Below are 72,089 nucleotides of genomic sequence, written 5' to 3' on the forward strand. Positions count from 1 at the left end.
ACATGGCTGCAGGATGACATAGATTGGGACCTAAATATTGAAGGCCACATGATATTCTAGAAGGACTGGAAGCTTGGAAAATGTGGAGGGGTGGCTCTGTTAATTAATGATGGTATCAGCACAAGAGAGAGGGATGACCTAAGTTCAGGAAACCAGGATACAGAAGCATTTTGGGTAGAGATGAAAACTGATAAAGGCAAGAAGTCGCTTGTGGGAGTGTTGCACAGGCCCCTAACAGTAACCATATAGTAGGGCAGGGTATAAGGAAGGGAATATTGGGAGTTTTTCAGAAAGGAACAGTGATAATCATGGGGGATTTAATCTACATATAGACTAGAAAAATCAGATGGGCAAAGGTACTTAGATGAGGAGTTGACAGAATGTTTTTGGGATAGTCTATTCGAACAACACATTCTGGAGCCAACTAGGGAGCAGGCTGTACTAGATCTGGTATTGTGCAATGAGATAGGCTTAAATAATGACCTCATAGTGAAGGCGCCCCTAGGTAGCAGCGATCATAATTTATTGAGTTTTAAATTCCATTTGAGGGAGGGAAGAGTGGGATTAAGACAAATATTTAAACTTATATAAGAGCAACTATGAGGGCATGAAAGCAGAGCTAGCTAAAGTGAACTGGCAAATTAGGTTAAGGGATAGGTCCATAGAGATGCAGTGGCAGACATTTAAAGGGATATTTCAGAATACGCAGAATAGGTTCATTCCAACGAGAAAGGAAAATTCCAGGAGGTGGAACCACCATCCATAGTTAACTAAAGAAGTTAAAGATAGTATCAAATTTAAAGAAAGAGCACATAATTGCACAAAGATGGCTGGCAGGTTAGAAGACTAGACAGAATATAAAAGAAAACAAAGAATAACTAAAGGATTGATAAGGAAGGAAAAAGTAGAGTATGAGAGAAAGCTAGCTGGGAATATAAAAACAGATAGTAAGAGTTTCTATAGGTATTTGAAATGAAAGAGTTAACAAAGTGATCGTCGGTCTTATACAAACTGAGACTCGGGAATTAATAATGGAAAATAAGGAGATGGCAGATGAATTGAATAGGTATTTTTCATCGGCCTTCACTATAGAGGATACAAGTAACATCCCAGAAATAGTTGTAAATCAAGAATTGGAAGGGAGGAAGGAACTACCAGGGAAGTGGTACTGAGCAAATTGTTGGAACTGCAGGCTGACAAGTCTACAGATCCTGATGGACTTCATCATTAAAATAAGTGGCTATGGAGATATTTGATATGTTGGTTTTAATTATCTGAAGTTCCCCAGATTTGGGAAAGGTTCCATTAGCTTGGAAAATAGCAAATTTATCTCCTTTACTCAAAAAGGGAGGGAGTCAGAAAGCAGGAACTTAAAGGCCAGTTAACTTAACATCTGTCATAGGGAAAATGTTAGAAGATATTATTAAAGATGTTATAACAGGATAAAGGGGAACCGGTGGATATACTGTACTTAGGTTTCCAGAAGACATTTGATAAGGTGCCACATGGAAGGTTATTGTGGAAAATAAAAGCTCATGGTGTAGGGGGTAACATATTGGCATGGATAGAAGATTGGCTTGCTAACAGGAAACAGAGGGTAGGCATAAAAGGGTCTTATTCTGGTTGGCAATATGTAACAAGTGGTGTGCCACAGGGATCAGTCTGGGACCTCAACTTTTTACTATTTATATAAATGACTTGTATAAAGAGACTGAAGGTGTTGTTGCTAAATTTGCTGATGACACAAAGATAGTTAGGAAAGTAAGAAGTGAAGAGGGCCTAAGGAGGCTATAAGTAATTAGAAAAGTTAATAGAATATTATTGTTTATTGTGAGGGGAATTAAGTACAAAATTAGGGAGGTTATGGGAAGGCATTGGTGAGACCACATCTGAAGTACTGTGTAAAGTATTAGCCTCCTTATTTAAAGAAGGATGTAAATGCATTGTAAGCAGTTCAGAGAAAGTTTGCTGCTCTAATACCTCATATAAGCAGGTTGTCTTAAAAGGAAAGGTTGGACAGGCTAGGCTTGTTTAGAAGAATAAGAGGTGACTTGATTGAAGCACATAAGATCCTGAGCGTTCATGAGAGGGTGAATGTGAAGAAGATGTTTCCTCTTGTTGAAGAACTAGGAGTCACTGTTTAAAAATAAAGGGTTGCCTGTTTACGACAGAGATGAAAATAATATTTTTCTCTCAGAGGGTTGTAAGCCTTTGGACCTCCCTTCCTCAAAAGGCGGTGGAAGCAGAGTCTTTGAATATTTTTAAGGTAGAGCTAGAGAGATTCGTGATTAACAAGGAGTTGAAAGGCTACCTGGGGTAGGCAAGAATGTGGGACTGAGGTTACAATCAAATCAGCCATGATCTTATTGATTGGCAGAGCAGGCTCGAGGGGCCCAGTGGCCTACTCCTGCTCCTAACTTGTATGTTCCTATGACAGACTTCATCAGGAAAACGCAGAGCCAATGTCAAGGCGTTGGAGAAAGAACATAAATCTCCAAACACCTGATCTGCCCATTTGTGGCAGATTATGCATTGGACTTATCAGCCATTTCAGAACCCATTAAACCAGAGAGGAAGCAAGTCATGCTCAATCCCAGAGGATTGTGCCAGAAGAGAAGTCAGGTGCTATATTTGTATAAGTTGTGTGGTTCAAGCATGTGTCCAAGTGACAATAACTAATGCAGTTGATTAACTGCTTCTATATTAGCTCAGCCACTAAAAGACAATAGTACCTGACTATAAATTGCATAGTAAAAGTCTTCGATTACAACAAGTTCAGCTCCTGGGGGATCATTGCTGTTTAATTTATTGAGCTATTCTAGCTACAAAACACTGGAAATAAACAAATCCTAGAGTTGTCCTTGAACGAATGGTTGGATCATCACACATCACACCAAGGGAGTCCAGGTTATTAGCAATATTCCCCAACCATGCCATCATCAGTAGGAGAAGGAATTACAAATCCATATGCTTCCAATTTCACTATCGTCATGTATCAATGGATCCTAGAACTCATGGGGGGAGAGAATAAAACAATTTCATTCAAAGCAGCCATAAGTACTGATTATAATTGGGGGCAGAAATGATTACACATTTCCAAATTCTTTTCTCCCTGCTCCAATTATCTTTTTCTTTCTGTTTTACTTTGGATACCCACTGAGAACTGTGTTTCTCTAATTCTGTTGCATCTCTGCATTTTTTATCACGTCACTATTGGTGACCCTCCCTTCAGCTGCCTACGCCCCAAAGTAGTGGAATTCCCTTCCCACACCTCTCCCCCTTTTAAGGCTTGCTTTGGGCCAAGTTTTTGATCACCTGTCCTCATCTACTTCTCTAGTTCAGTACCAATTTCCTTGTCTGACTCCGCACCCGTGAAGTGCCTTGGGACTTTTTAACTATGTTCAGTGAGCTATATAAATGCAAGTCATTGCAGTAAGTTAAAATTAATTTCATCTTTAACTTCAGCCCATCAATGCCACCACACCCAGCCTAATACCCCATTAATAACAACCTCACTATTTAGTTAGTCAGTGTGGTACTGTGCTGTACAAAGCAGGAGGTGCCAAGGTTCATAGGTGATCTGTGAGACGCACTGCCTCAGTTATTGAATGCATCACCCTCTATGGCACTGAGACATAGACATGAGTAAGTCTTCAGAGTAGATACCTGCTGTACGCTGAATTGGCTGATCTCAGCTCAGACAGTATTAGGAAAACCACAGTTGGATTATGGCTCTGGGTTAGGGAGGCTAAAGCTCAGCCTCAGGGTTTGGCTACCATGCTGCCCGACAGGCTTGACAGACCCAATGGCCTTTTGCCACCTCACAAACTTCTATGTCTGAATGCTCCTCCGCACTATCCAGTTGCCCTGCTGGAAAGTCCAGGTGTGTAAACATTGGTCAGACCATAATGTGCTTGGTTGTGATTTTTCCCCGCAACCTTTCAAGGAAAAGATTGTTCCTCTAACACATACATATCATACCTCAAAGTCAGAATGTTATGGTCCAAGCACCACTCCAGGGATCTGGGCATGTAATCTAGAACAACATTACAATGTAGTGCTGAGGCTGTGCTGCACTGTCTGAGGTGCTGCATTTTGGATGAAATGTTAAACCCAGAGCCCCAGATGCCTCAAGGTAAATATAAAAGATGGCATTGCGCTATTTGAAAAGCATGAGACCAGGATCTCCTTGTGTCATGGCCAAGATTGATCTCTCAATCAGCATCCCATAAAACTAAGGAACTGTCCATTCATCTCAATGTATGCTGTGGATTTTGGCTGTGTGCAGATTGGCTGCATTGTTTGCCTAGTAGTGACTGCAACATAAGGGTAATTTAGTGGCTGTGAAGTGCTTTAAGATTCTCTCTATCATTCTGATGATTGGCAACTGTTTAAAATTCCGATGATCTCCAAGACCAGATCAAAACAAAGATGTGTATATTGTTATGGACCCCATAGAGACCAATAACTGTAAAGAAAAGAGATGAATTTTCCAGTGACTGATGGACAAGATTTCACATTTTAAGACTTCTATTTCAACAGACAAACAAAAATCAACAAATGCATCAAATTGCGGAAAAGGATTTTCCCCTTTAATGAATTAATACAACCAAAATACTTTATGCTATGCTCCCAGCAGATACATAGTCATGAAAATTCAGTTCCAAGCTCCCCCTGGCTTTTCAGCAAGCTCACTTCTCCATGCCTCACCAGGTCAAATCTTCGGGTGTCCTTTGAACCTAGTTCCACCAAGTCTTCTAATTGTCCCCCAAACTAACTTCTGGCAGCAAGGCCCCTGCCAGTAACTTTTTGTTCATTAATTCTCCACTATTTCTGACTTGTTGAATAGAAAACCAGTTCCCACCAACATCCTGCTTGGTGGCTAACACAAAACACAGTCTTTTCCTCTGCCTTTCACAGCACCAGCTGCTTTTCGCTCCCTCTCTGAGCCTCCCTCAGTCTGTGAACTGTATCAACAGAAATAGATGGCCAGACATCTATTTCTCCAGGTGGCCTTATTATGAATATGTGGCTGAGCTCCAAGAGTCACTAATGGATTAGATGAGCAGTGGGTCTGTTTTCACAGCTGGCGGTGGAGTGTTTGCTTTGACTGGTAGACATCTTTATGAATTTATAGTAAGTTTTCTTTATTTGAACTCTTTCTTCAAATGTATGTCTGTTTATTTGGACAAGAGTAAGAGGCATGGGTGTGGATAGAGGTAAAGCTTCTGTTATTGATACTATAATGGCTCTGCCTGATTTACACCTTTATAGGGTTGTAAGAGCAGCAGATTTTTTCAAAGCAGATTTCTGAATGTGTTTTTTTTTAAGTGCAGGCCAAGACTTGCCATTGTTATTATTTGGCTCATTGGTTCTATAGTGCATGTTGTGTGAGTGGGCATAGATGGTGAGGGGGGCCATGAAAGGGGAATGGAGTGGGCACATAGGGGAAACGCAGGTGGCATGGAGGGCATGGTAAGACCTTTTGAACATACCTTTCAAAAGATTCTTTAATCCAGACTATGGTTCATGATTCCTCTAAGAGGCTATGAACCATATATCCTGAAGAAGCTGACCTGGCTCCATGAAAATTGCAGTGGGGAGGCGTTAAGAAATGCCTGCCCCAGCAATGGAGCTGGCCAGGTCGGGAGTGCAGAGTGTGAGCTTGCTACCCGCACCTATTTCCCGTGCCTTCAAAAATGGCCAGCACCAGAAATGGGGACAGGAATCACCCCATCCACCATTTCTAAATACCCCTGGTGTTGGCATGACTGCAAAAATCTGGCCTCAGGACCCTGTCTATTTTTTCCATCTCTCTGTGGTATCCTCATTATCTGAGGGTTACCAATCATTGCTCCAGCAAGCCAAAGCGGCAGGCCCCAGGAACTACCCTCAACCAGTACAGGGGTAGCACCCTCATTTCTGCACCACACTCTAGCCACCTAGCCAACCCAGCCAATGACCCCTTACCTGTCCTCCCAGGTAGACTTAAAGAAAATCCCATAGCGTCATTCAACTAAGGGCAGTGAAGTTCTCTCCCCCCCACGCTGTGTCCTGGCCAACATTTACTCCTCAACCCACACTTAAAGTGGACTACTTGGTCATTTCTCTCATTGCTGTTCGTGGGAAATTGCCGCGTGAAAATTGGCAGTTTCCCCACTTTACAACAGAGGCCGAGCTTCAGAAGTAATTCGAAGAAGATTTGAAGATTTTACCGACTTGCACAGACGAGAGATAGATAGGCTCTGAAGAAGAGTCATAGGGACTCAAAACGTTAACTCGGTTTCTCTCTCCACAGATGCTGCCAGACCTGCTGAATTTTTCCAGCATTTTCTGTTTTTGTTTCGGAAGTAATTCGCTGGCTTTAAAGTGCGTGAAGTTGGGCGGGGTGGGGGGGAAGTCTAGAGGTCGTGAAAGGCGATATATAAATGAAAGATTAATTTTTTGGTGGGGGAGGGATACAAAAGTATGTTCGGCTCGGTTGCCATGCAAAGGTTCTTAATGGGCTTGCATCCTATTGCTAAATGGGGCGACACCTCATTAAAACAGCAGAGGAATTTGATCCGAATGCGTCACACGGCGATAGAGTAAAACGTTGCACGTGTGGTTTGCAGCCTCCAGCCTCCCAACTCTCCAAGTTGGCCAGTGCAGTCTATGTCGGCCCTGTTGAACGTTCAGTGTCTAAATTTGAGGGGGGGGGGGTGGTAATTGAGCTACTGCTACTCTATTGTGGAAGAGCTACCGTGTGATGTACAGCGTTGCATTTTATGCATTTAGATCCAGCATGTGGATTCGGAACTGAATCACAATTAATGTTAAACTGTCCAATCCTGTGGTCCAAGGAGGGGAGGGTGGGAGGGGAGAGGAGGGGAGGGGGTGTGAAAAAAAAAGTTGCCAAGGTTCCAGGTACGTTTTCCAGCCTCCATTCTTAAAGGGAAGGCGCCGCGTCGACTCCTGTGTGTGTGTGTGTGTGTGTGTGTGTCTTTATTTTACGCCGGCAGTTTAAAAAATGCCACTCTTTCCCGACTGGCACCTTTAAGAGATTGCTTACCGCAAATTTCCTTCTGGAGGGCGACGTGAGAGCAGTCAAAGCTGTGTGGAGAAAGACGAAAGATAGGGAAAGAGATAGGAAGTGAAGCAAAAGAGGGGAGATCTCGCCAAAGCGGAGGTTGGATGGTGTCGGTAATTGGCGTTTGACGATGCGGTATTGGGTGAGTCACACTTGGAGGTGGCTGGCGTTAGCTCTCCCCACACATCCACGTTGCCTTTAATTGATCCTAGTGGCTGCATTCATTTTATCGCGTCGTCCATGATCGAGCTCTGGAACTAGCTGCAAACCCCCCTCCCCCCCAAAAAAAATAACAGACGGGGCTAAAGGAACAATGTCTTATGCCTCCTTTCGAGGTAATTGCCTTCATTTTATGTTTGAGCCCGGATTGTGCAGTAGTTGTGTGTGTGTGTTGGTGTCTGTTTGAGAATGTGTATTTAATCCTACTTGAATTTTTCCCTGTCCCTCTCCCTCCCCCGTTTTCCCTTGGAGTGCGATGACTTTAGGTTTTAAAATAATCTGGTTTTCCTTTGCATGACGCAGGCAAATTAATTCGATCCATGCCTGCAGTTGGCATGTTTTTTTTAAAAAAAAGGTGTTTAGACAGCAAGTGGGGATCTCAAGTCCTTGGGACCGACACGTCTATTTTGTTTTAAATGCACACCAGTTGGACCAGTTAACTGCCCGAGGCATTCGGAATAAGTCGGTAAATTACCCTTGGCTTCTCATTTCCAACATAACGAGGATTGGGTGGGGGGGGGGGGGGGGGGGGGGGGTGGGGGAGGTGGGTGAGGGGGGGTTTAGGTTGGTCCGGTGTCTTAAAGCCCACATGATATTTAGGAGGCAGCATTTCAGCACCGCGGACAGCTCCGAGTGTAAATGGCCTGCAGCGCGGAAGCGATGGACATTGTCGCTCGGATAGTGTGGCCGCGTTTTGTGTTTATTCGCAAGCCTTGTGCACCCTTCATTTCTTCCCAGGTTTGCAGTTCTTTCTCTCTCTCTCTGTGTGTCTGTGTGTGTGTGTATGTGGAAGGGCACTGTGCTGCTACCGGTTGCTAAGGCGCTATTGTAAAGTTGCCCGCTATCTCGTTTATGTAATCGACAGGTCATTGATGCCACGAGGCCCGGGCAGAGGCACGATGGGCCGAAGGGCCTCCAGCGTTGTATTATCTCGGGGAGAATGTGATGAAGGGACTTTAACTCTGATCAGTTTAGCTTGTGTGTGTGAAAGAGCGAGAAAGAGAGGCTCGGTGCCTAGGTAACAGTGTAGTTTGGATATAACGTGTATCTGTCCTTTTTTCTTAAAGCCATGTGATCAACTCCCCCCCCCCACACCCACCTCCCCATTTAAAAACCTGATCTCTGATTTTAATTCAATTCTCCCTCCAGGAGAAATCTTTCCAATTGTGATCGCCCGCATTCAGCTGGCAGGTATCGATCGAGTAGAAAGTAGATCCCTTGAAGGCTATTGGCGGCCGGTGAATGGGAGAAGTGGGGAGGCGGGGGGTGCAGTGTGTTCGGAGCCTCCAAGATGTTTAACACCAGTGGATCAGGCAGAACTGGGGCATCATTTTAGCTAGTGGCATCTGTCTGACGTTGGGGCGAGAGGGAAGGGTAAAATTAGACGGAAAGAACCAGAGGCAGAGAGGGGTTGGAGTGTTACTTCCTCTAGAACAGCGACTTGCGCCGAGAATGTGGACAACCCAACTATCTGACGTTGCCTTGGTCTCAAGTATTTGAATACAAGCACGCGGGCTGGCTGCTGCAAATAGATTCTCCATATTCCCACAGTCCTGCTGCAATCTGTTAAACTGATTTACACAAATCTAAAGAGGAAGCAATAGGATATGTCCGAGGCAGTGACTCGAGGTCCATTGCAACGCATTCGTGACTTCATCACACGTGAGTTAACATTACTTGGATATTTACCTCACTGAATGTCAATAGCGAATGGGATCCCGGTGTTTTATATATAGAATAATGGATACCGGGGAGTGAGTTCCAGACTGGAATCTAATAGAGAGGTTCAGATGGTTTATATATAGAATAATGGATACCAGATAGTGAGTTACAGGCTGGAATCTAATCGAGAGGTTCAGATGGTTTATATATAGCATAATGGATATAAGTATTGAGTTACAGACTGGAAGGTAATGAAGGAGTTCAGATTTAAAACTTAAGGCGTAGCTTGTTCTGGCATTCAGTGTGATCAAGGCTCACTCACTCTGGCTCTATATGCTGTCATATTCTTGTCTAGCAAAAATCTGCTGCACTGATTTTGGATTTATTTGAGCGAGCATTAATGTTTTTTGGGGTTGGGGAGAATATTTCACATTTCTAATGCCTTTTGCATACAGCATGGGCCTGGCTCTGATTTTAAGATTGTCTGCTTGTCCTAGATTTCCCCCACCAGTGGAATAAGTTTCTCTATCCATCCTATCAATTCCTTTCAAATTCATAAATATCTTAATCAACGCACCTCATCATCTTCTATGGTCCAGGGACTACCAGCCGAGTTTATGTAATCTTCTCATAAACTAACCCTTGGTGCCCTGGTAACAATCTGGTGAGCCTGTGCCACGTTCTTTCTAAAGCCACTATACTGTTTCTAAGATATGGCACCCAGAACTATACTCAATGCTCTAACTGTGGTCTATTCGAGACTTTGTACAGTTTTCGCGAAACTTCCTCCCCAGCATATTCTCACCTTCTAGTTATAAAGGCTAATATTGCCTTAGCCATTTTGATAATTCTTTTTACCTGACCGCAATATTTTAGTCAACTATGTACATGGACTTGTATTTCTCTTTGGACCTCCACTGCTGCTAGCTTTTGCATTTTAAACAATATTGGGATCTATCCTTATTTTTATCCAGAACATATGACTTCATAGTTAACTACACAGACTGAATTGAGGAGTTCAGCTTTGGATGCTTTACATATTGAATGATGGGATTGATTATACATTGTGACCAACTCAATGTATTAGGATGGTTTATATTTGGTAAACTGGATTTCCAGGAGTGCTAACACCCTGTAATTAATTTGATTTGGAATGTTTACCCAGAGCATAATAAATTTCCATTTGGGATTACATGCTAGGGTGTTGGGTAGTTTATAAAACAAATTTTAAAAAAGGATAACCAGCATTCATCAAACTGCAATTGAAGATTGAAAAAGTTCACAGATATAACATACTGTGAGCTACAGATTGGAAGCCAGTCAAAATTTTCAGATGATTTATCCACACATTAATGAAAGTGAATTACACACACACAATGTAACTCTGGTTCAGATGGTTTAAACATGATATGATTGATGCCCGGGAGTGTGTTACAGCTTGGAAGCTAATCCAAGGGTTCAGTTGTCTTATATATAGAATAACGGATCCCTGGGAGTGAGTTACAGACTGGATTCTAATCGAGGAGTTCAGCTGGTTTATATATAGAAAAATGGATACCTGAGAATGAGTTACAGATTGGAATCCAATCGAGGGGTTCAGGTGGTTTATATCTAGAATAATGGATACCTCGGAATGAATTACAGTCTGGAATCTAAGAGGGGGGTTCAGGTGGTTTATAATAATGGATACCTCAGAAAGTGTTACAGACTATAATCTGATCGAGACCTTCAGATGGATTACATAATAAAACATGAGCTAAGTTTTCTGTTCTCAGGTGGATTGCAACATTTAAGTGCCTGGTGATGGTGTTTGTCAGGCAGTGTGGAGTTGGTGAGCTGAGTGTGTACAGTGCCAATTGCATGCGTCATCCGGCAGTGACTCTGAATGCCAGGACTGGCAGCCAACACTATGTATGTCTGGCGCAGGACTGACCTGGTCACTGAACATTTGCTGCAGGTTTACAGTGAAAGAATTGATGATTGATTCATGTCAATAATACACAGAGAATATTTTCTACAAGCTGATTGGCTGAACTTAGTGGTACATCCTCTTACACCTATTTTAATGCTCTGCATATATTTTTTAATTAAAGCATTCTTGCTCTTTGTCTTCTTGCTTTTTTATCCCCTTGGACCAATCATTTTCCATCTAAGTTTTCCCACATTTTGCCATTTTCTTTTTTCCAAAATAATCTAAAGTTCCATTTATTTTTCTTTGGTTTGAACTTCCCAAAAATCCCATCCTTTCTTCTAATTATATTAAGGATTCCTAATGTAGTTCTTTTGATTTTTTTCCATGTATCCCACACACTGAAAATATATTAAGAATGAATATTGATGATTTGCAAATTCACATGTGCTGTATGCTGAGAATGAGTACTGATATGTACAGACACACACACTTCTCATTCATTCTCTTTCACTGCTTTCTCATGCATGCACTGTCTCTCACGTGCACTAATTCATATGCACACTTACTCTCTCAGATTGTCTTGTACATTCTTTGCCAAACTCCTCCTGTCATATTCCTACATGCTCAGCCACATGTACTCTGGCACACATTAACTTGTACAGTCAATCTGTTTTCTCTCTTGCACACTTTAATTCACTCGCACGCTATCATGCACAAGCATGCCTATTCTTAAGCACAAACAAATATTTTCACATAACACTCATGCAAACACACATGACCATGCGTACACTTACTAAAATACTACTGCCCGCTCTCAATTGCTCATACATGCACACCATTGTATGTTTTCATGCACATTTCCTTATTCTGGCCTATACCATCGCAGGCATGCAAACTCACTCTTGCACATTTTTCCCAATGCTCACAACTCATTCTTATGTGCATCACTCATGTGCACTCATAGATGCATGGAATACATTGAGAATGAATATATCGATAGTGATAGCTCTTCAGTATTGCTCATGATGTTCCCAGGACACACTGTGATGTATAATATGTGAGGCGACTTTTTTTTTGATAATTGGTTGCATTGCGTAGCTTTCTCATTGTGGGAGTATCAGTGCTCCATTCAAGTTTGAACTCCACGATTGGAGGGCTGATTCTTGTGTGGTGGAATACGCCAATTTTAAATGAAACTGTGTAAGCCCTGTCAGAACACTAGCTGCACTCAATTCTGAAGGGTTGACTCATTATCATAGTGATGCAGAGCACGAGGTAGAGCTTTAGCCGAATGCAGCAAAGGTGCCTAATGGTGGGAGTTGGAAATGTTAAAGGCACATGAGCTGGCAAATAGCAAAAATAGAAAATGCAGCAATCCTTAGAACTGGAAAGAAAGAAGGAACATGACTATTGATGTGGCACCTATCACAACCTCAGGATGCCTCAAGTTGCCTTATATCCACTTTTCAAAGTGTAATCACTGTTGTAATGTTAGAATTGCGGCAACCAGTTTGGGCACAGCAAGCTCCCACAAACAGCAATGAGATAATGACCAGATAATCAATTCTCGTGATGTTAGTTGAGGGCCGAATGTTGGCCAGGAATAGTAATGTGAGATCCTTTATGTGCACCTCAGAGTGCAACGGAGCCTCCGTTTAACATCACCCTGACAATGCAGCACTCCTTCGGGTTGGTTTGGTTCAGCTTCTGGCCAATGACCCCCCTGCACCCACACTCCTCCCCTGTGAAGTCAGTCACCCCCAAGGTCATTGTCAGGTGGAAGGGAAGGGGCCAGAGTGTCTGTGCATATAGTTGGCATTACCTTGGTGACTCATTGTGCTTTGCCAGCTCTTGGTCAGCCTGGCATGGCTTCTTTCATACGCCACAAATGAATTCACACTGCATTGTGATAGAAATGACTCCACGTAAACCGCATTATGGTTAGTCAGATTAGTTATTGGTGCCAGTCACTTTGGCGCCATCACCAGTACTTTGCAAATGGCTTCCACAACAGCTTATTTTTATAATGGTGCCTTTTAAGAAAGTAAAACACCCCAAGGGATTTAACAGGAGGACTACTGAGCCAAATTTGACATGGAGCCACACAAGGAAACCAAAAGTTTGCTCAGAGTTAGAGCTTAAGGAAGGTGTTAAAGGAGGAGAGAGATAATGAGGAGGAGAAATTTAGGGAGGGAATTCTAGAGTTTACGGTCGAGATGGCTGAAGACAAGGCCCCCCCTCGGTGGGGAGGTCGGGGGGGGAGAGAAATGGAGGGTGCACAAGGGGTCAGAATCGGAGGAACGCAGAGATTCCATGGAGCTGGTTGAAGTTATAGAGATGGGGAAGTGGCGACCCCATGAAGAAATTTGAATTTCAATTTTTGAATGACAATTGTAAATTTTTGAGGTGCAGGTGAACTAGAGCCAATGCCGGCCAGTGGGCACAGGCCTGATGAGTAAGTGCGACTTTGCACGAGCTCAGATACGGGCGGCCCGAGTTTTTGGATGGGCTGAAGCTTATTGAGGGCGCGAGATGGGAGGGCGGCGAAGAGCAGTCACTTCTGGAGATGGCAAAAGCACGGATGAGGATTTCAGCAGCAGGTGAGCTGAGGCAGACAATGTTACGGAAGAGAGAGATATGCAGACGTCTCTCTCTGAGGGAAGCAGCAGGTAGACATGGAGCTCATCTGGTGCTGCTTAAGCTATCCGGTGGGGAGACGTAAAATATTTTGGACTGTGGGCTCATCACCTTTGCACCCGTCCCAACTTGGGCTGCAGAATATGGGTGCGGATGGGTGAGGCACTTACTTGGCCGCCCACCCTTAGGCCTATTGAGGCCCTTAATTGGCCAATTATTTCCCACTTAAGGTCCTCAATCTGCCTCCAATGAAATGCTGGGCGGTGAAAGGTGGTTGGGAGTCAGAAAGCTGTTTTTTGTCTTTTAAACAACTTTTGAAAAGGCGGGAAGGAGGGAGAGGCCCATCGTTCGGCGGGTGCCCTGTGGGAAATGGGGGCACCCCCAAGATGTTACCCCCCCCCTCCCCCACCCAACCAGCCCTTTGCTCCTCCCTGCCTACATGCCCCCACCCCCTCCCTAAAAACCCGGGACTTACATGGGCCCAGACGTCATTGGCTATCTTCCGGGGACTCTTCACCGTCCCGGCGGTACCCACACACCGCTGAGTTCAGGCACGGCTGGGACTGCTACAGTTACCAGACAATCAGTTTAGCTGGCAGCTCTCGAGGGAGGGAATTCTTCCCACTGAGGGGGTGGAAGGCTCATGCTCAGCTTGTAAAGCACACTTTGTTTATTGTTGCGGGGCGGTGCTTTTCAAAGTTAGTTTGTGCAAGACTGAATTTTCTTCACCCATCTAAAAGCAATGTCACTTCTATCCATCACAGGGTGGTGGGGGGGTTGGTGGTGGTGGTGGTGGATGCTGAATGGAGAAGAGAGTGGGAGAGCAGTGTGCACTTCCTCCAGTAAAATTCAGCCTCAGGCGTTGTTTTCAGGTGAAGCAGGATAATGGTGTGGGCAGTGGGGGGGCGGTGGAGGTGGCGGGTGGGAGTGTAGCTAGGCCAGGTGGGAGAAAGACAGACTTGCATTGCTATTGTGACCTCTGATGCCCCAAAGCATTTTACCATCATGCAAACATACATACGAATTAGGAGCAGGAATAGGCCACTCGGCCCCTCGAGCCTGCTCCACCATCCAATAAGATCATGACTGATCTGATCGTAACCTCAACCCCATATTTATGCCTACCCCCGATAACCCCCCCACCTTGTTAATCAAGAATCTATCTAGCTCTGCCTTAAAAATATTCAAAGACCCTGCTTCCATTGCCTTTTGAGGAAGAGAGTTCTAGAGACTCATGACCCGCTGAGAGACAAAAATTTCTCCTCATCTCTGTCTTAAATGAGCGACCCCTTATTTTTAAGCAGTGACCCTTCATTCTCGATTCTCCCACAAGAGGAAGCATCCTCTCCACATCCACCCTGTTACTGAAGCACTTTTTGAAGTGCAGTCAGTGTAATGTAGGAAGTGTGACAGCCAATTTACACACAGCAAACTCCTACAAAGAGCAATGTGATAATGAGCAGATCATCTGTTTTATTGGCCAGGGCACCAAGATTAACCCCCTTGCACCACTTCATAATCATGTAATGGGACCTTTTATGTACACCTCAGAGAGCACATGATGCCTTCATTTATGTCTCATTTGAGGGCAGCACCTCCAACAATGCTGCACTCACTTGGTACTGCACCTCGGATTATGTGCTTAAATTTGTTGAACCCCAACCTTCTAACTCCAAGGTGACAGTTGTTTGTTTTTATATTCATTCATGGGATGTGGACATTGCTGGCTAGGCCAGCATTTATTGCCCATCCCTAATTGCTCTTAAGAAGTTGGTGGTGAGCTACCTTCTTGAACCGCTGCAGTCCATGTGGTGTATGTACACCCACAGTGCTGTTAGGGAGGGCGTTCCAGGATTTTGACCCAGTGACAGTGAAGGAACGGTGATATATTTCAAAGTCAGGATGGTGAGTGGCTTGAAGGGGAACATGCAGGTGGTGGTGGTGTTCCAATGTGTCTGCTGCCTTGTCCTCCTAGATGGCAGTGGTTGCAGATTTGGAAGGTGCTGCCTAAGGAGCCTTGGTGAGTTTCTGCAGTGCATCTTGCAGATGGTACACACTGCTACCACTGTGCGTCGGTGGCGGAGGGAGTGAATGTTTGTGAATGTAGTGCCAATCAGGTGGGTTGCTTTATCCTGGATAGTGTCAAGCTTCTTGAGTGTTGTTGGAGTTGCACTCATCCAGACAATTGGAGAGTATTTCATCACACTCCTGACTTGTGTCTTGTAGATGGTGGGCAGGCTTTGGGGAGTCAGGAGGTGAGTTACTCGCCCCAGGATTCCTAGCCTCTGACCTGCTCTTTAGCCACAGTATTGATATGGCTAGTCCAGTTCAGTTTCTGGTCAATGGTAACCCCCAGGATGTTGATTGTGGGGGATTCAGTGATTCAGTGATGGTAATGCCATTGAACGTCAAGATCGATGGTTAGATTTTCTGCTGTTGGAAATGGTCATTGCCTGGCACTTGTGTGGCATGAATGCTGCTTGCCACTTGCCAGCCCAAGCCTGAATTTTGTCCAGGATTTGCTGCATTTGGACGTGGACTGCATCAGTACCTGAGGAGTTAGGTATAGTGCTATTAACTGAGCCATGGCTGACCGATGATGCGGTATCAGCCTTGGATCAATAGGCAGACTTCATGCAAGTCAGGATCACTCCAGAGATGGAGCACCAAATCCAGATTGGCACTTTAACGCAGTCCAGGAGTGTGGTGCTTGTGTTACTGGTCTATTAACCCAGGAGGCCTGGGCTATGAACCGGTAGCACCTGAGTACAAATCCCATCATGGCAGTTGAAGAATTTTAATTCAGTTTAGGAAATTGGAGTTTAGGAAAATGAGAAGTGATCTGGAGAGCCTAAATCAGAGGGTTACAGTCTCAGGATAGGGGTTTGGCCATTGAGGGCTGAGATGAAGTGAAATTTCTCGACTCAAAGGTTTGTGAGTCTTGGACTTCTCTATCCCAGAGCTCTATGAGTGCTCAGTCCATTCAAGAGTAAGTTGGATTTTTAGGCACAAAGGGATTGGAGGGATATGGAAATGGGGTGGGAAGGCAGAGTTAATGTGGAAAGTCTCATTGAATGACAGGGTAGGCACTTGGCACCGAATGGCATGTTCCTGCTCCTACTCTTGTGGATCCCTACAAAGAACAAAGAAAAGTACAGCACAGGAACAGGCCCTTCCGCCCTCCAAGCCTGTGCCGATCATATTGCCCATCAACTAAAACATTTTGCACTTCCGGGGTCCGTATCCCTCTATTCTCATCCTATTCATGTATTTGTAAAGCTGCCTCTTAAACACCCCTGTCATACCTGCTTCCACCACCTCCTCTGGCAGCGAATTCCAGACACTCACTACCCTCTGCGTAAAAAACTTGCCCTGCACATCACCTTTATATTTTTCTCCTCTCACCTTAAATCTATGTCCCCTAGTAATTGACTCTTCCACCTTGGGAAAAAGCTTCTGACTATCCACTCTGTCCATGCCACTCATAATTTTGTAAACTTCTATCAAGTCGCCTCTCAATCTCTGCTGCAGTCAGTATTGGGCAGGCACATAATGAACAGCTAATCTGATACCACCCAGTTTGCAAAGCCACCCAAGTCTAACTTCTACCTCATTACCCAAGGGCAAGGTGTGGAACTTTCTACTGCCGCCATGAAGGCTGCAAAATGCCATCTCTACCTCAGTGGCATCGAATCCTTCTCTGGTTGCCAACCCTCCAGGGACACTCGAGGCATTAAAAATTAATCCTTTGGACACTGCTATGACACTTGAGGGAGAGCAATCAGAGGGGTTTTCCTTTTCTTAGAAAACAAAATGTGTTTATTTAAAATTTTCTCAGGACGTGCTTTGAAATGAGAATATTGGAGTTGTGCGGGTGTTGGCTTGAATGGGGAAAAAGCTGTTTGACCAGCAGGGCAGTTGGAGACAGAAGGTCATGTTAGATTGGGAATGTGTCCAACGAGAGTTGGCAAGTTTACTTGTCTGCTCACTTCCACGTTGTTCTGAAATTCCTGCTTGCTTTGGACAGAGTTTTCTCTGGAAACCCGTGGCTAGTTGCCCATTTTTCATGCTGCACCAGAACTGATTTTCACCTATTTTTATTCTCTTCTTTTTTTCCGCTGGATGATTCAAAAGTTAATCCGACCTTTTACCAGCGTCATGCATTATTTAAGCAGCAACTGCTGTGTTTAAAAATGCATGGCTTTCCATAAGCGGGAAGCCCTCTATGGATCCCAAAAGTCAGGTTCTCTTTGTTTTTGTTACATTCTGCTGGCAAGGCAAGGACATATTGATGATTCTTAATTGCCCGAGAAGCTGCTAGTGAGCTGTCTCCTTAATCACTGCTGTCTATGTGGTGTGCGCTTTTAGGGACGGAGATCTGGTACTTTGACCCAGTCACAATGAAGAAAGGACAAGATATTTCCTAGTCAAGGTGCTGTGTGACTTGGAGGGGGACTCCCAATGTGTCTGCTGCTTGTCTTCCAGGTGGTAGATGTCGCAGATTTGGAAGATGCTGTCAAAAGAACTTTGATAAGTTTCTGCAATGCATTTTACATATGGTACTTGCTGCTGCCAGTGTGTGCTTGGTATTGGAGGGCGCGAATGTTTAAGGTAGCAGAGGGGTGCCAATCAAGGGCGTTAGTTGTCCAGGATGCTGTCGAGCTTTTTGTGTGTTGTTGGAGCTGCACTCACCTAGGCAAATGGAGAGCATTCCATCACACCCCTGACTGCTACTTTTGTAAATGTTGGAATGGCTTTGGGGAATCGGGGCCCTTGCTATCTGACTCCTGACCTGCCCTTGTGGCCATGTATTTATACTGCTGGTCCAGTTACCTTTCTTGTTGATGGTAACCTCCAGGATGTTGACAGTTTGATACTTAGTGATGGTAATGTCATTAAATGTAGGATGTTGATGGTGGCATTTTCAAAGTTAATAATGATATTGACTGTTAAGGGAGGTGATTAGACTCTGTCTTATTGGAGGTGGTTGTTTCTCAGTGCCCAAGTGGCAAATAACATTTGCGCCACACATCAGTCTATGCCAGAATGTTGTCTTGCCGCATGCATGGACTTCTTTATTATCTGAGGACTTACAAATTAAACTGTACATTCGTCAGCAAACATTCTCACTTCTGATCTTATGATGGAGGGAAGGTCATTGATGAAGCAGCTCAAGATAGTTGGACCCATGACACTATGCTGAGGAACTCCTGCAGTAAGCCCTGCAGCTGGGATGATTGGCCTCCAATAACTGCAGCCATCTTCCTTTGTGCTAGGTATGACTCCAGCCAGCTGAGAGTTTTCTCCCTGATTCCCATTGACATAAATTTTATTAGGGCTCCTTGATGCCACACTCGGTCAAATGCTGCCTTGATATCAAGGGCAGTCACTCTCTCTTCACTTCAGCTCTGGAATTCAGCTCTGTTTTTGTCTGTGTTCAGACCAAGGCTGTAATGATGTCTTGAGCTGAGTGGTCCAAACTCAGCATCAATCCATCAGTGCTGCTTGACCACACTGACAACTCTCTCCATCACTTTGCTGATGATCGAGAGTGGAACAATGGGACGGTAATTGTCCAGAATGGATTTGCCCTGCTTTTTTTGGACAGGACATAGCTGAGCAATTTTACACATGCTTGGTAGGTGCCAGTGTTGAAGTTGTACTGGAACAGCTTGGCTAGATGCGCAGCTACTTCTGGAGCACATGTCTTGCTACAAGTGGCAGCAAGTCAATATATTTTTCAAAGACGTGACTGACCTTTAATATTTTAAAAACAAAAACAGAATTACCTGGAAAAACTTAATTCTGTCGAAGGGTCATGAGGACTCGAAACGTCAACTCTTTTCTTCTCCGCCGATGCTGCCAGACCTGCTGAGTTTTTCCAGGTAATTCTGTTTTTGTTTTGGATTTCCAGCATCCGCAGTTTTTTGTTTTTTGTTTTTAATATTTTTAGGTTGTTCAGAATGCTTTTGTTAAAATATCGAATGCCTCATAACTGTTGGTGCCTTGAGTAGATTTGGATATAGTGTACAACACCTTAGAGTTGGAAACTCTGAGAACTTAAAGTTACGTATCAATGTTTGCGAATTAAACATGATAGTTCAGTGTGATGGAAGTAATGCAAATGAAGTGTCTGGCAGTATAGGAAGTGCATGGTCTCAGCAAGGCTTCTAATATATAATGTTACAAAAGTATATATCAGTTGTGTGTGTGTGTGTGTGTGTGTGCTTGTGTGTTTTTGTGTGTGTGTGTTATATATATATACATATATATATATATATATATACATATATATATATATCTTATTAAAAACCTTAAGGAGACTTCTGTCCCTAATTCCTTATGAACTGTTACCATGTTTTCTTGTCAATTTTTTAAAATGGAAAAATCTAAACTGGCCCTGGTAACTTTGTAACTACCATGAGCAGGTGATATGTTGTTTCTATGACAAATTGTTCAAATGTCTTCTGAAAATATTTAACCCGTCACTTTCTTTCTTCAACAACTGAAACCTGTGATATCCCAAAATTTGGGTTTAAGCATTAGTTCAGAAGAACAGGAATAGGCTTGTCCATTGAATTGTCTTTTGTCTCTTTTAATTTCTTCACTCAACCTTCCTTGAAGTACTTGTACTCTCCCAAAAGCTATTTTGGAGTTGAGGCTGAAATTTGTCCCGGGCAATAGCACAACACAAATTATAGTGCTATCGATCGGCAATTTTACACTCAACTCAATTTAATTTTTTCCCTCGTTGATTTACAGATGGGGTCTTAACAGATTGCTGATTCACTTAAGTCCATTTTGGGCTTCTACTCATGCATTACACTATTGATATTTTTGCCCAGACTTGCGGCGCAGTGAGCCAAATGTCCCTCATGCATCGTGTCTAATTTCTAGTTGAAGTATTAACATTTATACTAAACTTCTTGGTTTCTGCGCAAATGTTATTATCAAAAAAATGATAGTTATTTAACATTTGTATGAACTCATAAAACAAAACTTTTTATTTTTTGAAACTGAGAAACTTCATGTTTGCATTCACGTAAGTGAGAAAGTGGATAGTGTCTTTCCTTATCTTAATTTGAGCTTTTAAATTTGTGGCAAAGAGAGTTGACCTTTGAAAGCTATAATTATCACTTGTGCTTTGTTGATAGAAAGTAGAATGTTTACATTTCTTATCCCGTGTGTGACAGAAAGGGGTAATGATATATTCACGTTCAAGTACGAGGCGACAAACCATCCAATTCACTGCTTGTAGGAATCCCTTAAAGTCACAAACCAGCACTATCAATACAGGAACACCACCCACCCCCAGCCCCAGCTAGTGCTGATGAATTCATGTCCTTCTTCAATCTCCCTTGGCTGCTGACCAACACCAGTAATCCATCAAACCTTGATTTGCACCTTCATATTTGCTAAGCCCCTGGGTTCCCATCCACAACAGTACAGGGAAACAGATATCCGCCTTGAGTTGTTCCATCCCACACACCATCTTGCTCTGCATTTTCAGCTTCAAGACTTATGATGGCTACAAATTTGGGACACAAGTAGAAGAGTTTTATATATATATATATAATCTTGGCTCTATCTTGTGTTTCTATCCAGCTGTTAATTAAAAATCGAATATCATTTATTCAGTAGTGGTAAATCAATAAGAAAGGAGGACTTTGCTTTCTGCTATGAAGTAATTCGATTCATATATATAATGTAGTCCTGTTGAAGCTTGGCCCCAATGCAATGTTGAAATGCGGTAGCCAAAAAATTGTCCACAGCAAGACCCTCACAAGAAGCCATATATAAGTAGCTAAATATTTCTTTCTTTAACAAAATCAGTTGAAGGAGAAATACTGACCACTGAGGGTTTATACTAATTTGACAGCAGGAGGGGAACTAGGACGAAGCAACAGAGAGGTGCATAGCAAACTAGGAGGGACAGACAGCAACAGAATGAATGAATGATATTATGTATAAAAAAAATCAGGAATTAGATCGAGGAAACAAGCAAAGCCAACTCGTATGGTGTTGGAAAATGTGTGCTTAATGTGAGAAGTATTACAAATAAGTTGGATGAGCTATAGGCACAAGTTGCCACATGGCTTAACTAGAGACCTACCAAAAACATGGGCAGGAATGGAAACTGAGCATTCCTGGCTATATTGCACTGTAGACAAATAGGGAAGGAGAAGAAACAAAGAAAGGAAGAAAGGTGCAATATTGCTCAAGGTTGAATGTCAGTTCTACAGAGGAGCAATAATCTAGAGGGTTTATAGACTGAATCTGTTTGGTTAGATTTAAGGAACAGAAAAGTAACTGTTACATTGCCAGGTGTTCACTATAGACCTCAAGATAGTAAGGAGATGGAGGAGCAAATCTGTAGACCAATTTCAAAGGAATAAAAACATACAGATTAGTAATAGTAGGGGGACTTTAATTGTCCAAAATTAAATTGGAGGGGAAACTGTATTAAGGGCAAAAAAGCAAAGAAGTTGAATAATTCTAAGATGGGTACGGAAGAACAGAACTTACTTAATCAGTATATTTTGAGCTCAAAGAGGAAAGAAGCATTGCTGGATCTAGGTATGGGGAATGAAGTAGGGCAAGTGGAGGCTGTTTCAGTGGGAGAACATCTGGGTAATAATGATCATCATATAATTCGCTTTACACCTAGGGGACAAAAAGCAAAGGTGAAAATATCCAACTGGAAGAGAGAGACATCTTCATTGATTTGAGAAAGGATCTAGTAGAGATGGACTAGAAACAAGAATTGGCCAGGGAAACAGTAAATAGTGGAGACACTTTGGATACAAATCAGCCATTTTCCCATAAGGATGAAAGATGGAGCATCAAAGCTAGAACTCTCTGGATGACAAAGGAAATAGAAGTTCAAACAAGACAGAAAATGGAGGTTTAAGAGAAAAATCAAGTTCAGAATATGATAGAAAACTGGGCAGAATGTGGGGGTTGAGGGGCAGTCGGGGGATTGAATAAGGCTATAAGAAAGGCAAAGAGAGAATTTAGAGAAAGATTAATGGGTAACATAAAAGATTAGTTAGTAACTTAGAAATCTTTTATAAGCATATAAAAGGTAAATGAATTGTTAAAGGAATGATTGAGCTGATTAGGGACAATAAAGAAAATCTTCTTGGGGAAGCAGAGGGCATGATTCAGGTACTGAGCTTGAGTGTTTGTCTTCACAAAAGAAGGGAATGGAGTTAATGTTGTAGTAGTGAATTGCAGAGGAGAAATATTGAATAAGATTAAAACTTAGATAAGAGAGGCATTAAGTAGATTGGCATCACTCAAAATTCATAACATAACATTCAAGGCTATGGGCCAAGTGCTGGTAAATGGGATTAGGTAGGTAGGTCAGGTGTTTTTAACGTGTCAGTGCAGACTCAATGGGCTGAAGGGCCTCTTCTGTACTGTGTGGTTCTGTGAAAATTAACATGCCAGTATGGTCAAGTTAGAATGTTTCCTCAGCTGCTCAAGAAAGCAAGGATGAGATGGAAGAAGTCCTGACCACAATTTTTAAACCCTCCTGAGATGTGGGAGTGATCCCTGAAGACTGGAGGATTGCAGGTATCATAGACCTGTTCAGAAGAGGGGAGAGGGATAACTGGTGATTACCAGCCAATCAGTCTAACACCAGTGGTCAGGGACAAAATTAATTTTCATTTGGAGAAGCGTGAGTTAATAAGGGACAGCCAGCACAGAATTGTCAAATGCAATTCTTGTATGTCCAACCTGACTGAGTTCTCTGAAGTAACAGAGAGGCTTGATGAAGGTAGTGCAGTAGACATTGTGCATATGGCCCTTCAAAAGGTATTTGATAAAGTGGTTCAGACTTACTTGGAATACAGAAGCACATTTTATTAAAGGAACAGTGTTTTTATTTATTCATTCATGGGATGTGGACCAGCATTCATTGCCTTTTGACTGAGTGACTTGCTCAGTCATTTCAGAGGGCAGTTCAACCCCATTACTGCAGACCTGGAGTCACATATAGGCCAGACCAGGTGGGGATGACAAAATCCCTTTCCTAAAGTGAACCAGGTGGGGTTTCGTAACAATCGACGATAGTTTCATGGTCACCAGCACTGAGACCAGCTTTCACTTCCAGATTGGTTAAAAAAAACAAACTGAATTTTAAATTCTACCAGTTAATGTAACAGGATTTGAACGTTTGCCTCTAGAGAATTAGCCTGAGCCACTGTCTAGTGACATGACCACTACACCACCACTTCTCCATAGTAACTTGGGTGTGAGTTTATCTGAGCAGGAACAGGAGGCAGAGAGTATTGGTGAACTGGTGTTTTTCTGACTAGAGAGAAATATGCAGTGAGGTTCCTCATGGGGGTCGGTATTAGGGCCTCTGCTTTTCTTGATATATTAATGACCTTAACTTGGTCATCTGAAGTACCATATTGAAATTTATTGATGGCACAAACCTTGACAATGTAGTAAATAGTAAGGACTATCGTGGCATATTTCAGGAAGACGTTGAAGGTTGGTGCAATGGATGTGGCATGGCAGAATAATTTAAATAGCAGTCTTTTTAAGGGGGTGCAAGAGCAGGGGGGTCCTGGGGGGTGCATATTCATAACTCTTCGAAGTGGTAGGGCAGGTTTGTAAGGCGGGTAAGAACATGTATGCCATTGTGGCTTTGTAGGGATGGCTATTGAATACAGGCACAGAAGGAAGGAAGTCAAGCAAAACCTTTTATGGGATCACTGGTTAGGCCTCAGCTGGAGTATTGTGTACATCTTGGCAATGGCACAGAGCTGGTTTACCAGAATGATACCGAGGGTGAGGGTTTTCAGTTCTGTGGAGCGACTGGAGAAGCTGAGCTTGTTCAACAATGCCAGCACAGGCTCATTGGCCAAATGACCACCTTCTATGCTGCAACCATTCAAGGAAGATTAAAGGGACACCTAATAGGGGTATTCAAAAGTTGCTGGGCAGGGTGGTGGAGGTTGTTGATCAACTAAACATGGAGGAACTGTTTCTTCTGGCAAGTGGGTCGTATCAGAGGTCATAGGTTTAAAATAATTGGCAAAAGAACTAGATGGGAAATGAGAAACATTTTCACATAGTTAGGATCTGGAACGCACTGCCTGAAAGTGAAAGGGTGGAGGAATCGGGAATCATAGCAACTTCCAAAAGACAATTGGACAAAACAGTTGAACGCTAAATTGCAGGGTTACGGAACCAGAAAAAAGCTGGGCTGGGGAACCATATTGGACAGCTCTCTCAAAGAGCATAGGTGCTCAGGGCTGAATGGCCTCCTTCGGTGCAGTAAGATTCTATGACCAGGGCAATCTCCCTGCTCTTCAAATAGTGCCATAACATCTCAGCAGATTGCACTTCTGACAGTGCTGGAAACCCCTGGTACTGCACTGGGAGCTTAGGCCGAGATCATGGCCAGAATTTTGTGGCCAGTGCGGGCGCACGACAGTCCCGACTCGACGCAAAAGAGCACACGGTGATGTCGGGAGGACTTCCTCTTGATATATTGATTGGCGGATGAGCGCAAATATCGGAAGTGCTTCACCAGCAATTAAAGGGCCAATTAAGGCCATTAAAAATCCAATTGTTCCGGATTTTGAGAGGCCCGTGTGCTTTTGCGCTTGGAGCACAGGCCAATCTGGCAGGCGGGCTTCATGTTTTTCAACATTCTGGATCCAGGGTGGAATATAAAGACCAGAAGGAGTAGAGAGATGAGGAGGTAGGAGTTTCAAATTGAAGTGAGTGTATGTGTTATAGTTTATTCATTGAAGCATCCAGTCATTTGGTGGTACAGAACTTACGTGTTGGGATTCTTACAGTTCCACATGCTTTAAGATTGGCCTTATCATCAACCTCATATATAGGGGCTGAGCCATTTGCTCACCAAGCAAGCTTGATGCTGGAATAGGACGCAGCAAAGGCATCCTACAGGATAATGGCCACGCTGATCAGATTATTTCGCTCTGTATATCATGTAAACGCCTGAATGGGCCTAAGGCCATCACTTTTGGCCCTTAAAAGTGTGCAGTCTACTTCAGAATACCCTGGAAAGGCAAACTATCTCAAAAATCTGAGCCACGGGTGAAGCTTGTGTTGGGAAAACCAGGTGTTCAAGAGCTGGGTTTTTCTTTAAAAAATATGGCAAGACTTTGCATTGTGTGGAGATTTAGATGCTGACTTGAAGTTTTTTTAAAAGGGGTCATAAGTTCACCTTGGAACTGTCAACAAGCATGCCTTTTCCAAGAAATCACATGACCAGCATGGTACTTGAGGAAGAGCTGTTTATTTGTTCTGAACTGTAATCACTTTAATTGTTGGGGGGAGAAAAAAACTGGTAAAATCAGAGGCATGTGATTTGCTAGAAATCACAAAAGCAGAAACAAGCTTTTCATTTTGAATCTGTTGAATTGTGAATTCAGTCTTGTTTCGGAATCAGCTGAGCACGAAGGCTACCATAACTGACTCTCTTTTTGCTTTGGCTGAAACTCTGTGTGTGGTTATAAATGTGTAGCCAGAGAATCTTCATCTGAGTGTAACTTGTCCACATTTTGGACCTGCAAAGCTGAGACAGGAAGAATTGAACCAACTCTATATTCTCCTTCACGCCAAAGCTCCATTGCTGAGAAACTCCACACATCTACCGGGACTTAATCCATTGTCTTCACACAAGGAAGCATAGAGCGTCGAATCTCTGCTAACTCTATCCTTTTCTCATAACATTTTTTTCCAACCGCCCACCTCTGCAGAGGCCACTTGTGTGTCTTTTGTTTGTCTGTGTGGGCGCTGGGGAACTTTTAAGAAATGATAATTATACTTCCAGGTTGCAGTTGTGTACTAACCGGTTATTGCAACATGTTAAAAGATATTTTGTTTGTATAAATCAATCATTATGAATTTATTGAAAGAAGCTTGGTTAAAGTCTCTTTTACCCTGAGTACCAGGAGTGAAGGTAAACAATTGGCCATTTTGGTGAGTGAATCCAACTTTTACACTAATGGTATGACCTGTGGAGTAGTGGGGCTAGATAATCCGGGAGACAAAGGCCTGAATCTTCTGGTCGGCGTGCAGAGGTGGGCCCTGCTCCCCGACCCGTAAAATGACATGCGGTGACTTTGGGCGTGCGTCCTGATGTCACCGCGCGTCATTCCGATCTTCCGTTCGGCGGGAACGCACCGGAGTCAGCAGCGCATCCGCCGAACTGTCAAAGGCCTATTAATAATCCGATTAAGCTGGTTGTCTGGGTTGCCCGTCCAACCTTAAGGTTGTGGGGGGGTGCAGGCGAAGAGTCCAGGCAGCCTTCGCATTTATCATGAAACCTCATCCACAGGGAGAGGGGAATGAGGTTTCATGAAGTGTTTATAAATTGAATCAAATTTTTTTTATTAAAATCCATTGACATGCCCCAGCTCATGTGACACTGAGGGGACATGTCTAAATAATTTTTAAAATTCTTTTTTTCAAGTTTTCATCATCAGACCAATCTCCCTCAGGCAGCTCCATGCCTTAATCGGCCTGCCCGTGTAAAATGGCGGCGCACAACCGACCGTGGGCGGTGATCGGCTCTGCGCCTGCCCACGCCCTCTCCAGCTCAGCCCCCTGCAGCGAGGAGAAAATTCCCCCCGAAGGATATTCACTCAAAAGGTGTCTGACCAAAGGATGCCAGTGTGGAAGATCACAGCCGGGGTCGTGCCTCCACAAGGGCCATCACTGAGAGGACAATAAGCCTTCACAAAATGAGGTTTTGCTGCCTGCATCGCTCAGGAGAATCGCTGCAACATCCTCAATCACTTCTTTCCGTTACAGTGGTTGCCTGCTGTGCCCTTCACAATCTGGTTCTCTCAAGGGGAGAGCAGATGGAGGGTGAAGAAAGCATCGTTCTTCTAGAAGCCGCTGAGGAAGAATCTAGTCCTGACTCTGAGGAGGACCGTGCTCGGGCACAGGCTGGTAAAGAAGACCCAGCAATGAGAATGCTAATGGGAGCCAGGGAGATGAGGAGGGGTCGGGGGCGGGGGGGCCGGGGGGGGGGGTGGGGTGGGGGGCGGCTTGATTTAGTGGAGTTTCCAGTGGGACTCCGAAGTCAGGACTCCAAATCTTTGCAAACAGATCGTCACCTGTTCATGGCTGAGGAGGCACCTCTGGCATCATCTTCTCCTGTCCCTCCCTCTGAAATACACTTTGCAGCCCAGTTGATGTTTTCCACAGAGTTGCAGGCCTCCTCCCTAATGACGACACAAAGCCCAACGACAAGACCTACTTGAAATGATGTCACATTTTAATTGCGATGTGTGACAGCTACATACAACATTATATAAGTGACAATGAGAAATGATTCACCCGTGTAAGCCCTTCTGTGATTATAGTGACTTAAATTTCAGCTCACGAATGCTACGTCTTGGTGCTTCCCTTCTTGCCGGCAGCTGCTGACTCTGATGGTTGTCGGCCTTGGTGACTCTGGTGACCTTCCTCTAGTTGCTGGGCCTGTGGGGGGCACTGCTTAGTCATCACAGTCTCCTTGGGTGTGATGGTCACTGGCAAAGGGGCGGAGGAGCTGCTGCCACCATCAGGAATGTGCTGAGAGGAGCCCCCAGATGCATGGAGCTGCAGGTCGTCCACCAACAAGAAGTTTGCTTGAACCTCTCTGCCCACCATAGATGGACGGGCTGTTAGCAGAATCACTGGGTGCCTCATCCATCTCTCACATTGGCAGTGACCTGCTGTGGTCACTGCCAGTGTGTGTGCTCGCAGGTCTGAATGCAAGCTCAGAAATCCCTTAATTCTGTTCCTGGAATTGTCTCTCCGTCAGAGTCGCCACTCTCCCCATGGAGGAAGCTGTGCGTTCAGAGCTGAGGGTCAACGCAGTGCTCACAGTCCGCATGGACTCCACCAATACAGAGGCCATGACACGTAGATCCTTGGGGATCTCTGTCAGATCTGCACATGCATTCCGCTGGGCATTCAGCATTTTCTGCTTATAGACGACTCCAGAGGCTCATCATCTGCCTCAGGCTCAGCATCGTCCTGGTCTCCAGCAATCCTCCAACTGTTGGCGCCCTGGCGACTCTCTGCCAGGTCCTCAAACGAGCGTAACGTGCCTTCCCCAGTCTGCGCTACCATCTGTTCCGATTGCTGAATCCCACCGATGTGCCTGTATCTGCATTGATGCAAGGTGCAGGGAGAGAGGATGTGACGCAGTTGCATCTGGCTGGACGTCATCCTCTAATGTCAAGAGAGGGTCTTCTGGGTCATTCTGTGGGCTGGAGGATGTTCAATGTGAGAGAGGGAAAACCTATTTAATTCTCCATCAACATTTATGAACCAAAGTACGTGCATTCTGGTTGCTTTTAGATTACTCCTTGGGTAAGGAACGATTTCTGAATGGACGAGCATGAGGGGTTAATGGATTTCACCTGTCAGCCTTACAACTGCTGCTCAACATTTCTCATCCCCTCCCCCAAGCTCTTTCCTGTCCACTGGACTCTTACCCGCCTCTGAGACCCCTGGCTCTCCCCAACCAGTGCATCTCACTCCATGCTCACACACCGCCTCCAGGATTTGCTGCTTCCCCCAGAGTTATCACTGCCAGATTCGGGACTCCTCCACCGGTTCATCCTCGCCCTTGGGCATTATGACTCCTCCTGTAAGGACAACAGTGCTTTCATTAGTCCCCTCTCTACATGCCCAAACATTCCACCCTCTTCCCCAAAGTTGCAAGTATAGATGCCCATCACTGCCCTCCTCTTCCCTACATGCCTCACATGGAGCCTTTTCAAGGGCACAGGAAGATGTGCTAATTTACACCCAGGAGCTGCGACACATCTCTCCTTGGTTACATGGGGGCCCGCAGAAGGTCATTGACTGTCTTCCGACACTGCATCCAGGCCCTTTGGACCTGACTTCACAGCCGCTGACTGATAGAGCCCATAGGTAGTCATCCGAGAAATTGAGGTCCAATTGGCTTTGGCCATTTCCCCTGTTGGCATTGCTTCTGGGTCCATTTTTAAAATATTCATTCATGGGATGTGGGCCAACATTTATTGCCCATCGCTAATTTTCCTCGTTCAGGGGAGTCAACCACATTGCTGTGGGTTTACCAACACATATAGGCCAGACCAGGTAAAGATGGCAGATTTCCTTCGCTAAAGGACACTAGTGAACCAGATGGGTTTTTACAACAATCGTTTCATGGCTAATATTGGACTTTTAATTTCCAGATTTTTATTGAATTTCAATTCCACCTTCTGCTGTGGTGGGATTCGAATCCAGGTCCCCAAAGCAGTATCCTGGGTTTCTGGATTACTAGACCAGTGACAATTCCACTATGCCATCGCCTCCCCAATTTGCTAATGATCAGGGAACATTTTCCTGTTCACTTTCTCACCACGGTTGTCTGCCCCTTTAAACATGACAAGCTCTCTGCCACTGTTCCTCCACATGTGTCAGCCCTCAGGGAGCTGCTTCTAAATCCGCCACCTGCAGCTACATTCATTCCGGCGCCTGCCCTCTGCACGCTGGCCGGCTGTTCATTGACCAGCCAGCTCGTACGTGCTCTCGGGAGCTGATCGCAGGCGGGAACAGATTTCACATCTGCTTCTGGTCTTGCCCGTCGTGCATGGCGGACAAGTTGAAAATTCAGACCTATATGTTTAAACCGACAACCCTTTGACCCTTGGAGGTAAGAGTGCTAACACTGAGCCATGGCTGAGACCAGTCGACCAGTCACACTGATGTTATCCCTATATAGTGATAAACACCCCTGTTATTCCAACACACTGATTCCTCTGACTCAGCCCTACTGCAGGAAATCCAATATGTATTATATGTCAACACGTGTGTTCCTCTACATCAGTACTTTTCCCTCCTCTATTTCACTGTGATCCTCCACACCTCGAGGCCTTGATTCCCATTAGGATGCACTTCCATATGGAATGGTTGACCAATGGCAGTTCATCCAAACACCAGTTTTCCCTGTGCTCTGATTCCCCATAGGAAGTAGCCCCATAATGAAGGCGATCCATTCCTCAAATGACACTCACACACCTGCGCCTCTCAGCATGGGATAGCAGTCGGGAAGAGGAGACCTGGCCCTTCCTGTTTCTCCTCTTTACCCTCTCCCAATCCCAGTACTGCTAGCCCCAGCAGCGCTGACCTCCGACACTCTGGAAGTTACTAGGGCCTGAATTTTCGGCTCAGCAGACAGGTATAATCAGTGGGCCTGGGGCCAGCCAACGTGAAACACACGCTGAGAAGCTCAGTGCTGCCGGGGTGGGTGCAGGAGGAGGGCGTGGGGTGACATTTCCGCGGGCACAGGAGATTGCTGAGAGAAAGCTCCCTGAAGGTAGAGAGCTGCTGCCTCAGGGGAGCTGCTGACCTGAAAACCATGAAATAAAGTGTTGAAAGCCGGGAAAAAAAACGTTCCAAGCATCACAATCAGGCACCTGAACATCCAGATGATAAAACAGAAACCTCATCCCATCCTTCAATAAGGTTGGATGAAAAATGCAAAGGCTGATTCGCTCACCTGCCAACCGTACAGTTGGACGGGCCACGAAAATTCGGAGTTAATGGGCTTGACTGTCCTTTTAGTTGTCGGTGGGCGCACATCCGACTCTTGCACGCGCCCGCCGAGCTGAATATCGTGCCAGCGGGAGGGGGTGACATCGGGACGTTTGCCCGACCTCATTCGACATCTTTGCACTGGATAGCCCTTATCACCCAGTGGCCGTCCCTCCAAAGAATTCACGCCAGTGAGAAAGGTCTGGAATCAGTGATTCCTCAGGATGTGTGAGTCGTGGTTGCTGCCCGGGTACCTGGCACACACCCGCATGACCCACCGATTCTGGTCACACACCCAGCGGCACATTGATCGAGCGGAAGCCCTTTCTGTTTATGAAGGTGCATGGCCGTCAGCAGCAGCCCTGATGTTCTACACACGTGGCTTCCTGCGCTCTGGGGGAACCTGCAATCGTTGCAAATCCTCGGGCTCTATCCATTTGACTTTGGACGCCCTGAGTGAAGGAGATGTCATTTCCTTTCCTTCGGAACATTGTATCCGTGAACACCTTGCTGCAATGGCGTGCAGCAGGCTGTGTTATCCCACAGGATGTCCGGAAAGATACTGTTGTGAAGAAGAGAAGCACCACTGTTACCTTCAATGCAACAGGGGCAGGGGCATCGGGTGCCCTTGCCCCCCCCCCCCCACCCCCCCTTTCCACCCCCTGGTGGCTGGATGAGATCTCACCTGTGAGTGTCTCACATAGCAGTCATGTCACAATGCCTCATGAAAGCCTGGGTCATCTTCTGCACTGAGTCTCACTCACTCAAGTAACTCAATCTCTGCCTGTACACTCTTGGGGCAGCATAAGGATATCTGGGCTCCTCCTGACCCTCTGGGTCTTGCGCTGCTCTGTCCCCTCCCTGAAAAATCACAGCTTCCTAAGCCTCCTTGCCTCCTGCCTCCCTCTTTCCCCTCACTGGAGGTTGTGTCTCCAACTGAGGCCGCGATGCCCATCTTCCTCAGTGGCTTGCCACCCCTGGGAGCGGGCAGGAAAATAATCAATCGAAAGAGGCCTCTGAGTCAGAGGAGAGGCCTCCTGATGAAACAATATCTGCAATGTTCCTCTGCTTATTCTCATGAGCAGCCCCTGCAGTCAACAAAGTGTTAATTGCAAAGCTGAATCTCTGGTCTCACTGCCCATGAGAGAACAGGTTCCCCACCTGTCGTGATTCTCACCCTGAAGGTGTATTATTGCCTTCTGAATGTATTATAGCAGCGAGTTGGGTCATTAATGGCCTTAATTTGCTTCTGAACTGCAACTTCACTAATGCAGGCTTCCAACCTTTTGACCCGTCCAATCGCAAATCGGTGAGATGATGCCTGACATCATCACGCCCCGTAATACGCTCCGCAAAATGGCAAATGTTCCCGACGTGGGAGCATAATATTCAGCGCCATGAGTGCACGGTGGGTAACTTCTGACCTCCAATGGGTAGAATCTCCACCAAGGGTAATCATTGGAAGATGTTCATGACATGTAGCGGCATATGTCTCACAATCATTAAGGATGTGGGCCTGCTTATGGAGACAACAGTTCATTGTGTACAGAACCAGAGGTGGTACACAGTCTGAATAAACTAACTCAGCAAAGACCAGATTGAGCCAGGGACCACTCTAATCTGTATGAAATTAATATGTCACCAGTAACTACCCATGCTGACTCTGAGGAGAGATATTTTAGTTTTACCCAGTCAGAAATGTCTTGGAGACTGTGGTTCAGGTTGTTTGATGTGAAGCAGTGTTGTCATTGGAAGATGTTTTAGGTGTTAATACCAGGAACATATAATGTCATTTAAGATCAGAGAGAATGACACAGACTGCAAACCAATTAGACGACGAGAGGCTGCATCAAATTTTCAGTGTGCTGTGTATCATACTTGATGGATTCAGATTGTTTATATATAGAATAATGGATACCTGGGGGTGTGTTACACAGTGGAATGTAATTGAGGGGTTCAGATGATTTATATATAGAATAATGGGTACCATGGGTGTGAGTTACAGACTGGACTGTAATCGAAGGGTTCAGATGGTTTATATATAGAATAATGGATACCTGGGGGTGTGTTACCGATGGGAATCTAATTGAGGGGTTCAGATGGTTCGTATATCAGATATCCATGCAGTTCAGCTTGCAGTTGCTGCTGTGATTGTTTTCCACCCACGACATCACATGAGCCCCCCTGAGGGTTAACTGGATTTGGATGCACTGGCTGTGTCAAATTGTGCCCGGTGCACAGTCAATCTGGAATAGGGCCATCTGAGGAATCCACGATGCTGACAGGAGGAGGGGAGCAGCACTGCTGGGAGCCCAAGAGATACATATATCAGAGCTCCAGATTTTCGCCAAATGTACATAGAAACTGCCTCAAGACAGGTGGGATGAGTTCAAAGCTGGAACTCTGTGGCTGGGTGACATGATTATGTTTGTCAGATTTACCCTGTTCAAGTTCAACACCTCCGCCTTAACTCGTCCATTGGAGCTTAACCCTTCAGTAACTCAGCTCACCCATTGTAGTTTATTCCTCTAGTACCTTAACTCATCAATTGAACCTCTTATCCTCTATAGAAAGAAATACAGAGTTGCATTTATATAGCGCCGTCCGTGAACACCGGATGTCCCAAAGCGCTTTACAGCCAATGAAGTACTTTTTTTTAAAATGAAGGGTAATCATTGTGGTAATGTGGGAAAGACAGTGGCCAATTTGTACACAACAAGGTCCCACAAACTATGTAATTAAGGCCAGGTAATCTGAGTTTTTTTTAGTGTCGATTTTGCTGGTTAAATATTGGCCTGAATGCCAGGAATAACTGAACTGTACTTCTTTCAAACAGTGGCATGGGTTTTTTTTTAATGTCCACCAGAGAGAGCAGACAAGTTAACATCCCATCCAGCACCTCCTGGCAGCACAGCACTCCTCCAGTACTGCACTGGAGTGTCAGCCTTGATTTTTGCGCTCATGTCATGGAGTGGAACTTGAACCCAGATGTTTCCGACTCAGAGGTGGGGGATGTGACTCACTGAGCCACAGCTGATACTTTCAAGCTAGCCTACCTCACCCATTGTAGACTATCCCTCTCGTTCCCTAACTTGCTCAGCCCTTTCGTACCTCAACACACCCATTGTAGCTCATCCTTCTTACCGTAGACTGCTTTTTAGTCCATAGGACTCAACTGTCTTAGCTCATCCATGTATCTGTCCTGTTGCACCATGACACCCCTTCTCCTCCTCCTGTGTCAGTGCTTCATTTGTGTGATGACCAAAACTGAACACAGCATCGCAAGTGAGGTCTGAACATTGCATAACTCTGAGTCATTGGGGTGTTGGTTCAAGCACCACTCTAGTGCTTGAATGCCAAATGCTCTAATGCCATACGAATGGATCCCATGGCATAATTCAAAGGGCTGGGAATGCTGCTGATGTCCTTGTTAGCATTGCTACCATCGTCATCATCATCATCATCACAAAGAACGAGATTTTTCATCTCACTGCTGTTCGTGGTTCAAAATGGCTACTGTGTGTTTGTCGCCATAACAACAGGCACTGCAATCGAAGCACAACCACTTTTTGAAGCATTTTCTTGATGATTGCGTCGCTAAATTCAGGGGTTTTTTTTGTATGTTTCACTTTGCTCAAGATCTTTTAATCAAAAAGAGGAAAGAAAAAATGTGATTTAGCATGTGCGACTTGGGGAGGTGAAAGTTGACTTGTGCAGGGATGTGACCTGCTGGACGCCTCCCCTAACATTCTGCTCCGTTGATGTCAATGTATCTGCATATCGGACGGAAGGGAATGGTGGCGGATGCAATACCGCCAGTTTTTCGTGCACACCTGAGTTGAATTTCACCCCTTCAGAGTCCACGGGGGTGAAATTGGTCTCCGATGATGGCACACAATTTTCTTTGCCTTTGACTCCACTGGGGAACAAGACTGGGCTCTGTGTTAACAGTTTTCCACTTACTATAAACATGCTAAAGATGTAGACTAAGTTCCAGCTGCCTGTGTTTAGACTATAGATGGTCGCCTGGTTACAGGTGAACCTTGGTTTGCCTTCACCATGCCAGCTGTGCTCGTTGACTTACCTTGGCTCCCAATTAAAGCATTGTCTCGAATTTAAAATTCTCGCCCTTATCTTTTCAAATTGCTCTATTGCCTTGTCTCTCGCTAGCTGTCTAACCTTCCTCACCCTCCCTGTTCTACAACCCTCCAGGATATCTGTGCTCCTCCTCTACTTCTGGCCTCTTGCACATCCCAGTTTCACCATCGATGGCCTTGCCTTCACCTGCCAAGGCCCTGAGCTCCAGAATTTCTTCGCTGGACCTCCAATTCCTCTACTTCTCTGTTTAATACACTCCTTAAAACCTCCCTAGGCCTTTGGTCACCTGTCCCAATATCTGCTTCTGTGGCTGGGTGTCAAATTTTGTTTGATAGTGCACATAAGAACTCAATAAATAGGAGCAGGTATAGGCCATAAAGGCCCCTTGAGCCTGATCAACCATCCAATATAGCTCATGGACCAATTTCTGCTTCAACTCCACTTTCCTGCTGCATCCCCCATATCCTTCAATTATCTAAGTGTGTGAAAGTCTCTCCAAACTCAGTCTGCATGTACTCATGGGCTGCTCATCCACAGGCCTGAGAACTCCAAAGGTTCAGAATCCTTTGAGGGGAGAAGTTTCTCCTCATCTCAGTTCTAAATGACCTCAGAGAGGCAGCGAGAAAGAGAGAGAGAGAGATGGAGTGGGGGGAGAGAGAGAGAGAGAAGGGGAGATGGGTCAGGGCAGAGAGAGAAAGAGGGAGATGGGCCGTGGCTGAGAGAGAGAGAGGTGTGAGAGACATGCAGAGAGAGGGGGTAAGATAGTCAGAGAGGCAGAGAGAGGGAGAAAGGTGTGGGGAGAAAGAGCTAGAGAGAGAGAGAGAGAGACGGGTGGGGGGAGAGATATCCAGAGAGAGAGAGGAGGGGTAAGCTGGCCATAGAGGCAGAGAGAGAGAGGGAGAGAGGGGTGGAGGGGGGGACAAGGGAGAGAGATAGAATGAGTGAGAGGGGTTGGGGGGGGCAAGATATCCAGAGAGAGTGAGAGAGGGGGTAAGATGGCTAGAGAGGCAGAGAGAGAGAGAGAGGGGGAGACAGATAGCTAGAGAGAAAGGGGGCACGGTAGCCAGATAGGCAGAAAGAGGGCAGAGAGGCAGAAAGAGAGGGGTTGGGAGGAGAGATGGCCAGCGAGAGTGGGGGTGTGTGGAGAGATGGTCAGAGAGAGCAGGGGGGTGTGGAGAGATGGCCAGCGAGAGGGGTGGGGGGCTTGGAGAAATGGCCAGTGGGAGGGGATGGGTGTGGAGAGATGGCCAGAGAGAGCAGGGGGGTGTGGAGGGATGGCCAGAGAGAGAGAGCCAGAGGAGGGGAGGGTTGGAGAGGGCCAGGGAGGTTGTGGGATGGGATTGGGGAAGAGAAATGGCTGGTGGTGGTGGTTGGGGTGGGGGGTGTTGAGGGGGAGTGGGGGGAGTGTTGTAGGGATAGAGATGGTCAGAGAGTGGGGGAGGTGGGCTGGTGTGGTGAGGGGAGGGATGGCCAGACAGGCAGTGGGGTAGGGGAGAGATACAGCCTGTAGCACATACACTATGGTGGGGGTTCTGGCGGTGGAGGTGGGGGGGTGGGGGGGTGGGGGGGGGGGGGCAAGAAAAATGGTGACCCTGTCATATTAGAGAGCCAGAGGGAGCAAAGATGAGAGCAGCACTCGAGCAGTGCAGTGAGTACAGGGTATGGTGTGATGGGGGTGGATGAACAGAACCAAATCCCCAGCGAGAAACAAAGCATTGGAAATTGGGGTTTTGGGAGTTGGGGGGGAGGGGGGGGGGGGTGGGGTCGCAGTACGGAGGGGAGGGAGGAGGTGGGAGTGCAAAGATCAGTAAACACACAGCATGTCAGGCAGGGAAATTCTGTCGGATTCCTGCTTCACGGAGATGATATTAGCTCCCAGAAGAGATGATCTGCATTTTGCACAATTAAATGGAACAAGTTGGTGGGCCACCCTCCTGTCTTCCCAGGGATTGTGTCGATGGAAAGTGTGCCACAATGCCACGTGAAGATCAGCCCTTCCCCTGTACAGAGTCTCCTCTCTTTTATTCCTTTGGTTACCACGGCAATGCCACATCCAATGGCAAACACATGGGCACCCAGCTCCTGTATTACTATGGCAAACTCCCCGTTCTTAAATGACGTTTTGTAGCATGTTGGTTCAAGGCAGTCAGCTTCTCACGGCATTGAGAGCCATTCTCAGCACAGGGTGTCATCCAGACTTGGCATGGTGGGTGGTGGTGCAGGGCAGGAGGGTGTGCCTCCTCTGGCCTATCGTGGTGGAGTGGCCCCAGCATTTAGATAGTTAATGCAGGAGAGACACAAGTCTGTATGACGAGTGGGTTTGCATCTGTCCTGTTGGGTGGTAGACTTGGTAGATCAGTGAGATTCACCATTTGGAATCTGGATTGCTGTCTGCTGTCTCTCCCCTGACTCCCAATCTCTCAGCTCCCCCCACCCACTCTGCTCTCACATCTCCCCCCTTCCACTGACTCTCTCAGCTCCCCCCACCCACTCTGCTCTCACATCTCTCCCCCACCCACTCTGCTCTCACATCTCTCCCCCCCACTGACTCTCACATCTCTCCCCCCACCACTGACCCTCACATCTCTCCCCCCCTCCACTGACTCTCTCAGCTCCCCCCACCCACTCTGCTCTCACATCTCTCCCCCACCCACTCTGCTCTCACATCTCTCCCCTCCCACTGACTCTCACATCTCTCCCCCCACCACTGACCCTCACATCTCTCCCCCCCGCCCACTGACTCTCTCAGCTCCCCCCACCCACTCTGCTCTCACATCTCTCTCCCACCCACTCTGCTCTCACATCTCTACCCCCCCCGCACTGACTCTCTCAGCTCCCCCCACCCACTCTGCTCTCACATCTCCCCCCCGCCACTGACTCTCACATCTCTCCCCCCCCACTCTGCTCTCACATCTCTCCCCCACCCCCCACTGACCCTCACATCTCTCCCTCCCCACTCTGCTCTCACATCTCTCCCCCACCACTGACCCTCACATCTCTCTCCCCCCACTCTGCTCTCACATCTCTCCCCCACACCCCACTGACCCTCACATCTCTCCCCCACCCACTCTGATCTCAGGTCTCTCCCCCACACCCCACTGACCCTCACATCTCTCCCCACCCACCCAGCTCTCACATCTCTCCCCCCCCACTCTGCTCTCACATCTCTCCCCCACCCCCACTGACCCTCACATCTCTCCCCCCCCAACTGACCCTCACATCTCTCCCCCACCCACTCTGCTCTCACATCTCTCCCCCACCCCACTGACCCTCACAGCTCCCCCCACCCACCCAGCTCTCACATGTCTCCCTCATCCCACTGACTCTCACATCTCTCCCCCTCCCCACTGACTCTCACATCTCTCCCACCCCCCACTGACTCCCACACTCTCTCAGCTCCCCCTACCCACTCTGTTCTCACATCTCTCCCCCCCTCCCACTGACTCCCACACTTTCTCAGCTCTTCTCCACCCACTCCGCTCTCACATCTCTCCCCCCGATGACCGCCAATCTCTCAGCTCTCCCCTCCCCACTCTGCTTTCGCAGCTCTCCACTCTGCTCCATTTCACAGTGTCTCATCCCCGCCCCACAGATTTCATTTTCACGCCCTGGCAGCTCTCTATCTCACCACCTCCCATCTTGCCCACACAGCTCCCTACCCACCTGCTTTACAGCCCTCTTCCCACCCCACCTGGCTCACACTCTGGGGCCATGGCAATTTTCAAGCCTCAGAATGGGTTCCCGGTGGGATAAGGTTTAGGAGTCATTGCTCTAAATGCTGGGGACACTGCAAGTGCATTCTTTCCAGTTTTCTGTCCAAAACCACAGCTGAGAAACACTCTACGCTTGGCAAGAATTACAAGAGATTGGCCTCTTGTTCTGACAGTGTCTGATGGAAAGGAAGGGTTACATTCGGCCATGGTAGTGAAATCAGCTTCAAGACCTCCAGGGGAAGGTTGTAACTGAGTGCAGAAAATGCAGAGAAATGGGGCAGAGAGAAAGCTACAACAATCACCAGCCCAACTGATACACAGTCAACTTATCTTAGGGGTTAGGCATTATTTATTAGACCCTAACAGTGTAGAGGGAGCTTTGCTTTATATCTAACCCATGCTGTACCTGTCCCGGGAGTGTTTGATGGGACAGTGTAGAGGGAGTTTTACTCTGTATCTAACCCTATGCTGTTCATTGCCTGGGGGTGTTTGATGGGGTCAGTGTAGAGGCAGCTTTACTCTGTATCTAACCCTGCGCTATTCATGGTCTGGGTGTGTTTGATGGGGACAGTGTAGAGGGAGCTTTACTCTGTATCTAACCCCGTGCTGTACCTGTCCTGGGAGTGTTTGATGGGGACAGTGTGGAGGGAGCTTTACTCTGTATCTAACCCTGTGCTGTACCTGCCCTGGGAGTGTTTGATGGGGAGAGCGTAGATGGAGATTTACTCTGTATCTAACCTGTGCTGTACCTGTCCTGGGAGTGTTTGATGGGGACAGTGTGGAGGGAGCTCTACTTTGTATCTAACCCTGTGCTGTACCTGCCCTGGGAGTGTTTGATGGGGAGAGCATAGATGGAGATTTACTCTGTATCTAACCCCGTGCTGTACCTGTCCTGGGTGTGTTTGATGGGACAGTGTAGAGGGAGCTTTACTCTGTATCTAACCCCGTGCTGTACCTGTCCTGGGAGTGTTTGATGGGGACAGTGTGGAGGGAGCTTTACTCTGTATCTAACCCTGTGCTGTACCTGCCCTGGGAGTGTTTGATGGGGAGAGCGTAGATGGAGATTTACTCTGTATCTAACCTGTGCTGTCCTTGTATCAGGTGATTTTATTGAGAGGTGCAATGGTGCTTGCGGCTGTGTGCAGTCAGACAAGGAGATTAATCTCCACTGTGCTGAATTGCCTGGGTATTCTTTCATGCTGTCAAGGAACTGCGTTTTCTGTGTCGCGCCTGTTGGTGTAATGGGGGTTCCCTCGAGGGTACTGCCATCAATCCCGTTCCAATGGTGTTACTGAGTTTCTGCAGGAAACCCTCTGAGGCACTTACTATTTCTGTGATTCTCACAGGCCAGGCTGCTCCGAGCTAGTGTATTCTCTTAAATATTTCCTTGGCTGTGTTATTCACATTGTTTTCATTGTGGAATTTTCTGTGCTTATAAATATTTTTATTCATTTTTGGGATATGGGCTTCACTGGCTAGGCCAGCATTTATTACCCATCCCTAGTTGACCTTGAAAAGTTGGTGGTGAGCTGCCTTCTTGAATCACTGCAGTCCTTATGGTGTGGGTACAGCCACAGTGCTGTTAGGGAGGGAGTTCCAGGATTTTGACTCAGCGACAGTGAAGGAACAATGATATATTTCCAAGTCAGGATGGTGAGTAACCTGAAGGGGAACTTTCAGGTGGTGGTGTTCCCATCTATCTGCTCCCTTGCCCTTCTAGATGGTAATGGTCGTGGGTTTGGACGGTGCTGTCTAAAGAGCCTTGGTGAATTCCTGTAGCACTTTCCACTGTTGACACCTATGTCAGTTGCAATAACCTCCAGGTCAGGTACATCACATGTTGGATACAGCAACATTTATTCATGTCCTGTATTTACCGTAACAAAATATCTGAAGGCCCTTTACATCGACCAAAATTTGACACCGAACCACATAAGGAGATATTGGGCCAAGTTCTCAAAAACTTGGCAAAGAAATTTAATTTGTTGCTTCACTGGGTGCCAATGGAGATCTGTGAGTACACGAATGAACTGGACTGGGTGTGTACAAGGACTCGGGCAGTGGAGTTTTGAACTATGTCAGATTTGCAGAGGTTAAAACTAGGCAGGCTGGACAGGATACAACAGTCAAATTTAGGGGTGACGAAGGAACAGGTAAAGCCCCCCAACACTTGCAGGCACAGCAAGGGTTAAATACAGAGTAAAGCTCCCTCTACACTGTCCCATCAAACACTTCCAGGGCAGGTACAGTACAGGTTAGATATAGAGTAAAGCTCTCTCTACACTGTCCCATCAAACACTTCCAGGGCAGGTACAGTACGGATTAGGTACAGAGTAAAGCTCCCTCTACACTGTCCCATCAAACACTCCCAGCCCATGTACAGTACAGGTTAGAAACAGAGTAAAGCTCTCTCTACACTGTCCCATCAAACACTCCCAGGACAGGTACAGCACGGGTTAGATACAGAGTAAATCTCCCTCTACACTGTCCCATCAAATACTCCCAGGGCAGGTACAGCACGGGGTTAGATACAGAGTAAAGCTCCCTCTACAGTGTCCCATCAAACACTCCCAGGACAGGTACAGCACGGGGTTAGATACAGAGTAAAGCTCCCTCTACACTGTCCCCATCAAACACTCCCAGGACAGGTACAGCACGGGTTAGATACAGAGTAAAGCTCCCTCTACACGGTCCCATCAAACACTCCCAGGACAGGTACAGCACGGGTTAGATACAGAGTAAAGCTCCCTCTACACGGTCCCATCAAACACTCCCAGGACAGGTACAGCACGGGTTAGATACAGAGTAAAGCTCCCTCTACACTATCCCATCAAACACTCCCAGAACAGGTACAGCACGGGTTAGATACAGAGTAAAGCTCCCTCTACGCTCTCCCATCAAACACTCCCAGGACAGGTACAGCACGGGGTTAGATACAGAGTAAAGCTCCTCTACACTGTCCCATCAAACTCTTCCAGGTTCCCAAAGTGTTGTACGCTTTGCCTCAGTAATCTCAAACTCCCAGCATTATCGCCATGCACACAATGGTGAGGTTCTACATTCCTGAATATGCTGCCATTGTGGTCAACCTACCCTCTATATTTTGGGGGGAATGCGTGGGTGATTCCTTTACTTAAATTTTTGTGAGTGGTTGAGAATGTGCGGTGACTTAAAGGGACTGAGTTGGGGAGTAGCCAGCACGTGGGCTGTCACGTTGCTGCACAGCTTAGGAATCATTGGTCTTCCTGAGAAACATGGTCTTGGTAATGCTCCTGCATTGATTATTGATTTATTGACGTGCACTACTACGGCAATGGCATTCATGATTCACTAGATAAAGGACGGGGAAGCAGACAAATGATCTCGCGCTCTTGTCTCCAGTACTTACATTACAGCAACCTCACTGGGTTCGAAGTGCTCCAGAGTCCATTTAGCCTTTGCCCCACCCGAGACAGCAGAGAGGCAAGGCCGCTCCCGCTGTTAACCTGGACTGAACGGACTCCCTGCAGGCAAGAGGTGAAATTTGGGCGTTTTGAAACTGGGAGCAGTTGGCGGTGAGCTCTGGGCCCTGTTCCCAGCACTCCCGCAGCATACCCTGCCTTCTGGAGCTCAATCTCTGAATTTAGTCTTTTGATGACCCCGAGCTCTGTCTGGGATGCAGCCTGGCATTTATCCTGCATCTTTCACCATCTCAGGATGTCACAATGCGTTTTACAGCCAACGGACAGTTGTAATGTAGGGAATGTGGCAGCGAAACTTCCACAAAGTGGCAATGACCAGTTAACCTTTTCCTGAGGCTAACTGCGGGATAAATATTGGTCCAGGGCACCAGGGAGAACTCGTGTCCTCTTGTTCAAAATGGTGACTTGGGATCTTTTACATCCACCTGAGAGGCTTAAAGCCTCAGTTTGGTGTCTCATCCGATGCCAATAAACTGGACTTAGACTCACATCCTGAGGACGAACATAAAACTCCTTTGCTCCTCCCTTCCCAGCTCTTAAATTTTAATTTTTTGGTGGCATGGAAATGCTCTCTCAATCAATTCTGTAGAAGGTTAACTGACGCCCCCCCCCCACTTAGAAAGCAGGTCAGACAATGCAGTTATACTCCACGTGGTATGAACAGGGGAGGTATGAAGGTAGGAACAAGAAGAGGCCATTCAGCCCTACAAGCCTGTCCCAGCATTCAGTTTGATCATTAGTGATCCAAACCTCAAACCCTATGTGCAGAGGGAGTGCTGTACTGTTGGAGATGTTCAGCCAAGTCTTCTATCTGCAACATCCCTTGGAATTATTTCTAAGAACAAGTGAGTTTCCACCCCAGCCTGTGCTCTGGCCAATATTTATCCCTCAACCGGCCATCACTAAAACAGATTATCAGTTCGTTACCAATCTGCTGTTTGTGGGAGCTTGTTGTGTGTGAATTAGCTTTCACATTTTCTCTTTTGCTTTAGTGACTACACTTCAGAAGGTACTTTACATGGAACCTACAGCAGAAAGCGAGGTCATTTGGTCCAACAGGTCTTTGCTGGTTTTTGTACCCCACATGGGTTTCCATCTACCTTATCTCAGCCTTTCGACACATCTTTCTATTCCCTTTTCTCTCCTGTACTCAGCTAATTTTCTTTTAAATACATCTAAACGACTCACCTTAATCCTGTGGCTCTGAGTGAAAGAAATCTCTCCTTACATCCCCGTTGGATTTATTTGCAGCTATCTCATGGTTTATGGTTCCTAGTTTTGGATTCTCCTTCTTGTGGAAACCAATTGTTCCGCATCGGCCTTTTCCAGCCCAGTCAGAATTTTAAAAATATCACCTTTTAATAAGGCCACCTCAAAGCCTTAAAATGCCCCAACATGTTCAATCCTTCCCCATAGCTTTAAGCCCTTAGGTCTGGTACCATCCTTGGAAATACTTGATTTCCCTTTCCCGAGTGGCTCTTTATCCTTTTTCGTATTAATGCAAACTGAAGTGTGCATAGTCCTCCAAATTCCTTACTTTTCAATTCTATGCTGACCCCTGACCCCAGAAATAAATCCCAACTGTTAGCATTTTTAATGACTTTGCTTACCTGCGACGCTGATTGAATGAAATGTTTACCTTTTGCTCTTCCACCCCGTTCAGTTTCTTATTTTCTCCGATAAGATAAGAAACTTGGAAGCATTATAAACTGTGAGGGGGACAGAGTAGAACTTCAAAAGGACATAGACAAGTTGGTGGAGTGGGCAGAGAGGTGGCAGATGAAGTTCAATGCGGAGAAGTGTGGGGTGATGCATTTTGGTAGGAAGATCATAAAAAAACAATATAAAATAAGGGGTACAATTCTAAAGGAGGCGCAGGAGCAGAGAGACCTGTATATATGTGCATAGATCATTGAATGTGGCAGGACAGGTGGAGACAGCAGTTAATAAAGCATACAGTATCCTGGGCTTTATTAATAGGGGCATAGAGAACAAGAGCAAAGAGGTCATGCTGAGCTTATATGAGACACTAGTTAGACCTCAGCTGGAATATTGTGTACAGTTCTGGACGCCACATTTTAGGAAGGGTGTAAACACATTGGAGAGAGTGCAGAAGAGGTTTACAAGAATGGTTCCAGGGATGAAAAACTTCAGTTGTGAAGGTAGCTTGGAGAGGTTGGGAGTGTTCTCCTTGGAGAGGAGAAGGTTAAGAGGAGATTTAATGGAGATGTTCAAAATTATGAGGGGGTTGGATAGAATAGATAGGGAGGAATTATTCCTGTTCCTAAAAGGATCGAGAATGAGAGGGCACAGATGTAAAGTGATTTGCAAAAGAAGCAAATGTGACATGAGAAAAAACTTTTTCACAGAATGAGTGGTTCGAGTCTGGAATAACTGCCTGGATGTGTGGTGGAGGCAGATTCAATCGAGGCATTCGAGAGGCCATTGAATGATTATTTGAATAGAAACAATGTGCAGGGGTTACGGGGAAAAGGCAGGGGAATGGCACAAAGTCATAATGCTCATTTGGAGAACCAGTGCAGACACGATGGGCTGAACGGCCTCCTTTTTCCACACTGTAACAATTCTGTGATTCTGTGAAGATGCAAGTGCTGTTTCTGCTTTTCCTACCACACATTAACGCTCATTTTGCCACTTCAAGTGCCCAGACTGAGAGTTTTCACCGGCTGCGAAACACTCTGGCATGTCCCGAGGTTACAAAAGGCCATATGTGGATACAAGTCATCCTGCCCGAAGGCAGCGTTCAAGCGTCAGTTTAAGCTGCAAGTGGAATCCTTTTGAGGGCAGAAAAAGCTCTAGGATATGCACTTTATTTTTTAGCAAGTTTTGTCCGTGAAGCTAAGTGTGACCCATTACTGGATCCTTTCCCCTCTGTCAGCCTGAGCGCAGTCACATTGCTACTTTGATTTTTCTTCTCCACCTTGTCCAAGGTTTTAGGATACCCTCAAGAGCTCTTTTGATACGCTGCATCTTTGAATTAGTCCATTTAGCAGTTAGCTGTAGCTACTCGCTGTATTCTGCAGTTGAGCATGTCGATGTGCTTATGTGCCACGGGACTACATTTTGATGCTCGTTTGGTCTTTCAATCCACTCACTTCGCTTGAATTTTTTTTCCCCCCCCACTTCCCTTTTTATTTATCTTATCTAATGGCTCCCTTGAGGGCACTGCCTGTCAGCAATTCTAGTCCGAGGACAGAGTCAAAAGACAAATGGAGAACAATGAGGGCTAGAGAAAAAGGAAGAAGTAAAAGAGACGGACGATGAGAGAAAGAAAGATTTTGCTTTCGAATGTGCCTTTCATGGTCTCAGAATATCCCAAAGTGCTTAACAGGGGGGAAACAGTGGCGTAGTGGTAACATCCAGAGGCTCAGGCTAACGCTGTGGGACGTGGGTTCAAATTTCACCAAAGCAGCTGGTGGAATTTGAATTCAATTAATTGAAAAGAGTCTGGAATTAATGACCATGAAATTGTTGTTGATTGCTGTTAAAAACCCATCTGGCTCCCATGAGGGAAGGAAATCTGCTGCTCTTAGCTGGTCTGGTCTACATAGTGTGACTCCAGACCCACAGCAATGTGGGTGACTCTTGGAGGCCCTCTGAAGTGACCTAGCAAGCCACTCAGTGCAAGGGCAACATGGGATGGATAATGCCCGTGACACCCACATCCCATCGAATATTCAAATAAAAGCCAGGGAAATACTCCTGAAGCCTAATCGCTGTTGTAATGTGAGAAACACAGCACAATTCCACAAGCAGCAATGTGATAATGACAGGAAAATCTGTCCGTTCATGGAGATTGGGGGATGACTCCACTGGTTGTCTACGAAAGAACTGCTGTGGAATCTTTCCTGTCTGCCTTACAGGATAGAGGAGGGGGGGCCTCGGTTTAATGTCCTATCTGAAAGGTGACACTCTCCAACAGTGCAGCACTCCCTCAGTCCTGCACTGGGTTGGGGGCCATTGGTATTGGGATAAATGAAGGAATACACAGAAATGCAAAGATTCCACATGTTGAGGAGTGGAGAGCAGTGGGGGGAGGTGGAGAGCAGTGGGGGGAGGTGGAGAGTGTGGGGGGAGGTGGAGAGTGTGGGGGGAGGAGGAGAGCAGTGGTGCGGGGCGTGGTACAGGAAGATATAAAACTGGGGTAGTTTGCAGAAATAGAATGGGGTCAGGCCACGGAGGGTGTGTTGGGTGAGTATTGAACACCCTGAGGCACTTTTGGTTGATGAGTTCCTTCTCCTTGTTTGGTGGGAGCACAATTTTTAAACAAAGTGTAGCAGCAGGATAATTGGATCATTGGTGGAGAATAGCAAGCGCACAGTCTAGAGATAATGGGGACACGAAAGGTGGGGTTGTGGGGTCAGGTTTGGATGCAGCTGGGTATTGAGATAGGATGCCTCACGTTTTAAGAGGACACTTTTTTTCTTTATTCTTTTCATGGGATGTGGGCATTGCCAGCAAGGCCAATATACGTTGGCCATCTCTAATTGCCATTGAACTGAGTGGCTTACTAAGCTATTTGGTCAACCACATTGCTGTGGGTCTGGAGGCACATGTAAGCCAGACCTGGGTAAGGATGGTAGATTTCCTGGATGGGTTTTTACGACAATCAGTGATGGTTTCATAGTTGCCATGGCTGAGAGTAGTTTTCATTTCCAGGTTTTATCAATAGAATTTAAATTCCACCAGCTGCTGCTGCTGCTGTGGGATTTGAACCCTTGCCCCCTGGGCATTAGCCTGGGCCACTAGATAACTAGGCCAGTGACATTACCACATGCCATTGTCTCCCCCTCCAGCTTGCAGTTTTGTATTGATGTTCACCAAATCCTGATCAGCCATTACTCCTGGTGCTTGCCCACCAACATTGCCTTCTGGTCTGGCTGCATCTGAATTTTAAAACTCTCACCCTTCTTTTCAAACACCTCCAGGCCCTTACCTCCTCCCTACCTCTGCAAACCCACTGAGAAACCTGTCTTCCTCTAATATTTGCCTCCTGTGTACCCCTGGTTTTAATCATTCCATGACTGATCACCAGGCCTTCGGTCACCTATGCCCTGTGCCCTGGAGTTCCCTGCTTACGCCCCTCAGCCTGTCTCTTTTCTTCAGAAGACCCTTCTTAAAATTTACCAACCCAAAGCTTTTTGTCTTCTGCCCTAATAGCTCCTTCTGTGGCTCGGTGGCAAATTTTGCTTTATAGTGTCCCTGTGAGGTGCCTTGGGATGGTACATTATGTTAAAGACACAATGTAGATGCAGGTTGTTGTGTTGATTCAGTGGAAGAGGTATAGAGTAGGTAGCCGGGACACTTTTAATGGCTGGACTCAAAAAGAAATAAAGATGCTGGTCTTCTCTTGAGAGCAGAGGGGAATTATCTCTGACTAAGTCTAACCAACCCAGTAAGTATATATCTATTTAAAATATTATTCATGGCTCTATAGTGATTCACTGGGCCAAGGTGGGACTGAGTCACACAGCCCAGGTTTGTTTTTCCAGAGCAGGCAGGCAGTCTGACAGTACAGTGAGAGACCTGGATCACAAAATGTGGTGGAGACATGAAGCTGGCTATCATCAATGCACGGAGGGAGGGGAGGGACACTTAGGGGCAAAGCACTGGTGAGGTGCAGTAAAGCTTATAATGACAGCAGAAAGCATGTGAGGAGCAGTTGTGGCTCAATGTGTAGCAAGCTTGTCCTTCAGTCAAAGGGTTGTGGGTTCAAGTACCATTTCAGCATGAAAATCTAGGTTGACGCTCCTGGCACAGTACTGAGGAGCTGCAGTATGAGGGGATTGTCCTTTGGATAAGGTGTTAAACCACAGATGAATCCGTTCTTATCGCTGGGTGAAAAATGTTCAAATAGCACAATTTCAAAGGAAAACCAGGGAAATTAACCCTTTGCCAATGTATATCCTTCAATCAATATAACTTAATGACTAAATCATCTGCTTCTTTTTAACCACATTGCTGCTTGTAGGAGCTTGATGTGCATGAATTGGCTACCACGTCCCTACATTATGACAGTGACTGCACTTCAAAAGGTGCTTCATTGACTATAAAGCACTCCCAGACATACTGAAGTTGTGAAAGGTACTCATATAAACGCAAGTCTAGACAGGAAGAGTGTTGACGGGAACAGTGTAGAGGGATCTTCACTCTGTATCTAACAAATGTTGTAACTGTCTTGGGAGTGTTTGATGGGGACAGTGTAGAGGGAGCTTTACTCTGTATCCAACCTGTGCTGTACCTGTCCTGGGAGTGTTTGATGGGACAGTATAGAGGGAGCTTTACTCTGTATCTAACCTGTGCTGTACCTGCCCTGGGAGTGTTTGATGGGGACAGTGTAGAGGGAGCTTTACTCTGTATCTAACCCCGTGCTGTACCTGTCCTGGGAGTGTTTGATGGGGACAGTGTAGAGGGAGCTTTACTCTGTATCTAACCTGTGCTGTACCTGCCCTGGGAGTTTTTGATGGGACAGTGTAGAGGGAGCTTTACTCTGTATCTAACCTGTGCTGTACCTGCCCTGGGAGTTTTTGATGGGACAGTGTAGAGGGAGCTTTACTCTGTACCTAATCTGTGCTGTACCTGCCCTGGGAGTTTTTGATGGGACAGTGTAGAGGGAACTTTACTCTGTACCTAACCTGTGCTGTACCTGCCCTGGGAGTGTTTGATGGGGACAGTGTAGAGGGAGCTTTACTCTGTATCTAACCCCGTGCTGTACCTGTCCTGGGAGTGTTTGATGGGACAGTGTAGAGGGATCTTTACTCTGTATCTAACCCCGTGCTGTACCTGTCCTGGGAGTATTTGATGGGACAGTGTAGGGGGAGCTTTACTCTGTATCTAACCCATGCTGCACCTGTCCTGGGAGCATTTGATGGGCTCTTGCTGCCTTCATATTGTGGCCCAGGGCAAACACATCTGCGGTAAGTGTTTGCAGGTTGAGGAACTTTGTCTCAGAGCCATTGAGCTGGAGGCTGAGCTGCAGACACTGCCACACATCAAGGCAGAGGGAAAGTTACCTGGATGCTTTGTACCAGGAGGCAGTCACACCACTTAGGATAGGGTTTTCTGATTTGGTCAGTAGCCAGGGACAGGAGGGTGTTATTGTGAGGCAGGTAAGGGGACCCAGAGGGCAGGAGTGCAGGAGTGTGAGCCTCTGCAATTGTCCAATAAGCTTGAGGTTCTCTCAGCTTGTTTGAATGAGAGTGGGGGCTGCAGGGTGGATGAGAAAATTGACCATGGCACCATGGTACAGGAAGCCATTCAAGTGGCGGGAGCAAAAAAGAATGTAATGGTAGTAGGGGATAGTATAGTGAGGGGGATTGGCACTGTTCTCTACAGCCAAGACCGTGAGTCCAGACGGCTGTGTTACCTGCCTTGGTTTAGGACATTTGCTCAGTGGTGGAGAGGAACTTGCAGTGGGAGGGGGGAGGATCTGGTTGTCGTGGTCCATGTAGGCACCAACGACATAGGCAGAACTAGGAAAGAGGCTCTGCATGAAGAGTTTGAGGAGCTCGGTGCCAAATTATAAAGCAGAACCTCGAAGGTGATAATCTCTAGATTATTACTTGAGCCACATGCAAATTGGCATAGGGTAATAAAATTAGAGAGATGAGCATGGGCCTCAAAGACTGGTGTGGGAAAAGTAGGTCCCGGTCTGTGGGGCACTGGCACCAGTACTGGGGAAAGTGGGGGGCTGTTCCATTGTTCCAACCGTACTGGAACCGGTATTCTTGTGAACTGCATAACCAGGGAAGTAGAGAGGGCTTTAAACTAAATAGTGGGAGCAAGGGATCAAATCTTGAAAGATGTGGTAAATCAAAGAATAGACACAAGGTAAGAGAGGAGAGTAGTGATATGGGAAATGAGGGTCAGAGAATGGCAGGAAGTGAAAGAGAGAGAAAACCTAAGAATACACCAAGAATCAAGACTAGATGTCACAAAGATAACAAAAAAACTAAAGGCTCTCTATCAGAATGCATGTAACATTCATAACAAAGTGAACAAATTGATAACGCACATTGAAGTAAATAAATATGACCTGATAGCCAATACAGAGTCGTGGCTGCAGGATGATAAGAATTGGTTCCTGGATATTGAGGGGTATATTACATTTCAAGAAGGATAGGAAGCTAGATAAAGGTGGAGGGGTAGCACTGTTAATCAAGGATGTAATTTGTGCAATAGTTAGGGATGACCTTGGTTCAGGAAATCAAGATGTAGGATTGGTTTGGGTGCAGATGATGTATAGTAGGGGAAAGGAATCATTAGTGCGAGTGATCTACAGGTCCCCTAACAGTAACCACAATGTAGGACAAAGTATATAAAAATAAATATTGGGTGTTTGTGATAAAGGGGCGGCAATAATCATAGATGATTTTAATCTACATATAAACTGGAAAAATCAGAGTGGTAGTAGTAGCCTGGATAAGGAGTTCATAGAATGCTTTTGAGATAGATTCTTAGAGCAGCACGTTATAGAACCAACCAGAAATCAGGTTATATTAGACTTGGTATTGTGTAATGTGACAGGATTAATTAATGACCTCAGGGAAAAGGCAACCCTAGGTAGCAGCGGTCACAATATGATTGAATTCTACATCTAGTGTGAAAGTGAGAAGACTGGGCCTAAGACTAGTATTTAGTACTTAAATAAGGGCAACTATGTACGCATGAAAGCTGAGCTAGCTGAAGTTAACTGGGATACTAGGCTAGGGGATAGACCAGTAGAGAAGCAGTGGCAGACATTTAAATGGATATTTCAGAATGCTCAGAATAAGCATATTCCTACTATAAAGAAAAATTCTAAGGGGAGGACCCACCATCTGTGGTTAACTAGAGAAGTTAGGGAAAGCATCAGACTTAAGAAAAAAGCATATAGCTGCGCAAAGATGAGTGACAGGTCAAATGATTGATCAGATTATAAAGAATGACCGAAAGGTAAATTGGGGAAAGAAATCAGAGCATGAGAGGAAGCTAGCTAGAAATGTAGAAATGGATAGCAAGAGTTTCTACAGGTATTTAAACAGGAAAAGGGTAGATAAAGTGAGCATTGGTCCCTGAGAGAGTGAGAATGGGGAGTTAGTAGTAGATAATAAGGAAATGGCGGATGAAGTGAACAAATATTTTGCTTCTGTGTTCACTATAGAGGATACAAAAAACATTCCAGTAATAGCTGTAAATCAGGAAGTGGAGGGGAGCAGGGAACTTGGTGAAATTACAATCACTTGGGAAGCAGTACAGCAAAATTGATGGAGCTGCCAGCTGACAAGTCTCCAGGTCCAGGTAGACTTCATCCTAGGGTTTTAAAAGCAATGGCTAATGAGGTAGTAGATGTATAGGTGTTAATTTTCCAAAATTCCCCAGATTCTGGAAAAGTTCTATCAGACTAGAAAGTAGGAAATATAATCCCTCTATTCAAGAAGAAAGGGAGGCAGAAAACAGGAAACTTTTATTTTAATTCATTCACAGGATGTGGGCTTTGCTAGCTGGGCCAGCATTTATTGTCCATCCTTAGTTGCCCTTAAGAAGGTGGTGGTGAGCTGCCTTCTTGAACTGCTGCAGTCCATGTGGTGTAGGTACACCCACAGTGCTGTTAGGATCCAGGATTTTGACCCAGCGACAGTGAAGGAACGGCGATATATTTCCAAGTCAGGATGGTAAGTGACTTGGAGGGGAACTTCCCATGTGGTGGTGTTCCCATGTGTCTGCTGCCCTTGTCTTTCTAGATGATAGTGGTCGTGGGTTTGGAAGGTGCTGTCGAAGGAGCCGTGGTGGGTTGCTGCAGTTCATCTTGTAGGTGGTACCCACTGCTGCTACTGTGCGTCGGTGGTGGAGGGAGTGAATGTTTGTAGATGTGGTGCCAATCAAGTGGGCTGCTTTGCCCTGGATGGTGTCATGCTTCTTGGCTTTGTGCCTGTCTTGGGGAAGGTGTTAGAGTCAGTCATTAAAGAGGTTATAGCTGAGCACTTAGAAAAGCACAAGGTAATTGGGAAAAGTCAGCATGGATTTGTTAAAGAGAAATCCTGTGTAACCAATTTATTGGAGTTCTTTTGAAGAAGTAACATGTGCTGTGGATAAAGGGGAGCCTGTAGACGTTCTGTACTTGAACTTCCAGAAGGCATTTGATAAGATGCCACATCAAAGGTTATTGTGGAAAATAAAAGCACATGATGTAGGGGGTAACATATTAGTGTGGATAGAAGATTGGCTGCTGACAGAAAGCAGAGAGTATGCATAAATGGGTCTTTGTCTGAAATGGCAGCATGTGACTAGTGGAGCCCCACAGGGGTCAGTGCTGGGGTCTCAACTTTTTACAATTTATATCAATGACTTAGGTGAGGGGAGTGAAGGCATGGTAACTAAATTTGCAGATGACACAAAGATAGGTAGGAAAGTATGTTGTGGAGAAGACATAGGGAGTTTGCAGACGGATATAGATAAGTTAAGTGAGTGGGCAAAAAACCTGACAGATGGAATATAGTGTGGGAAAATGTGAAGTTGTTCACTTTGGCAGGAAAGGCGGAGTATTACGTAAATGGAGAATGACTGCAGAATTCCAAGGTGCAGAGGGATCTAGGTGTTCTTGTGCATGAGTCACAAAAAGTAAGTATGCAAGTACAGCATGTAATCAAAAATGCAAACCGAACACTACCCTTTATTATGAGAGGAATTAAACATAACTGAAGCAGAACGTCCTTACTTGTATACAGGGCATTGGTAAGGCTGCATCTTGAATGCTGTGTCAAGTTTGGTCGTATTATTTAAGGAAGGATATATATGCGTTGGAGGTGGTTCAGAGGAGGTTACTAGATTGATACCTGCAATGAGCGCGTTGTCTTATGAGGAAAGGTTGGTCAGGCTGGGTTTGTTTCCACTCGAGTTTAAAACAGTGAGGGATAACTTGATTGAAGTAGGAAAGATCCTGAATGGTCTCGACAAGGTGGATGAGGAAAGGATGTCTCCTGTTGTGGTGAGTCCAACAATAGGAGGCACTGTTTTAAAATTAGGGGTCGCCCTTTTTTGGACAGAGATAAGGAGAAAACTTTTTATGAGGGTTGAGTGAGTTTGGAACTCTGCCTCAGAAGGCCGTGGAAGCAGGGTCACTGAATATTTCTAAGGTGGCGGTAGGTAGATTCTTGTTAGGCAAAGAAATCAAAGGTTATCTGGGGAGGATGGGAATGTAGTACTTGAAACACAAACAGGTCAACCATGATCTCATTGAATGGTGGAGCAGACTCGAGGGGCTGAATGGCCTACTTCTGCTCTGATTTCATATGTTCATATGTTACATAAAATTACACTTGACGAAACTGCCCAAGTCTTTGTTTCGATTCCAATCGGTCCATGTGGATGCTTATCCTCTTACTGAGAAGTTGTCCTAATCTTCTGTGTCTGCCCTGCTTTCCTGTTTCCTTACCATGCCAATATTTCCTATTGAAGCCAAGTTTTAATGTTGACATGGTCTCCGTTTCAATCATTAATTCTGGTAATACAGTCCGCGGCCTCTCAACCCTCTGTATAAAAACCATTTCTCCTGCTTCCTAAATCTCTTACATTTATCCATCTATCTATGTCCCCTCCATTCTAGACCTAATTTATCAATGAATACAATCTGTTCATATCTTCTTTATTCAGTTCCTTCATAATATTTATTTTTAAAGTGGTCCCCGTCGTTTCTGTGGCCTTTGTCATTTCTTCACTGATTTGCCCTGGGATCCTTGGTTGTATCCAATTTGGTCCCAACCTTACTTTTTAACTAACTCCTCTTTAATACTTTCTTTAAGGCCCTGCTCACTTCTCAATCCTCCAGTTGCTTCTCTATATGCTGAGTCAAAGAACCATGAGCGCATCCCACCCAGACCCAGTCATCCCCTTGCCTGACCTCTGCGTGCATCACTTGTACCCATACACTCCTCCCAAAAAAGAATGTGAGCTAGCAACCAGTTCTTCCAGGATATGGGGGATGTGGAGGGGGAAGGGACTGAGGATGTTTTGGACTATCCATGTAGAGAGGCTGACAGATCACAGCAGCTGGTCTGTGCACCTCAGTTCCGTGCTGTATGTTGCTTTACATATTATGTTTTGTGTTCTAGCTATTGCCAAACACCATTCACCTACAGTGCGAGCTGACCCACATTGGCTTTCGGTCTAACCAGGTCTTGATTTTAAAATAAAATTCTCATCCTTGTTTTCACATCCTTCCCTAACCTTGCTCCTTCCTACCTCCTGTAATCTCCACCAGCCCTACACGTATCTGCGCTCCTCCAACTCTGGCCTCCTGCTCATCCCTGATTTTTGATTGCCATGCCTGCAGCTGGCTGGTGCCCTAAGCTCTGGAATTCCCTCCCTAAACCTTTTCCGTCTTTGTGTCTGTCGGCTGTGGCTCAAGTTACTAGCTCTCTTGCTGCTGCAAGTCAAGGTTCTGGGTTCAAGGGCTAAAATACAATCAAAGTCACCTATAGGGCAGGACTGGTAAGGAGGGCAGGTTTTGGGGTTGAGGAATCCCAGCTATGTGGGTAGATTAGAGAAGTTGAGTTTGTTCTCCTTGGAAAAAGTTGAGAGGAGATTTGATTCAGGCATTAAAAACCCTGAAGGATCTGGACAGAGTAGAAAACCAGAGGACACTTACTTGAGGTGGTTGGCAAAAAAACCAAAGGTGATGTGAGGGGAAAATGTTCTTACACAGTGATGGTTAGGATCTGGAACTTTTTAAAATTCATTCACGGGATGCAGGCATCGCTGGCTGGGCCAGCATTTATTGTCCTTTCCTAGCTGCCCTTGAGAGGTGGTGGTGAGCTGCCTTATTGAATCGCAGCAGTCCATGCGGTGTAGGTATACCCACAGTGCTGTTAGGAAGGGAGTTCTAGGATTCTGACCCAGCGACAGTGAAGGAACAGCGATATATTTCCAAGTCAGGATGCTGAGTGACTTGGAGGAGATCTTCCAGGTGATGGTGTTCCCATCTATCTGCTGCCCTTGCCCTTCTGGGTGGTAGTGGTCATGGGTTTGGAAAGTGCTGCGTAAGGAGCCTTGGTGAATTCTTGCAGTGCATCCTGCAGATGGTACACACTGCTGCGAGTGTTCGTCAGTGATGGAGGGAGTGAATGTTTGTGGTGCCAATAAAGTGGGCTGCTTTGTCCTGGACATTGTCAAGCTTCATGAGTGTTGTGGGAGCTGTACTCATCCAGGCAAGTGGGGAGTGTTCCATCGTACGCCTGAATTGTGTCTTGTAGATGGGGGACAGGCTTTGGGAAGACAGAAGGTGAGTTACTCACCACGGAATTCCTAGCCCCTGACCTGCTCTTGCAGCCACAGTATTTATATGGCTAGTCCAGTTCAGTTTCTGGTCAATGGTAACCCCCAGGATGTTGATAGTGGGGGATTCAGTGATGGTAATGCCATTGAACATCAAGGGACGATGGTTAGATTCTCTCTTGTTGAAGTTGGTCATTGCCTGACACTTTTGTGGCATGAATTTTACTTGTCACTTGTCAGCCCAAGCCTGGATATTGTCCGGGTCTTGTTGCATTTGGACATGGACTGCTTCAATATCTGAGGAGTCACGAATGCTGCTGAACATTGTGCAATCATCAGCGAACATCCCCATTTCTGAATTTATGATGGAAGGAAAGCCATTGATGAAGCAGCTGAAGATGAAGCCTAGGACACTACCCTGAGGAACTCCTGCAGTGATGTCATGGAGCTGAGATGATTGACCTCCAACAACCACAAACATCTTCCTTTCTGCTAGGTATGATTCCAACCAGTGGAGAGTTCCCCTCCATCCCCCCCCCCCCCCCCAACCCAATTCCCATTGACTCTAGTTTTGCTAAGGTGCTTTGATGCCACACTGTTTAAGAGTGTGGTTCAGTCATGGTTTTCAAAGGGGAATTGGATCATCACCTGAATGGAGGGAAAACATTGCAGGCTCATTTTATTGTGTTAAGGATGGGGGAGGGCTATCTTGCTCTTGCAGGAAGCCAGCATGGGCTTGAGAAGCCAAATGGCCTCCTTCTGTGGTGCAATCATTCTACGATTCTATTCTAAGCTACCACACTGCATTCTTGTTTGTGGTTTAATAAGCACATTTGCAGCAGTTTGAGAATCATTGTGATGCAGTTAGCTATAGCCTGAGAGGTTGCATGCAGTATAAGCCCTGGAAGTAGAAGTAACCGAAACCAGAACTATAGTGCCATCACTGGGCGGAGGGTGGAATTGTAGCATGACAGCTATATAAATAGGAGGTTTCCATGATAAATGTGGACACAGGAAATTTAGGAAGGGCAATGATAGTTCTGGAGAGGTTGATGGAGATGTAAGATTCAAAGGATTTTGGATCATGACATAACCTTTTTAAGTTTTAAAATGGGGACTGAATTATCGCTTCATAAGTATCTCCTGCAACCTTCCTGCAGCTTCACCTGAAAATTGTCCAGACGCCTTTGGCTGGATTTCCTTCGCATGGGTGTGAATTGGGAGTTGGAATTTTTCCCAACATCACAATCTTGTCTCCGTACTGACATTGCTGGTGGCGGGCGCTCCTGAAAAGCGGGATGGCCTGCGCTAAGTGCTGCCACCCAAAGCAGAGGCAGGCCCATGCCAAGGTGACCCGATTAAAAGGCCCACCTCTGCTCACTGAGGCATTGGCCCAGTTCTGCAAATCAGTGTAAAAGTCTCCCTCACCCTCAACCCCTCACTCCCCTAACCCATTCACCCATTGTCCACTTTATAAGCAGAACTCTCAGACCTTGTTTGGAAGCCTTTGAAAAACTCATCTGTCAAAATAAACAAACGTCACTTGAATATGCACTTAAAAACATTATTTTCTTTAGAGGCGCATAAATCTGTCAAAATAAGCAAACTCTCATTCCCCAGGCCAGCTATGTTTTTAAAAAACTGCAGTGCCCAGTCCATACATGGTTTGGAAGCTGGCCAAACTGGAAGCCATCAAACTGTCATTCCCCAGAACAGTTGTGCAAACAAACACTGCAGTATAGAATCTATTAGACCCTTTGAAACCAGCCGAAAGCTCAGACATCTGTCAGAGCTTTCAAACAGCCAAACCGTTGGCTGAGCTGTTCTGTAATGAATGAATGAAAGCCATGTGGGGAATGTAAACAATTTGCCAGGTTTTATTCTGTACCTCGGCACTGGGCTAGCCTTTAAAGGTTGTACAATGCAGAATAACACTTCATCCATAATCTATTCTAATACATCTGAAGACCTTTCCATTTTTATAATGCTTTTCTTTCATTTGACAGCTTGCCAGTTGTCAAAAATAGCAAACAGGAACCGTATCATTTAATGGCCACTTACCTTTACCAATCACAGCACTGTCATAACTCACTTTAGAAAGGGCATGTATAGCACAGGTTACAGAATTTCATGACGAACTGTAAAGGGGGAAACCACCATTTCTACTTGCCATTTGGATGTCCCCATTCCATGGTTCACATCTCCACTCACCAGTAGTGATTTAGGAAGGCTTCCAAAATGTGGCTGTTTCCAAGAAAATTGAGGAAGATCTGAAATTCCGATTTACAGAATGGCACAGGCAACTTCTACAGCAGAATGCAGGGTTTATGTTTTTGGTTATCAGGTTCGCTTTGTCCAGTGAACGTGAGCTGCACCCTTGATATTGACACATTAGTTGGTGCTTGAAACAATATAGGCAGAGAGAGACCGATTAACTGAACAAACACTGGTGGTTTATTGGAACTAAGAACAGAGCACTGACACAATGTGTGCTTTTTCAATCACCTCCAGCTCTAGACTTACAGTTACCCAAGTAGCCCACGCTGTATAGTATATGGTCGATACAGTCACGTGGTCAGTTAACTACATTCTCTTAAAGGTACATAGCACAGCGGGGTTCCCAAATCTTCCCCCTTTTCCACGCCACAGAAAATAACTGGTGACTGAAATGGGGGCGACACATCTGGATCCACACTCTGGCCTGCCATTTTTTTCTCCCGCCCAACTGCAAAATCTGGCTCCTTGTGTCCAGCAGCTGATAGTTTCTCATTTCTGTTCATTTATTTAAGTAATTGAAGACAACCACTTATTTAAGTAACTGTGATTCTGAGAGATTTATTTATTGATATAAGTGAACTTTGAGGGGGTATTTTATATAACAATGATCTGTGAGAGAAACACATTAATTTAACTGTAATCTGTGAGGGACAGATGTTTATTTAAATAATTGCAATCCGTGAGGGATGGATATTATATAACAGATCTGTGAGGGGATAATTAATGTAACTGATATTTTTATTTATGTAATTAACCCATGAGGCTGATGTCTGGCTCTGATCAATTGGTGCTCGCAAGGAGTATTGATTTAAAACTGAAGCAAGATACTGTGGATGTTGGAAATCTGAAATAAAAGCAGACAATACTGGAAATATTGAGCGGGTTTGTCAGCGTCTGTGGACAGAGAGAGAGAAACAGAATTGACGCTTCAGGTCAATGAGCTTTCATTGGAACTGGGAAAAGTGAGAGATGTGGGAGGTTTTAAACCACAACAGAGGTGGGGAAGATGGGAGGAGAGGAAAGAACAAAAGGGAAGGTGTGTGGAAGACAGGAGAGATTAAGTGACAAAAGAGATGATGGCACAAGGGCAAAGAGGGATGGTGATGGAGCAAGTAAAGGAACAAAGTATACTTCTGCAGAGCCACCTAATGATCAGAGGCCACAACTCCATTGTTACAGACGGCATGCAAAATTCAGTGGGCAATGTTTACAATGGTGAAAGCTTACACAAATGCAGGAGGAAAGGTCATGCCAATAGGAAGTCAGATTGGCAAGCAGAAAATTCATGCAAGTATTACAAAAATTGTATAGCAATACAAACAATTTTTTTTACTATATAGGCATGTAATCAGTCAGATAATAGAAACATTGGAAATTTACAGCACAAAATAAGGCCATTCAGCCCATTGTACCTGTGCCAGATGAAAAAGAGATCCAGTCTAATCCCACTTTCCAGATCTTGGTCCACAGTCCTCTAGGTTACGACACTTCAAGTACATATCTGAATTTATTTTTTCATGCAATGCTGGTTTCTGCTTCTGCCACCCTCTCAGTCAGTGAGTTCCAGACCACCAGCCCCCGACCCTCTGGTGAAGTTTCTCCTCAACTCCACACTAATCCTATCAATTACTTTAAATCTATGCCCTCTGTTTATTGGCCTCTCTGCTAATAGAAATAGGCCTTTTCTATCTAATCTTTAAGCCCCTCTTAATTTTATACAGCTCAATTAAATACTCCCTCAGTCTTCTCTGTTCCAAAGAAAACAACCTCAACCTGAAACCCAAGATCCCGAGAAATAACTTCCCAGTCACAAAAACACCCATTGACCATTACTGTTTGCCTCCTGCCATTGAGCCAATCTTGGCTGCAATTTGCCCTTTCCCTTGCATCCCCTGGGCTCTTATTTTTCTGACCAGCCTGTCCTTGTCATGAGCATTGCTAAAATCCATGCTGACGATGTCAAATGCTCCTTGTTACCTCCACAAAAAATTCAGGTCGGTTAGTCAGGAATGACTTTCTCTCTTATCCAAAAACAAAAATTCCATGCCCTTGATTATTCTGTGACTTTCTAAATGGTGATTCATCATGTCCCTCAGAATTTTTTCCAATAATTTGCCCATCGGTGAGGTTAGGCTGACTGATGTGCAATTACTCGGTCTATCCCATCCTCCATTTTTAAACATCGCTACAAAGTTAGCTGCCCTCCAGTCACCTGGCACTATGCCTGTAGACGGAGAGGATTGGAAAATGATGGTTGGAGTCTTCACTATTGTTTCCCTTGGCAGTCATTGCAGCATACATTTCACCTGGGCCCAGTGATGTATCAACTTCTGAGGGTCTTAAACTCCATTGATATTTCCTCTCTCGCTGTACTTAGCCCACCTAATATTTTACAGTCCCCCTCCTTGATTATAATGTCTGCATCGTCCCACTCTTTTGTGAAGACCTATGCAAAGTATTCGTTGAGAGCCATGCCCGAGTCTTCCACCTCCCCACACAGGTTACCATTTTGGTCTCTATTGGCCTTACTGTTATCCTCTTAATCTTTATGTAGTTATAAAATGATCTTTGGGTTTTCCTAGATTTTACTTAATCATTTCTTCAGGCTTTCCTAATTTCCTTGCACTCTGAACATTCCTCTAGACTTCCTGTAGTATTGAGTTCTCAATATTTGACATAAGCTTCCCTTGTTTTGCCTTATCCTACCCCATATGCTCTTTGGCTTTGAGGGGGTGTCTAGATTTTGGAGTCTCACCCTCCTTTATGGGAGCATACTTACTCTGTACCCTTCTTTATGGGAACATACTTGCTCTGTACCCTTCTTTATGGGAACATATTTGCTCTGTACCCTCCTGTTTGGGAACATACTTGCTGTGTACCCTCCTTTTTGGGAACATATTTGCACTGTACCCTCCTTTTTGGGAACATACTTGCACTGTACCTTCCTTTATGGGAACATACTTACTCTGTACCCTTCTTTATGGGAACATACTTACTCTGTACCTTCTTTTAGGGGAACATACTTGCTCTGTACCCTTCTTTATTGGAACATACTTGCTCTGTACCCTCCTTTTTGGGAACATACTTGCACTGTTCCCTCCTTTATGGGAACATACTTGCTCTGGACCCCTTCTGTCTCCTCCTTGAATGCCCCCCACTGCTCTGACACTGATTTACCTCTGCCATGAAGCAGTCCTCGCCTCTCTTTAGCTGCCCTGTTCCCCCAAGGCCTGAGAACCCCTGCCAGCCAGGGTTAAACTTGGAAAAGACTTATAATATAAAGCAAGCAGCCTCATTATAGTATTTCAATGACCAACCAGCCCCCACCCCCCTCTCCTGAGAACAGGTTTGTTACGACCCCACACCCCACTGATCCCACTTCCCTTAAAATAGGAAAGGGGTGAGTTGGAGGTGGCTTGAGATCAGCTTGGAGATTTTTTGAAATTTATCATTTCACTTGGTTGGCACAACCATGTCATTAAGGGTTAAAGTTACCCCTGAAACATCAACCATGGGTTAGTGGGTAGCTTTCCTACGTTAGAGCCAGATGTTTATAGGCTCAAGTCGGACTCCTGAGTCTTGGGTACAAAAGTCTCGGCTGACACTTGCGGTGCGGTACTGATGGAGTGCTGCTCGGCAGGAAGGGCAGCCTTTCAAATAAGACACTGAAACAAGACTTCATCTGTCCTCTGGGGTGTTCACAAAGGATCCAGGGTTCTATTTTGAAAAAGAGCAAGGGAGTTGTCCCCTGTGACCTGGCCAATAGTTATCCCTCCAACAACATCGCAGAAACAGATTATCTGGACATTATCACATGGCTGTTTGTGGAAGCTTGCTGTGCACAAATCACCTGCCGGGTTTCCTACGTCACAACAGTGACCACACTTCAAAGGTACTTATTTGGCTGTAAATCACGATGAGGAGAATTTTCTCCCCATCAGGCGGGCTGAGCGGGCGGGCGCACAGTTGATAACCAGCTGCGATCGGCTGGGCGCCGCTATTTTATGTGGGCGGGTCAGTTAAGGCCCACCCAGTGTGATGCGCACCTGGAAGCGCTCAGCACTACCTGTGCGGTTGGGGGGGGAGGAGGGAGAGTCGGGGCCTGCTCAGCTCCGCGCCCATGCGCGTGAAAGAACTCTGAAAGCTCCCTGAGGCACGGAGCTGCCTCGAGGAGATTACTTTGGTTATGAAAACTTGGGAAGGAAAAGAATTTTGAAAAATTATTCAGACATGTCCCCTCAGTGTCACAGGTCACATGAACTAGGACATGTCAACGAATTTTAATAAAATTTTTTTAATTAAACTTAGAAACCCTTCCTGAGACCTCATCCCACCCGTGGATGAGGTTCCATGAAAAATGCGAAGGCCGCCTGGGCTCTTCACCTGCCCACCCACCTCAAGGTTGGTTGGGCAGCCCAGGCAATAACTTTAATGAGGTAATTAATGGCCTTAGAAAGCCTTTGACAGTTCGGTGGGCGCGCAGCCGACTCTGGTGCGCGTGCACCGAACTGAGGATCAGAATGACGCGCGGTGATGTCGGGACGCACGCCTGATGTCGCCGCGCGTCATTTTATGCGTTGGCATGCGAGGCCTGCCCACCGCACGCTGACCAGAACATTCCGCCCTTTTAGATGTTGTTTGAGAGCTTGTTAATGGGCTGGGGAGGCCAGGACTAGATTTCTGAAAGGAATCCTACATCTGGCTATGATAGTGCAGGGGTAAAGCAAAGGGAAAGTTTTCGTTGAGACATTGAAAAATTATTGGGCCCTCAAGTATCTCGGGCCAGATTATGTGCACTAACTCCCTTTTGGCCATTTGCTCACTGTCGTATGCTGCTGGCCCTCTGAGGAACTGCCTATTCTCTTCGGCAAGGCAGCGGCAGGCCCCAACATGGCTGGTGTCTGACTTTGCCACTGGCATCAGGCAGGCAGCTCCCGCCTCCTGGAAATGTTTGGTGCCACGGGGCACTGAGCTCAACTCTTGCCCAATTAGGGAACATACATTTCAAAGTAGCATCTGAGGCACAGGTCGGGAACCAGACTTCACCCGGGTGTTGGGTTCCCAACCCCGATTGAAAATCCGACCTGCATGAAAACTCGGTGGTTGCCTTGAGATCACAGAATCATACAGCACAGAGGCCACTTGGCCCCTCACTGTTGTGCAGATTCTTTGAAAGAACTAATTGATCAAACCTGCTCTTTCCCTGCAAATTTTTTCCATTCGAGTATACCTACAATAATTTTTTGAACACGCTATGAAATCTGGTTCTGCCACTCTTTCAGGGACTCCATTCCAGAGCAGATAATTTACTGCGAGAAATAAAGAAAAGAATCTCTTCATCTCCCTTCGATTCTTTTGCCGATTAACTCAAATCTTTGTCCTCTAGTTGCTGAGCCTGTGTCTGGTGCAGAAAAAGCGCCTCTTAGTTGCTCTGGTCAGTCTCTGTATTTCTCATGCGATTATTGATCAGGCTCAGTGATTCCCAAGGGGATGCACTGGATTATTGATCAGGCTTGGTATTTCACATGGTGATTTATTGGATTATTGATCAGACTTAGTATTTCTCATGGGGATATGTTGCATTATTGATCAGGCTCGGTATTTCTCACAGGGATGTGTTGGATCCCTGGTCAGGCTTGGTATTTCTCATGAGGAAGTATTGGATTATTGATCAGTCTGTATTTCGCACAGGGATGTGTTGGATTATTGATCAGTCTCAACTTTCTCACTGGGAGCTTTTGGGTTATTGATCAGTCCCAACTTTCTCACCGGGAGCTGTTGGATTATTGATCAGTCTCAGCTTTCTCACTGGGAGCTGTAGGGTTATTGATCAGGCTCGGTGTTTCCCACAAGGACATATTGGATTATTGTTCAGGCACGTATTTCTCATGGGCCTGTATTGATCAGGTTCAGCATATCCCTCAGCGATGTATTGGATTATTGATCAGGGTCGATATCTCTCATTGGGAGGTGCTGGTTTCTTGGTCAGGCTCGGTATTTCTCACAGGGACGTGTTGTCATAATGACCGGGCACGGTATTTTTCATGGGTACGTATTGGAATATTGATGAAGCTCGGTATTCATCACAGGGACCTATTGCCTTTTTGATCAGACTCGATATCTCTCATGGGCATGTATTAGATTATTGATCAGGCTCGGTATTTCCCATGGTGAGTTAGTGGATTATTGATCAGTCTCGGTATATCTCATGGGGAGGTGTTGGTTTCTTGGTCTCAGAGGCCGTGTGGATTATTGATCATGCTCAATATTTCTCAGAGGCTGTGTGGATTATTGGTCAGGCCCGGTATTTCCCACTGGGATTTATTGGATTATTGATCAGTCTCTATTTCTCAAGGGGACCTACTGGATTATTAATCAGGCTCAGTATTTCTCATAGAAACACATTGGATTATTGACCAGGCTTGGTATTTCTAATGGAAACACGGAGGATTATTGATCAGGCTCAGTATTTCTAATAGAAACACAGAGGATTATTGATCAGGCTCGGTATTTCTAACAGAAACACATTGGATTATTGATCAGGCTCGGTATTTCTAATAGAAACACAGAGGATTATTGATCAGGCTCAGTATTTCTAATAGAATCACATTGGATTATTGATCAGGCTCAGTATTTCTAATAGAAACACATTGGATTATTGATCAGGCTCGGTATTTCCCATGGGGATTTATTGGATTATTGATCAGTCTCTATTTCTCATGGGGGCCTACTGGATTATTGATCAGTCTCTATTTCTCATGGGGACCTATTGGATTATTGATCAGTCTCTATTTCTCATGGCGACATATTAGATTGTTGATCAGGCTCATTATTTCTAATGGAAGCACATTGAATTATTGATCAGGCTCAGTATTTCTAATAGAAACATATTGGATTATTGATCAGGCTTGGTATTTCTCATGAGGGTGTATTGGATTATTGATCACTTTCTCTTTCTCATTGGGATGCATTGGATTATTGATCAGTCTCTAATTCTCATGGGAACACATTGGATTATCGATCAGGCTCGATATTTCTACAGGGTTATGGTGGATAATTGATCAGTCTTTAATTCTCACATCGACGTATTGGATTAATAATCAAGCCTGGTGTTTCTCATGGGGGCATGTTGGATTATTGATGAGGCTTTGTGTTTTTCACGTGGAGGTATTGGATTATTGTTTGGGCTCACTTTTTCTCAAGTGGCCATATTGGATTATTGATCAGTCTCGGTATTTCTCACGAGGAGGTATTGCTTTATTGATCCGTTCCTATTTCTCACGACATGTGCTGAATTATTGACCACCCCCTGTTTCTCATTGGGATATATTGGATTATGATCAGCCTCTATTTCTCATGTGGACGTATTGGATTTTTGATTTGACTCAATATTTCTCACGGGGACATGTTAGATTATTGATCAGAATTGGTATTTCCCACAGCGAGTTAGTGGATTATTGATCAGTCTCTGTATATCTCATGGGGAGGTGTTGGTTTCTTGGTCTCAGAGGCTGTTTGGATTATTGATCAGGCGCAGTATTTCTCAGAGGCTGGATGGATTATTGATCAGGCTCGGCTTTTCCCACTGGGAGTTATTGGATTATTGATCAGTCTCTATTTCTCACATGGACATATTGGATTTTTGGTCAGACTCGATGGGCAGAATTTTGGCCTTGATGGGTGTACGGGCCCCACCGGCTTCCCAACTGCTAGAGTGTGCCCTTTTGCGCATGTGCGCACTGCTCCCTGAGACTAAGTGGTGCCTCAGGGAGATCACTGACAGTGTTTGAAAGTTTAAAAATAGAAAAAATAAAAAAATTATTAACATGTCCCCCTCATGTGACAATGTCACACGAGATGGGACATGCTAATAAATATCACCGAAACTTTATTAAAGTTTTTAAACACAGACATGAAACCTCAGCCCGCCGGTGGATGAGGTTTCATGTTTTTTTAGAAGCCTGCTGGGACTCCTGGCCTGCTCGCCTGCCTTAAAGTTGGACAGTCAGGGCCTTTAATTGATTTAACTACCCTGTCAATAGCCTCAATTGGCCTTTGACAGGTCGGCGGGCGGACAGCTGATCGCGCTGTGGCCCCGCCTTCCTGAAGATTTACATGGGGTGGGATGATGTCAGCGGTTCCCCCCAACGTCATCCAGCATCATTTTTGCATCAGCGAATGGGCCCCGCCCTCTTCTCACTGATGGAAAAATTCTGCCCAATGTTTCTCATGGGGGTGTATTAGCTTATTGATCGAGCTCAGTGTTTCTCGAGGGGACGTATTGGATTATTGATCAGTCTCTGTTTCTCATGGAGACATATTGGGTTATTGATCAGGCTCGGTATATCTCATGGGATTTCTTGGTCAGGCTCGATATTTCTCACAAGGGGATGTATTGGATTATTGATCAAGTTTAGTATTTCTCATGCGGATATAATTGATTATTGATCAGTCTCTATTTCTCAGGGACTAATTGGATTATTGATCAGTCTCTTTTTCTCACACAGATGTATTGGATTATTGATCAGACTCAATGTTTCTCATGGGGATGTATTGGATTATTAATCAGGCTCGGTGTTTCTTGTGGGGACGTGTTGGATTATTGATCAGGCTCGGCATTTCTCACGGGGACGTATTGGGTTATTGATTAAGCTCGATATTTCTCACGAGGACCTATTGGATTTTTGATCTAACCCAATGTTTCTCAAGGGGATGTATTGGATTATTGATCAGGCTTGGTAATTCTCACGGGTATGTATTGGATTTTTGATCAGGTTTGTTATTTCTCATGGGAACATGTTGGATTATTGATCAGGCTCAGTATTTGTCACAGGGACGTATTGGATTATTGACCAGGCTTGGTATTTCTGTTGGAAACACATTGGATTATTGATCAGGCTTGGTATTTCTCATGAGGACGTATTGGATCATTGATCACTCTCTCTTTCTCATTGGGATGTATTGGATTATTGGTCATTCATTAATTCTCACGGGAACATTTTGGATTATTGATCAGGCTTGATATTTCTCATGGGGACATATTGGATTTTTGATGAAGCTTTGTATTTCTCATGTGAGGGTATTGGATTATTGTTTGGGCTCACTTTTTCTCATGTTGATGCTTTGGATTGTTGATCAGTCTCGGTATTTCTCATGAGGAGGTATTGCTTTATTGATCAGTCTCTATTTCTCACATGGTCGTATTGGATTTTTGATCAGACCCAATGTTTCTCACAGAGACGTATTAGATTATTGTTCAGGCTCAGTGTTTCTCGAGGGGACGTATTGGATTATTGATCAATCCCCTTTTCTCACGACAATGTATTGGATTATTGATCAGGCTCATTATTTCTCATGGGAACGTATTGGATTATTGATCAGGCTCACTATTTCTCATGGGAACATATTGGATTATTGATCAGGCTCGGTATTTCTAATACAAACACAATGGATTACTGATCAGGCTCGGTATTTCTAATAGAAACACATTGGATTATTGATCAGGCTCGGTATTTCTAATAGAAACACATTGGATTATTGATCAGGCTCACTATTTCTCATGGGAACATATTGGATTATTGATCAGGCTCACTATTTCTCATGGGACCATATTGGATTATTGATCAGGCTCGTTATTTCTAATAGAAACACATTGGATTATTGATCAGGCTCGGTATTTCTAATAGAAACACATTGGATTATTGATCAGGCTCGGTATTTCTAATGGAAACACATTGGATTATTGATCAGGCTCGGTATTTCTAATGGAAACACATTGGATTATTGATCAGGCTCGGTATTTCTAATGGAAACACATTGGATTATTGATCAGGCTCGGTATTTCTAATGGAAACACATTGGATTATTGATCAGGCTCAGTATTTCTAATAGAAACACATTGGATTATTGATCAGGCTCGGTATTTCTAATAGAAACACATTGGATTATTGATCAGGCTCGGTATTTCTAATGGAAACACATTGGATTATTGATCAGGCTCGGTATTTCTAATAGAAACACATTGGATTATTGATCAGGCTCAGATTTCTAATGGAAACACAGTGGATTACTGATCAGGCTCAGTATTTCTAATAGAAACACATTATATTATTGATCAGGCTCGATATTTTTCATGAGGACCTATTGGATTATTGAGCACTGTCTCTTTCTCATTGGGATGCATTGGATTATCGACCAGTCGCTAATTCTCATGGGAACATATTGGATTATCGATTGGGTTTGGTATTTCTCCTTGGGCCACATTGGATTATCAATCAGGCCTGGTAATTCTCATGAGGACGTATTGGATAATTGATCAATCTCTATTTTTCACATCAACATATTGGATTATTGATCAGGCTAGGTATTTCTCTTGCGGATGTATTGTATTATTGATCCAGCTCGCTATACCTCATGGGGAGATGTTTCTTGGTTAGGCTCGGTATTTCTCATTGGAACGTGTGGATTATTGATCAGGCTCGGTATGTCACATGGGGATGTATTGGACTATTGATCAGGCTCAGTGTTTCTCATGTGGATGTATTGAATTATTGATCAGTCTCTGGACATATTGAATTATTGATGAGGCTCCATATTTCTTACAGGGAAATATTGGATTATTGATTGAGCTTGCTATTTCTCACGGAGCATGATCATGCTCAGTATTTTTCACAGGGACATATTGGATTATTGATTAGGCTCGATATATCTCATGGGGCCGTATTGGATTATTGATCAGGCTTGGAATTTATCCCGGGGTCATATTGGATTATTGATCAGGCTCAGTATTTCTCACGGGGACGCATGGATTATTGATCTGTCTTGGTATTTCTCATGAGGACGTCTTGGATTATTGATCAGGCTCGGTATTTCTCACAGGGCAATATTGGATTATTGTTCAGTCTCTTGTGCCTCTCACAGGGAGATGTTGAGTTATTGATCAGGCTCGATGTTTCCCACGGGGACATATTGGATTATTGTTCAGGCCTGGTATTTCTCATGGGAGCATGTGCATTATTGATCAGTCTCTATTTCTCACAGAAATTTATTGAATGACCGATCAGCCGCTATTTCACACGGGCATGTATTGGATTATTGGCCTCGATATTTCTCATGGTGAAGTATTGGGTTATTGATCAGGCTCAGTATTTCTCATGGGAACATATTGGATTATTGATCAAGCTAGGTATTTCTCAGGGGGTCATATTGGATTGTTGATCTGTTTCGGTATTTTTCAGGGGGTCGTATTGGATTGTTGATCAAGCTCGTTACTTCTCATGGGGATTTATTGGATTATTGATCATATTCAGTATTTCTCGCGGAACTGTATTGGATCATTGATTAGGCTTAGTAATTCTCACAGGGATATATTGGATGATTGACCAGACTTTGTTTCTCGGGGGACATATTGGATTATTGATCAGGCTTGGTATTTTTCATGGGGACATAGTGGTTTATTGATCAGTCTCTATTTCTGACGGGGATGTATTGGTTTATTGATCGGTCCCTATTCCTATGGGGATGTATTGGTTTATTGATGACTCACTATTTCTCACAGGGACGTTTTGGATTATTAATCAGACTCAGTATTCCTCACAGGGACATATTGGATTAATGATCATGCTCGTTATTTTTCATGGGGCTAATTGGATCAGTCTCCGATTCTCACAGGGACGTAATGGATAATAGATGCGGCTTGGTAGTTCTCATTAGGATGTGTTGGATTATTGGTCAGTGTCTATTTCTCATGGGATGTATTGGTATATTGATCAGTTTCTATTCCTCTTCAGGATGTATTGGATTCTTCATCAGGCTTGCAATTTCAGACGGGGATGTGTTGGATTATTGATCAGGCTTGGTATTTCTCAAGGGTCAAGATTTTCTCCCTTTCGGGGTGAAGTTGAATTGTGGGCACATACAGACGTGCCTCCGATCCATGCCCCTAATGCCCAGAAGCAGGGGATGATTTGGATTATTAATCAGATTCGGTATTTCTCACGGGGTTCTCTTGGATTATTGATCAAGCTTTTTATAACTCACTGGGCTGCTTGGATTTTTGATCAGTCTCTGTTTCTCACATGGATATATTGGATTATCAGTCAGGCTCGGTATTTCTCATGGGGGTGTATTGGATTCTTGATTAGGCTCGGTATTTCCCATGGGGGCGTAGTGGTTTATTGATCAGTCTCTATTTCTCACAAGGATGTTTTGTTTTATTGATTAGTCTTTATTTCTGACAGATGTATTGTATTATTGTTTGGTCCCTATTTCTTATGGAGATGCATTGGTTTATTGATCAGTCTCTATTTCTCACGAGAACATTTTGGGTTATTAATCAGACTCAGTGGGCTGAATCTTGCCGTCGGCGAGCAGGGGGAACCCCCGACATCATTCCGCCCCATTTAAATTTGCAGGAATGTGGGCCCACAGCAAAATCAGCTGTGCACCCGCCGACCTGTCAATGGCCAATTGAGGCCATTGGCAGGATCATTGAAACAATTAAAGGAGCTGCCGGTCTAACCTTAACGTTGGTGGGCAGGCCAGGAGCCCCAGCGGGCAATAGAAAAAACATGAAACCTCATCCACTGGCAGGATGAGGGTTCATGTAGGGATTTAAAAAGTTGAATAAAGTTTTAGTGAAATTTATGAACATGTCCCATCTCATGTCACATGAGGGGGACATGTTAAGGATTTTTTTTCTATTTTTAACATTTTTAAAATTGTCGGCGATCTCCCTGAGGCTGCATTTAGCCTCAGGGGAGATGTGCACTCTTTCATGCGCATGCTGGAAAGAGCACACTTGTGCTTTTGGGGAATCCACCCACCCCCCCCCCCCCCCCCCCCACCCCCCCCCACCACCCGTCTGCACAGGGAGCGCCTCCCACTGGATGTCACGCTGGGTGGGCCTTAATTGGCCCACCCACGTAAAATGGCAGTGTGGCCCGCTTCTCCAGCGGGGATCGGCTCCCCACCCACCAGAGGTTGGGTTGACCCGCCCACCCGACAGGCAGAAAATTCTGCCCAGTATTTCTCACAGGGACATATTGGATTATTGATCATGCTCATTATTTCTCACGGGGATAATTGGATTTTTGATCAGCCTGTTTCTCATGGGGACATATTGGATTATAGATCAGGCTCACTATTTCTCATTGGGATGTATTGGTTTATTAATCAGTCTCTATTCCTCTTGGGGATTGGATTCTTCATCGGACTCGGAATTTCAGACTGGGACGTATTAGTTTATTGGTCAGACTCGTTATTTCTCACAGGGACATATTGGATTATTGATCAGGGTCGGTATTTCTCACAGGGGCATATTGGATTATTGATCGGGCTCGGTATTTCCAATGGGGACCTATCGAGTCATTGATCAGTCTCTATCTATTTTTGGGACGTATTGGATCATTGATCTGTCGCTATTTCTCATGAGCTTGTATTTTATTATTGGCCAGTCGCTGTTTCTCATGGGGACGTATTGGCTTATTGATCAGGCTCAGTGTTTCTCATTGGGACATATTGGATTATTGATCAGTCTCTATTTCTCTTGGGGATTTATTGAATTCCTGATCAGACGTGGAATTTTATATGGGGATGTATTGGTTCATTGATCCGTCTCGGTATTTCTCTTGGGGACATACTGGATTATTGGTTAGGATCTGTATTTTTCACAGGGACGTTTGGATTATTGATCAGCCTCGATTTCTCATGAGGTGCGATTGGTTTATTGATTAGTCTCTATTTCTGACGAGGATATATTGTATTATTGATTGGTCCCTATTTCTTAAGGGGATGTATTGTTTAATTGATTAGTCTCTATTTCTCATGGGAATAATTTGGATAATTAATCGGACTCGGTATTTCTCACTGGCTTCTATTGGATTTTAGATCATGCTTATTATTACTCACTGGATCACTTAGATTTTTGATCAGTCTCCATTTCTCATGTGGACGTATTGGATTATTGATTAGGCTCGGTATTTCTCATGGGGACGTAGTGTTTATTGATCAGTCCCTATTTCTTATGGGGATGTATTGGTTTATTAATCAGTCTCTATTTCTCACGGGGACATTTTGGATTATTGATTATGCTCATTATTTCTCACGGGGATAATTGGATTGTTGATCAGTATTTGTTTTTCACGGGGATGTATTGGTTTATTGATCAGATTCAGTATTTCCAATGGGACCTATTGGGTTATTGATCAGTC

The sequence above is a fragment of the Carcharodon carcharias genome, chromosome 19 (genome assembly GCF_017639515.1).
Source record: "Carcharodon carcharias isolate sCarCar2 chromosome 19, sCarCar2.pri, whole genome shotgun sequence".
In the NCBI taxonomy this organism is placed as follows: domain Eukaryota; kingdom Metazoa; phylum Chordata; class Chondrichthyes; order Lamniformes; family Lamnidae; genus Carcharodon; species Carcharodon carcharias.